The 72,089-nt window shown below is 46.8% G+C and overlaps 1 protein-coding gene and 2 pseudogenes across 1 annotated transcript; all 3 read left to right on the top strand.

The window, feature by feature from the left end:
• The first annotated feature begins 35,485 nt into the window (after positions 1-35,485).
• Positions 35,486-39,712, top strand: LOC123171188 (uncharacterized; annotated as a pseudogene).
• Positions 39,713-41,438: 1,726 nt separating this feature from the next.
• LOC123171187 (probable RNA-dependent RNA polymerase 3) lies at positions 41,439-61,287 on the top strand (annotated as a pseudogene).
• A 1,078-nt stretch (positions 61,288-62,365) lies between these two features.
• Positions 62,366-62,855, top strand: LOC123171185 (probable RNA-dependent RNA polymerase 4). The gene is made up of 2 exons (XM_044588799.1): positions 62,366-62,488; positions 62,582-62,855. The coding sequence occupies exons 1-2, from the start codon at positions 62,366-62,368 to the stop codon at positions 62,849-62,851; spliced, it is 393 nt and encodes a 130-aa protein (XP_044444734.1). The 3' UTR covers positions 62,852-62,855.
• Positions 62,856-72,089: the final 9,234 nt, after the last annotated feature.

Below are 72,089 nucleotides of genomic sequence, written 5' to 3'. Positions count from 1 at the left end.
GCATCCGTCCGCGCATTTTGCTCACCATTGAGGCGACCGCGGCGTGCTCCGCTCTGGCGTCCCTACGCGCGCTCTGCTCGCCATTGAGGCAAATTTACAAGGGCAATGGTTAATAATTGTCTTACATATTCAGGATAATTTAAAATGCCACATGCGGCAAGGCCCAGAACACTCACGACCTACATATGCATACAATTATAATAAAATATAGGCTAAAAGGCTGAGCTCGCGGCCTTCCGACGACGGTCTTCTCGGACTCCATGATCAGCATAGCACCCTTGCGACGTTCACTCCAAGTGTCCCGGCCCGCCTCCGCCTACGGAGCTGCTCGATCTGGGAGGCTCTTGGGGCTGTTGGGCCTCTTCGAGAAGAGCTTGACAGCGTGCAATCGCGCACATGATATCTCCGCGGAATCGCTCCATTTCCATGTCTCTAGCCTGGTAGCAAATTCCGTCCATCACCTGCATCCTCAAGATATCACGTTAGCGATGTTCTACTTCGTCAGGGACGTCAACTCCACCAAGGATGCGCTCGAGCCTGACCACCACATCATCGGGATCAAGGTTGACACGGCCACCGCAGGCAATGATGAAGCCGCAGGTTGCCTGTGTCTTGACTGAATTGCAGAGGTCCTCTGCCCATTCCTTGCGGGGCATCAGGCTCTCGATGAGCACTGGTGACAGCGGCTCTTCGGGTGGGTCGTTGATCATGCCACCGAGCAGCTCTGGATCTTTTCACGGTGGATGGCAAACTGCTCATCACACACCCTCTGCAATATGTCGATTGTGCGCCCAAGGACTGTCACGCTGATATCGCTGTCGATGGGCCATGGTGCCTGCACCGGCCGATGAAGCTCTTGCTCCCCGACTTGCTCCGGCTCGTTCTCCTCGCTGAAGATGTAACGCAGGTAGGAGTCGACGTCGAAGCTTTGATCGTTGCCTGGCATGCTTGGAATAACTAATGGTAGATGGGTGAGGACTAGATCTGCGCAGAGTGTCGTGATGGTGCGTTGCCGCCTGGGTTATATGCAGCAAGACATTAGCTGGTGGCGGGAAACCGATGAGAGAAGAGGCATGGATTTTACAATTCACCCATGTGGAGCACGGGAAGCATTCGCTTGAGCGCGGGAAGACTAAGTGGAGCACACACACAACCTGAATATCGTATGCGGTGCCACGTGTTATTTATCACACATGTGTTAACATAAGGAAACGTATGTGTAACTTACTAATCATTGCACAGTACTCGCGGACGCATCGTGTGCAATACTCCTAGCCACCGCAAGCAACTAGTTTGCATTTTTCAAAGTTTTTGTACGAATAGAATCGCACACGAACTAACTATAGTAACCTTCTGTGTTGTAATTTCTCATCACAAACAGTTCATCCGAGTGGGCTATTTGCTGCGTATCACACACACACATTGTTTACATGAATCATTTGTGTTCTTTTGGCTCATCGAAAACAGTTCATCCATGTGAACTGTATGCCGCATATCACACACATCTTGTTAAGTTGATCCGTTTCTGTTCTCTTCCCTAATCGAAAACAGTTCGTCCGAGTGAACCATATGCCGTATATCACACACACCTTGATCTGGCTGACCGTTTCTGTTGCATTCCCTAATCGCACACAGTTCATTGGAGCAAACAGTATGCCGTATATCGCACACACATTGATATGGCTGCCCGTTTATGTTGTTCTGACTCATCACAAACAGTTCTTCTGGATCAACCGTATGCCCCGCATCGCACACATAACTAAAATCTAAACATTGGCGCCAGATCCCATTGGCGCCAGATCCGGCCATGGTCGAAGGGGGTGAAGTGGGCTTGGCTATGGAAGCAGGGAGAAAGGGCGCTGGAGCTCTGAAGGGCTGCGAATGTGGAAGGAAGAAGAAGGCATGGGGTGCAGACTGTAGCGGCCCCTCTTTATAGACCGTGGGCAGGCCAGAGATCCCTTTTTTCACGCCGTTGGCCTCTCCACTTCCCGATATCTCTGCAACGTTATGAGCGGAGAGGGGAATCGAAATCATTAACAGTATCCCCCGAAAGGCAGGGCATGATCTCCACCTTGAGGGGACATGTCAATCATGGCATCAGCCTCGAGCCGCGCTTCGAGAAATAGTAACTGCTTGGCATTATGGCCGGAAGCAACTCTTTGTTGAAGGAGAAAAAGCTGTCAGATAAAGGCACTATTTGCGTTTGAGTGATATTTTTATTATTACCTTCGGTGTTAAGTAAAACAGTTGTTTCAGATTCTGAACATCACTTGGTACCAAACAGGGGGGAGACTAGCCGAGGAACTCGCCCCGCAAGCCGAATATTGGTCGGATGAATGGATACCGGATACAAGTCTTGGCGTTGGAGGCAAGTTCGGGGGCTACTGAGGGAATCATGGACTAAGGGGTCCTCGGGGCGATGGCCCATTATACCTGGGCCGGACTGGTGGAACCGTACTAGACAGGAGACCTATGAAGCCATGGTGTGTCCTCCAAGTCAAGAAGGCGGAAGATCTCCTTTTATTCCTTATTGTAATCTATCTCCGGTAACCCTAACCCTATCAGTGTCTATATAAGCCGAGGGTTGTAGTCATTAGGGGAAGATCTATCTTCATCCCCCGTAGCCTAGGGTTTAGCTCTTGCTGATCTCAAGGTAGATCTACTCTGTAAACCACGTTATACAATAAATACAATCAAGCAGGACGTAGGGTTTTACCTTCGAGAGGGCCCAAACCTGGATAAACATTGTGTTCGTCATCCCTTGTTACCCATCAATCCTAGATCCACAGCTCGGGACCCCCTACCCCGAGGTCTATCGGTTTTCACACCGATAGCATGTTCCTTTATCCTAACAGGGAAAGGTGTTTTTTAATGTAAGCAGTAGGTACAACTGGATCAACATTATAAATAATAGTTTCATCTTTAGCTATGCCCGGTTCTTTAATTCCTTTTTTGATAGGTGGGTGATATTTAAACCACTTCTCCTTAGGGAGATCAACATGAGTAGCAAATTATTCACAAAAAGAAGCCACTATCTCTGCGTCAAGTCCTAATTTAGTGCTAAACTTTTGAAAAGCATCGGTATTCATAAAAGATTTAACACAATCAAACTTAAGCTTAACACCTAACTCTTTACCTTTGTTGAGTTCCTAATCTTCAGAGTTGAGTTTAATCCTTTCTACAAGATCCCACCGGAATTCAATAGTCTTCTTCATATAAGAACCAGTACAAGAACTATCGAGCATGAATCGATCATCATGAGAAAGCCGAGCATAAAAATTCTGAACAATAGTTTCTCTTCAGAGATCATGATTGGGGCATGAATATAACATTGACTTAAGCCTCCCCCAAGCTAGAGCGATACTTTCTCCTTCACGAGGCCAAATATATAATTCCGATCACGATGAACTAGATGCATAGGATACTTTTTTTGGTGAAATTCCAACTTCAATCGATTCCAATTCCAAGATCCAATAGCATCGCATAGCCTATACCATGCCAATGCTTTTCCCTTCAAAGATAAAGGGAAAACCTTCTTCTTAGCTTCATCTCCGGGTAAACCTGCAAGCTTAAATAATCCACAAATTTCGTCCACATATATCAACTGCATATCAGGATGTTCAGTTCCATCTCCTGCATAAAGATTAGCTAGCAGTTGTTCTATCATACCCGAAGGAATTTCATTACCAATATTTTTAGTAGGTGTAGTAGGTTGAGGGGCATTTAATTATGGTTCCGGTCGAGGTGAAGATACCCCAAACAAACCCCCTCAAAGTATTGTTCTCCATAGTAACTAGTAACAATACATTTCAGCACGTAGTGATAATTTTTCATTACCGATTTCCACTTACCAAGAGTGCTTCACTCCCCGGCAACGGCGCTAGAAAAGAGCCTTGATGACCCATAAGTATAGGGGATCAATCGTAGTCCTTTCGATAAGTAAGAGTGTCGAACCCAAGGAGGAGCAGAAGGAAATGACAAGTGGTTTTCAGCAAGGTATTCTCGGCAAGCACTAAAATTATAAGTAAGGAGTAGTTTGATAGCAAGATAATTTGTAACGAGCAAGTAATGGTAACGACAAATAATATGCATCAAGGTATCCCAATCCTTTTTTGGCAAAGGATAGGCCAAAAAGGTATCTTATAATAAGCAAAGTGTTCTTGAGAGTACACGGGAATTTCATCTAGTCACTTTCATCATGTTGGTTTGATTTGTGTTCGCTACTTTGATAATTTGATATGTGGGTGGACCGCTGCTTAGGTGATGTTCTTACTTGAACAAACATCCTACTTATGATTATCCCCCTCGCAAGCATCCGCAACTGTGAGAAAAGTATTAAGATAAAATCTAACCATAGCATTAAACTTTTGGATCCAAAGTCCCTTACGAAGTAGCGCATAAACTAGGGTTTAAGCTTTTGTCACTCTTGCAACCCATCATCTAATAACTACTCCACAATGCATTACCTTAGGCCCTAATAAGGTGAAGTGCCATGTAGTCAACGTTCACATGACACCACTAAGGGAATCACAACATACATACCATCAAAATATTGAACACATATCAAGTTCACATGATTACTTGCAACAAGATTTCTCCCGTGAACTCAAGAACAAAAGTAACTACTCACAAATGATAATCATGCTCAAGATCAGAGGGGTATTAAATAGCATAATGGATCTGAACATTTAATCTTCCACCTAATAAACTATATAGTAATCAACTACAAGATGTAATCAACACCACTAGTCACCCACAAGCACTAATCCAAGGTTCCGGTACAAGGATTGAACACAAAAGATGAACTAGGGTTTGAGAGGAGGTGGTGTTGTTGAAGATGTGATGCAGATTCCCCTCCCCAAAATGGGAGAGTTGTGGGTGATGATGATGACGATGATTTCCCCCTCCACGAGGGAAGTTCCCCCGACGGAATCGCTCCACCGGAGGGCAAAAGTGGTCCTGCCCAAGTTCCGCCTCAAGAGGGTGGCGCTTCGTCCCGAAAATCCTCCCTCTATTTTGTCTAGGTCAAAATGACTTATATATCAGAAGAGGGGCACCAAAGGTGGGCCGAGGAGGGCACAACCGACCAGGGCGCACCTGGGGGCCCTAGCGCGCACAGGTGGGTTGTGCCCACCTGGTGGGCCCCCTCTGGTAGTTATTTGCTCCAATAATTCTTAAATATTCCATAAAAATTCTCCGTGAAGTTTCAGCTCATTTGGAGTTGTGCAGAATAGGTGGCCTGACGTAGCCTTTTCAGGTCCAGAATTCCAGCTACCGCTATTCTCCTTTTTGTGTGAACCTTGCATATTATGAGAGAAAAGGCATTAGGATTACTCCATAAGGCATTATTATGCATAAAAACATCATAAATAACAGTAGGAAAGCATGATGCAAAATGGACGTATCACCCGCATCGCGCTCGCTAAGGTGGCGGCCTTCCGACAACGGTCTTCTGGGACTTGATACGTCTCCAACGTATCTATAATTTATGAAGTATTCATGCTATTATATTATCCATCTTGGATGTTTTATGGGCTTTACTATGCACTTTTATATTATTTTTGGGACTAACCTATTGACCCAGAGCCCAGTGCCAGTTCCTGTTTTTCCCTTGTTTTAGTGTTTCGAAGAAAAGGAATATCAAACTGAGTCAAAACAGAATGAAGCCTTCTGGAGAAGTTATTTTCTGAAGGAAAGCAAACCGGGAGACTTGGAGTGTACGTCAGGAAAGCAACGAGGGAGGCACGAGGCAGGGGGGCGCGCCCTCCACCCTCGTGGCTCCCCTGACGTATTTCTTCCGCCTATATATATCCATATACCCTAAAACGGTCAGGGAATAGAAGAGATCAGGAGTTCCGCTGCCGCAAGCCTCTGTAGCCACCAAAAACCAATCGGGACCCTGTTCCGGCACCCTGCCAGAGGGGGGAACCCTCACTGGTGGCCATCTTCATCATCCCGGCGCTCTCCATGACGAGGAGGGAGTAGTTCACCCTCGGGGCTGAGGGTATGTACCAGTAGCTATGTGTTTGATCTCTCTCTCTCTCGTGTTCTTGATTTGGCACGATCTTGATGTATCGCGAGCTTTGCTATTATAGTTGGATCTTATGTTGCTTCTCCCCCTCTACTCTCTTGTAATGGATTGAGTTTTCCCTTTGAAGTTGTTGGAGTAAATGGCCACGGGTAGCCTAACCGACTCCCCCCGGCTCTTCGAAAAATTACCAGGCCATTCAAGCCTTCAAGCATACAAAGCGTAGGGCCGCCTTCCCCTGGCCGGCTATCCCCAGGGCCGACTCCCAGAAGGCGACCCAGCCTCAGAAACCTCCCTCAAGAAAGATACGAGAGGACCGACTCCCAGAAGCCGGTCACGAAGAAAGCCGACTCCAGGAAGCTGGCCGTGAAGAAAGTCGGCTCCCAGAAGCCGGCCAAGACTGCACCCACTAAGACTGTGCCCACATAACGGTGATAGGATGGGGCATGGCCGTAGTACAGCCCACTACCCCCGAATCTCGGAACAGGTATGGCCACAGGGCGCCGTACGGGCCAGCCATCCCCCGTCCAGCGCGGCACTGTAGCCATGTTGGCCTCGATGTCACCCACGACGGGTGCCAGTACGGCCCGTGGGCAGCGGGCCCCTTTGCCAGAGAGACATCTGAAGGTGGCCCGGCCTCCCCTAGTCGGCCAGGGATGTGGCCGGCTCCAAATAGTCGGCTACCTCCCTCCCTCGAAGCATGTGGCCCATTAAGGAGACAAGACGAGGTAAGGCTACAGTGAGAGCTCGCAAGGCGGCGACACTGTAGCCACGCTTACCTCGACAAAGCCCTCGTCATCAGAGGCGAGGCAACAGTAACCAGCCGCTGACAAAGTCCCCAAGCGGTGGGGCCGGTGTGCCAGCCAAGAAGCCGGCAGCCGGCGGGACCCACCAGTCGGCGGGCCCCAATGACCGGCGGAGAAGCCGGCGATCATAGACACTGACGGCTGGGACCCGCGCCCAGCCGGATTACCATTGTACCCCTGGGAGGTAGGCCTATATAAACCCCCCAGGACACCCATGCAAAGGGTTGATCTCATAGAGTTACACACACCACATAGAGAGAAAAGGAGAGCTAGCCTTGCCCTTCTTCTTCCTCTAGCCAGACAGCTCAAGGAGCACTTGTAGCTACTTGTATTGATCTAGTGATCATGCGGAGACCCCGCAGAGCAGGACTAGGGGTGTTATCTCCACGGAGAGCCCCGAACCTGGGTAAGATCCGCCGGCGTGCATGTCTTCGCCTCATCCCGTTTCCAGGCACCAGCGACGTCTTACTGGCTCCCACAATGATAAGCCACCCGTTGGCATATGTCACACCTACCACCCGACATTTGGCGCCCACCGTGGGGCCAGGTGCACCGTCGTCCGGAGACCTGTTCTGGACGGGAACCCTTTTTCTCCCCCGCGAGCGCAGCCAGCCTGCCGCACCCGATGGCGCTTGCCCCGAAGCGCTGCAAGGCGTTGACGACGCCTGCGCTGAAAGCTGCCTCGCCGATCTTCTTGGCGAGACTCGCATCTCCGACGAGCCCGCGTCCGACACGGGCATGGACTACCCCGAGAGTCGCCTCATCAGCCTCCTCGACCAACTTCATGTCTCCAGCGAGCTTGCTATATACTTGGAGTCGGTCGGCTCCACCGACCCGATGCTTGTCGACTCCGATACGGCATCGCTCGACGCCTACCCCTCCGACGTGGTAGTCTTCAACGACCCTCTCCCTCGAGCTGACAGCGGCAGCAGCGCTGTCACTGAGGTGCTGGTCATCAGCCACATCGCCGACTCGGGCGAGAACGCCCACGACACCCTGCAAACAGCGATGCATGACTTGTCCGTCCCCATCCCGGTTGACGCCGACGCCGGGACCCTGGAGGCACGCCGCCTGGCCCTCATCGCGGAGGGCCAGAAGATAGCCTCCATGAGACGCCTCACCGAGGCCCACCAGCGCGAAGTCGACCGCGCCGCCTTCGGTACGCCGCCTCATGGCGGGCCGAGCCGAGCCGGCTTCGTCAAAAGCGCGGCGCGGCCATTGCGGCATGCTGGGGGCAGACCGCCCTGTCTACGCCACCCCGCTCGAGAATCTGCGAGCCGCTCAGGCGGCCGCTGAAGAGCTAAATGGGCTGGGGGCTGATGAGCTCCCCTACATGACAAGGCGCATCCAGCAGCTGATCGACGCGGCCGTAGAATGGCATGAAGCCGCCGCCCGAGCTGAGAGTCCTCCCCCACGCTGAGAGCACGCCGTGACATCCCGGTCGCCGACTGCGAGCGGCGCCCGCGCAAGGAAAGACAAGGAGCCGGCTGCTAGCCGCAGCTGGACTCGGATCACCATCGAGCGCGACGCGGAAGGCGCCCTCGAGCAGTAGAACACCAAGGCAATCCGCCTCCTCCCCCGCCTCGAGGGGAGAGATATCACACCCCGCCGCCTGTCACGCATCCGACTCTTGGTGGCCGACTAGGCTACCGCGAAGGAGTCGGCGAGAACGACGCCCGCCATCGGATCGAGCGCCTAGCTCGATCCTTGGTGCTAGAAGAAGAAGACGATGTTGGCCCGCCATGCTTTGGCCCCCGCATCCACGACGAGCCCTTCCCCAAAGGGTTCTCGCTCCCCAGAGACACACCCAAGTACAACGGCTCTGTGAAGCCGGAAGATTGGCTCATCGACTACTCTACCGCTGTCAGCATAGCGAACGGCAACAGGCGCGTAGCCGTGAAGTACGTCCCTCTCATGCTGCAAGGCACTGCACGCACCTGGCTCAACAGCCTCAAGCCCTACAGCGTCAACAGCTGGCTAGACTTCACGGAAGTCTTCGTCCGCAACTTCACCAGCACATACAAGCGGACTCCCAAGCCCCGCCAGCTCTCCCTATGCGTCCAAGGGCCCAACGAGTCGACCCGTGACTACCTCACGCGGTGGGCCGAGCTCCGCAACTCCTGCGAGGGGGTGCACGAGGTGCAGGCCATCGAATACTTCACTGCCAGGTGCCGAGAGGGCACCCTCCTCAAGAACCGACTCCTTTGCGATGAGCCGGCTACCCTCGACGAGCTGCTGGTCATTGCAGACAAGTACGCCACAGCCGACTCCTCGATGAAGACTGAGCTCCGAGTGGACGCCTCTGGGAAGGTGCTCGCTCCGGCTCCTAAGACACCGGCTGGCGACTCCAATCGGCGTCCTTACCAAAACGACCACAAGCGCAAGGCCCCAATGCCGCCTTCCACCAGTCGGCAGGTGGCCACAGTCGAAGACGAGCGGCCCGCTTCCAAGAAGAAGGGCAGCAGGCCGGCTTGGCAGCCGGCCTTCTCCTACGAGCAGACTCTCGATGCCCCTTGCAAGTTCCATAGCGGCACGAAGCCATCCAACCACACGACTCGAAAGTGCCATTGGCTCACACGGATCTCCAAGGGCGAGGGGCTGGTGCCGCCTCCACCTCCCGTCCCGCCGCCTCCAGCCCCCCAGCAGCCGGCTGCTCGACCAGCAGTCGGAGCCATTCAAGATGAGTTCCCTGAAGAGCACGGCGCCTACGTCGTCTTCACGAGGCAGGTTGAAGACAAACGCAGCCGGCACCGACAGCACCAAGAGGTCAACGCAGTCGCCTCCAGCAACCCCGAGTTCGTGCATTGGTCCGAAAGGCCTATCAACTGGAGCCGGGCCGATCACCCAGAGGTGATGCCGTCCCCTGGCTCCTATGCATTGGTGTTGGATGTCACCCTCGCAACGGAGAGGCGAGCTGCCCGATTCTCCCGCATTCTAATTGATGGCGGAAGCCGTATCAACATACTGTACCGCGATACCATGGAGAAGTTGAACCTCAAGGCGAAGCAGCTCATGCCAAGCCGGACCGTGTTCCATGGCATCGTACCCGGCCTGTCCTGTTCCCCGATCGGCAAGATCAAGATGGATGTTCTCTTCGGAGACAAGGATCACTTTCGTCGAGAAGCAATCTGGTTCGAGGTAGTGGATCTGGAAAGCCCTTACCACGCCTTGCTGGGCCGACCTGCTCTGACCAAGTTCATGGCTGTGCCCCACTACGCCTACCTGAAGATGAAGATGCCGAGCTCGAAGGGGATCATCACTGTGGCCGGCGACTACAAGAAGTCCATCGAGTGCGCTGCAGCCAACAGCCGACTGGCCGAGTCCCTCGTAGTGGCAGAAGAGAAGAAGATGCTGGATCGAGTTGTGGCCATGGCCGGCAAGCATCCGGCCTTGTCCCCCAACCCCAAGGAGAATGATGCGCAGGGCTCCTTCTAGCCGGCCAAGGAGACGAAGAAGATACCTCTGGACCCGGAGAACCCGGAGAGGTTTGCAGTCATTGGTGCAAACCTAGACAGTAAATAGGAAGGCGAGCTCGTCGACTTCCTTCACGAGAATCGAGACATCTTTGCATGGTCCCCAAAGGACATGTCGGGTGTTCCGGAGGATTTTGCCGAGCACAAGTTACACGTCCGAGCTGACGCGAAGCCGGTCAAGCAGCCTCTCCGCCGACTGTCAGAAGAGAAGAGAAGAGAAGAATCGTAGGAGAAGAGATAGCCCGGCTCCTTGCCGCCGGCTTTATTATGGAAGTGTTTTTCCCTGAGTGGCTTGCCAACCCAGTCTTGGTGTTGAAGAAGAACAACAAATGGCATATGTGTATAGACTACACTAGCCTCAACAAGGCCTGCGCCAAAGATCCGTTTGCTTTGCCACGGATTGATGAAGTGATAGACTCCACAGCCGGATGCGAGCTGTTGAGTTTCTTGGATGCCTACTCAGGATACCACCAGATTAAGTTGGACCCGGCAGACCGCCTGAAGACCGCCTTCATCACACCATTCGGAGCTTTCTGTTACCTGACTATGACATTCGGCTTGAGGAATGCCGGTGCCACATTTCAGCGTTGCACGCAGAAATGCCTCCTCAAGCAACTCGGCAGAAATGCCCACGTCTACGTAGACGATATTGTGGTGAAGATGGAGAAGCGCGGCACCCTGCTGGAAGACCTCAAAGAAACATTTGCCAACTTGCGCCGATTCCAGATCAAGCTCAACCCCGAGAAATGCGTGTTCGGAGTACCAGCCGGCCAGCTTCTAGGCTTTCTGGTCTCCGAATGCGGCATTGAGTGCAACCCTGTGAAGATCAAGGCCATTGAGAGAATGGAGATTCCCACCAAGTTGCAAGACGTTCAGAAGTTCACCGGGTGCTTGGCCTCCCTAAACCGCTTTATCAGCCGGCTAGGAGAGAAGGCTCTCCCCCTGTACCGACTCATGAAGAAATCCACTCATTTCGAGTGGAATGACCAAGCAGACCAAACCTTCCATGAGTTGAAGAAGATGCTGACCACTCCACCTGTCCTGGCGGCTCCGACTGAGAAGGAGCCCATGCTCCTCTACATTGCCGCAACCAGCCGAGTGGTCAGTACAGTCATCGTGGTCAAGCGCCCAGAAGAGGGCCGGGCCCAGCTAGTCTAGAGGCCGGTTTATTATCTAAGCGAAGTACTATCCAGCTCAAAGCAAAACTACCTACACTACCAGAAGATGTGCTATGGAGTATACTTCGCCGCCAAGAAACTAAAGCCCTACTTTCAAGAGCATCCCATCACGGTCGTGTGCACCGCCCCGCTTGCCGAGATCATAGGCAGCCGGGATGCATCCGGCCGGGTGGCTAAGTGGGCCATTGCGCTGGCGCCTTACACAATCTTCTACCAGCCCCGCACCGCCATCAAGTCCCAAGCATTGGCCGACTTCCTCGTCGACTGGGCCGAGACCCAGTACCTACCGCCGGCTCCCGACTCTACTCATTGGCGGATGCACTTCGACGGGTCCAAGATGCGCACCGGCTTGGGAGCCAGCATCGTCCTCACCTCTCCCAAAGGCGACAAGCTCAGATACACGCTGCAAATCCACTTTGCCGCCTCCAACAACGTGGCCGAGTACGAGGCGCTCATACACGGGCTCCGGCTAGCCAAAGAGCTCGGCATACGCCGGATCCTGTGTTATGGCGACTCGGACTTGGTGATCCAGCAGTCATCTGGCGACTGGGACGCCAAGGATGCAAACATGGCGAGCTATCGATTCCTCGTCCAACAGATCAGTGGGTACTTCGAAGGGTGCAAGTTCCTTCACGTGCCACGGGCCGACAACGACCAAGCAGATGCCCTGGCACGGATCAGCTCCACCCGACAGGCTATACCAACCGGTGTCTCTCTCCAGCGCCTCCTCAAACCATCCATCAAGCTGTCTCCAGAGTCGGACTCTATCTTTGTACCGCCCGCCCCTGATGCAGCCGGATCCGACTGGATGAACCCAGCAGGCAGCTCGAGGACTTCGACAAGCAACCCGGGGACTGCCGTAGTCGCACCCGGCTCGGGGACTTCAGAACCCGGCCCGGAGACTGCAGCAGTCGGCCCGGGGACTGCAGCGACACAAGAAGCGGTGGCCGACTCCAACTCTCCACCACCCAACCCACCCACCCGAGTCACAGTGGTCATACTGACAGTAGAAGAAGTCACAGCTCTATCATGGGCCCAGCCCATCCTCAACTTCCTGGTCAACAGAGAGCTGCCGACGGATGAGACCTCGGCAAGACTAGTGCAACGCCGAGCCGGAGCATATGCAATAATAAACAGAGAACTTGTCAAGCGCAGCGTCACTAGAGTCTTCCAGCGCTGCGTCGAGCCAGAGAAAGGTGTGGCAATCCTCAAGGATATCCACCAAGGCGAATGCGGCCACCACGCAGCCTCAAGATCACTTGTGGCCAAAGCTTTCTGCCATGGTTTCTTTTGGCCGACTGCTTTGGAAGATGCCAAAGAGATAGTCAAAAGCTGCAAAGGATGCCAAGTCTTCAGTTCCAAGCAACACCTGCCAGCTTCCGCACTCAAGACCATCCCCCTCACCTGGCCCTTTGCCGTCTTGGGGATTGAAACTATGCAGGATGGAGGACAGTCGGCGGGTGCGGCGGCGGCAATTTTCGAAGATTTCTTTCATTGCGCCTGTGATTTCATTACTACTAGATTCGAACATTGTAATAGAGAAGCAAATAAAATAGCTCATGAGCTTGCTAGATTAGCTAGATTTTCTTTGACTTCTGATTGGTTTGAGGAACCCTTAGATGAAATTGTAATGATCCCCACAAATGTTGTACTTGTTATCTATAGAATAAAGTATCGGATATTTTTTTTAAAAAAAGGCAAGATGCCCATAACATGATTTGTGTTCTTTCTTTTCTATGCGGGAGATTGGTTCATACAAAACAAACACTGAATCATGTGTAGAATAGGTATGAAGTAGAATGCACCGAACTCTTGAAGCACTAATCAAATCAATACAATCATGAGAACCATCTATCATAATTAGATGACCACCTCTCGGGAAATGAGAGAATCCTACACAAGGCCGATGCAACAAATTTCAACAGCAACACACCTGCAAAATCTAGGGTTCCACCGCGAAGTCAATCTTTCAAGCAGAAGAGAAGAAAGGCAGAGTGACAGGGAAGGAAGGGATAGGACTAACCCGCGGGCGAAACCGTGCTCACTAAACACCTGGAAATCACCGGAGCTCACCGAAAGGGAAGAAGAAATGCCACCGCGGCGGGTGAGGCCACGGGGAGCAGAACATATGAAATGGGGAACAAAACAGAGAAGCTGCCCGAGTGAATTTTGAAATGACGATGACGTCATTGCAAGGAAGCTCCCACTGGCTCTTTCGTCCACTTTCGTACCAAACTGGCAAATGGGACCCACAATGTGACAAGGCAAACACAATCATCACCAAATCAAGCATGAATCTCAAAGCAAATATAAAAAACTAAAAAATGTTTGCAATACACATTAAATTTATATTCAAGCCAAAAAGAATGACAAGCATTTCCAAAATCAAATTTACTTAAAACTTAACAAAAAGAACTAGAACTAATTTGTTATACATTATCTTATTAAAAAACTTTTAAAAAAATACCAATAATCATTAAACAGATACATGGATGCTAGGATCTTTATCATACATGAAGGAAAAACAATTTTACTCCACTTGTGACACTTTGATCACTATGGCGGATCAATTTGGTCGCAATACATTCATCAACCACGCAAGTGCAATAACATTACATTAAAAAGCAAGAACAAAAAATACATAATAAAAATCATTTAAAAGGGTGACAACCATCACGAACAGAAGTTGATGGGATCGGAGAATCATTTAGAAATATGGACCATGGGATTACAGAAGATCAACGACACAGGAGCCGTCTGACAAAAGTTCCTTATGAGAGCATCTCCAACAGCCGCCCAATGCGCGGCGCCCAAAAAACGGGTTTACAGCACATAAGTAGATTTTTTTAGGGCACTAGAAGACGTTTGCTCCAACAAGCGCTGCAAAATATGCTGCGCGCGCGAGTCCAGCGGTCCCAATCAAGCGGTCTCATCTGCAACAGCACAAAGTTTCCAGCGCGCGTGACCGGACGCACTAAATATGCTGCGCGCGATGCCTTTTTAATGCGCGCGCTACATTAGTTATAGCGCGCGCTACATTAGTTATAGCGCGCGCTTTTTATGCGGCTGCTGGAGACTCCAAATCGGGTACGCGCGCTAAAAGCAGTCTTTATACCGCGCATCGCTTATATAGCGCTTCTGTTAGAGATGCTATCAGACTTCTGATAAGAAGTGTTTTGCCCGGAAAAGGGTCAAACTATCGTCCGTGTGCTAATCAAAGTTGGATCCGTTAATTTTCTCTCTATATATAAATCGGTTCCACAAAAGGCCCGGTTCCACAGAACAATACGTAGCTAGAAGAGAAGTTGGCGTTGCTTCTGCTTGGCGCGCGGCCTCCATCTGCCGATCAACAATGGCCGGCGACGACCGGCTGTCGAACCTCTCCGACGACCTGCTACGGTGCATCCTACACTTCGCGCCGGCAAAGGAGGGCGCTGCCACCAGCGCGCTCGCACGGCGTTGGCGCTCGCTCTGGCTCTCCTCCGGCGCCGTCAACCTGGACTCACGCTCCTACGACCACCTGGACGACCACGACAAGCGCGACGTCATTGTGCGCGATGCCAGTAAAGCGCTCGCCGCCGCCGGCGGCCGCGGTCGCCCCGTAACGAAGTTCACCTTCCGGTACGTGGAAGGAGAGGACGACCCATGGATCCTCTTAAGAAAGAACGACATAGAGGATGCGAAGCATCACATGTCCGGAGACCTCCGGGCCACGCTCTACAGCCAGGCGTCCCGCCACCTCGAGGAGCTCCGCCTCGGGCTCTTCTTCGGCCCGCGCAGCGACGGGCCCCGGGACCTGTACAGTTTCAGCATCCCCTCCCTGTCGTCGGCGCCGGCGCTCCGCGTGCTGCACGTCAGCAAGTGCCTGGAATGGGACTGGGACCGTCTCTGCCCGTCGCGGCCGGCCAGCGTGACGCCGCCGTTCCCGCGGCTGCTGGACCTACGGCTGCACCAGTGCAGCGTGTCGCTGAGCATACTCCAGGCCGTCATCGACGCCGCGCCGCTGCTCGCGACTCTGCAGCTCGACGGAGTCGAATTCAGATTACCTGCCCTACCTTCAGCGACGCAGCCCCCAGCCGCGCGGTCCATCCTTCTCCGTGTCCCCAAGGTCACAGCCATCGTGCTGGAGAATATGCACTGCTGGGGCCATCAAGGCCAGAACACCATGGAGCTCGACGCTCCGCTCCTGCGATGCTTCGCCTACAGGGGGGCTGTCCGGTCACTGTCGCTCAGATCGCCGCCGCCGGACATGACACGAGTAGATTTGAGCTTCCAAGTCCCATCTGCTCGAGTTGATACGGACGACACAATGTGCCGACTCTTCTGGAATTTTGTTCGTAACTTCTACGGTGCAAACACCATCAGCCTCAAGTTCCAACTGTCACAGAAGGCATGTCTAGGCGACTTGTGCTTTTAAAGCCTCGATTATCTGCTAGTGCTCCAACAAAGCATTTGTACGTAAACGCTCTTTTATGCATGTTTCGCTTAACTTCCATCGCTTTAAGATCCCGAGATGTGTGTCTCCTTTTCAATTCTTACAGAAAATCTGCTGGCCAAGATGACTAAATTTAAGAAATTTAAGCTGACTGCGCATTAGCAAACTTTATACACACGGAGGCAAAACCCCGCGTCACCCGTGCATCAAGAAGTGTCTATCTGGGCCATCGCAAGCGCCAAGCATTTGCGTAATGTAATGCCACAAGAGTAATTGTTTTGCCTTTGGCCGTTACAAAACCTCTTCATAATTAATGAAAATGGCAAATCTTTTGCCTTGCTTAAAAAAAAAGAGTGAGTGTCATCACCAACTGGCGGGTTCCTCTCATGGCGGCCCTCGCTCTGGCTCGGATAGGAATCGCATGATGCCGCCTTATTTCTGCAACTAGGTAGAACTAATTGCACAATCTATCAAAACAAATATTTTGCAATAGGAATGTCTCTCATGCCAACATATAGATGTGCATCTGATGAAGTTGTGTTTGCTTCACTTTTTTTCCATCGATCAAGAATGTATTTTGGAGGAATCTCTTTGGTTTTCTTGCGAGTGAGCACACATAACACATGCCTAGGGAGTACCTCTGAATTCAAAGCAACTTCAATCTCTTCCTCGCTAAAGTATACATGGTACACAATATATTTTCTCCATCCTTTTTCTCGATCAATCAACACATCCTTGGTAATTTCATATGCTTATATCTCCCCTTCTTTGAATATTAGCTTTTGATTGCAGTACATCTTGTTTGTTAGATTTTTCTGAAGTTCTTTGAACTTCAATTTTTAATAGATTTGTTGAAATTGCTTCTCCATCTCAAAGTGTGTGATACAAGGTATGGTTGAATTGAAAGAACTGAAATCGGCAATATTCTCCTTCTCAACTTTATCATAAAGAGCATTATCATATTGGCTAACAAAATGCTTCAATGTAGTTTTTGTGTTAACATACTCATCAAATAAAGCATTCATACTCTCACTATGTTGTGTAGTAGACATATCTGAGCAAAAGTCTTTCACAAATGCTAGAACCCAACGGTGCCGATAGTCGTAAAGCCCTTTAAGTCATTTATTATCACCAGGAGTCCAAGATCATATTTCTCAAGCATATGCATCCAAGCAACTTAAAACTTTGTAATTGTTAACGAATCATAAGCTGCCTTGCCAACAGCAACCTTGATGTGCACATATTCAGCATATACATCGAACTTCTCAAGTATCTTTTTCATTATATGCCACAAGCACCATCTATATCGAGATTCTGGAAAAACTATTTCCACACCATTCTTAATTGCTTTTGCTTGATCATCTACAATTTCTTTTAGTTGTCGATTTGAAATACACGTGAGCCATGCAATAAATAACCAAGCAAATGCTTCAGTATCTTCATTTGATAATAAATCACTTCCTAGCAACATTGATTGGTCATGATGATTCACTATGACAAAACAAGCAAAAGTTATACCATATTTGTTCATCAAATATGTTGTATGAAACTAATGACATCAACAAAAAGAGTTATACACTACTCTACTTCTCGCATCAGCCCAAAAAACATTCTTAAGTCACTATTCATCATTTAAGATCTATGACACTAAATAAATTTCGGTTGCAGGACTGCATTTAGAAAAAATAGTCACCAACCGCTTAAGCATTACCTCTGCCAAGTTTCAACCTTCTTGTTTCTCTAGAAAGTTGTGACAATTTTTCTCAGCAAAAGATAGGTTCGCATGACCATCTGCTTGTACAACAAAAAAATTGAAAATCGAGTTTACTTATATTCCAGCCCAATCAGCCAGCTCAAGCCTTCGCTTGACATGAAAGTCTAACTTCTTGTTGCATCTGAATAACCAAAACTTATACAGATTTAATGTATGATCGTGATCTAAAACGACCGTCGAAAGATGAACCTCCCATCGGGACCATGAGTAATATTAATTTTAGATTCACCTCCTAACTCGGTTGGATTTGGCTTCAACATATTTCCTGAGCTGCATTAAGTCTTGCCATACCGAGAGTACAAAAGTGTAAGATACTCAGCTGTCCATTATCATCACTGTTTGAGCTTCTTCCCGTCGCACCAAAGCCTTTTGCTTTCGCATTGTACTAGATGACCCATTGCTTGGCTCAAAGACCAATTGCATCCAAGAAGCTAAGCTGCCTATGAACAACATATTTTTTGCATGATCCACAAAGCAGCAAAGGAATTTCTTTACGGCAGAGCGAAGTCATGTGCGAGCTACCTTTAGTTTTACCTTGTGATTATTTCTCCCTCTAGTCGGTGGCATCCATGTACCCTTTGCAGCTCATGTGGAACGCTATTCTATTCGTTAGTCTGTTTCTTGATCCGTGCACCTATGCCTTGCACCTAGCAAACTTTTAGAAATGTTATGATGGCGTTTACCCATGCTTGCCAATTTGACGTGTCGGCAATGTCAGTGGAAAAGGCATTCCCCCCTCTAGGGTTGGGTAGGAGTGCGGTTTGGATGTGGATGAAGGAAAGGGTAAATCCCCGACTCCTTGGGATTGTCCAGCTCGGAAATTTCTTGTCCTCAAGACCGAAGGCGACTTTAAGTTCGCGACAGCAACGCCCTCGGTGTCGAACAGTCTACCAAACTTGATGTATGTATCGACCCTTTCAAGTATGCTCGACGCACCTTATTCAAAAACCGAGTAGGATGGTTGACATTTCACTATACAATCATATTCAATCCAATCCTATTTATGGGCGATGAAAATAATAATGAACTAGAGGGGGTGAATAGGAAACTACCAATTTTTAGCTCTTTTAATCAAATTAGGGCTAACAACAAAATAGGTTGTCTAGTTATGCAACTAGTTGGAAAACCTATATGACAAGCACAACAACAAGCACACAAGCAAGCACAAGATACAAACACAATATAAGCTTGCACAAAGTAAAGGTAAGAAGTAAACACAAGTGGAGGCGATGAAGACGAGGATGTGTGATCGAAGTTCCCTCCTTTTTGGGGAGGTACATTTTCGTTGGAGTGGTGTGGAGGCACAATGCTCCCTTAGAAGCCACTAGGGCCACCATATTCACCTCACGCTCTCGCACAATGCAGGATACTGTGAATCTAGTAGCGGTACCCTTGAAGGCGGCAACCGAAAATTTACAAACAAGGTTGGGGCTCTCTCTACGACTTAATTGGAGGCTCCCAACACCACCATGAAGCTTCACCACAATGGAATGTGGCTCCAAGGTGACCTCTTCTGTATAGGGTGCCCAAACACCCAAGGGTAACAAGATCCACAAAGGATTAGTGGGGGGAATCAAATATCTCTTGGTGGAAGTGTAGATCAAGGCCCTCTCCTCCAAACCCTAGAAGATCAACAAGTTTTAATGGCTAAGGAGAGAGATCGGGTGAAAATGGGGCTTGGAGCAATAATGGAGCTTTAGGGATAAGAGGTGGGTCTTCTTGGGGAAGAAGACCCCCTTTATATAGTGGGGAGCAAATTCAACCGTTGTCCTGCTCTGCCCGCACTTAAGCGGTACTACTGCTTAGTGCGGTTGTTTCGGGTGTAGCGAGGGAGTACTGCAGTACGGGAGCGGTAGTGCCGTCAGAGCGGTACCATCGTCCCCCTGCGCGGTACTACCGCGTCAATTCTCAGGTCAAAGTGGAACAACAGAAGTGATGGGTAGCCAGAGCAGAAGTACCATGTCAAGCAGTACTACCGTATAACTTCCGCTCAACTTCCGCTAAACAGACATGGGTAACAGAAGAACCAAAATAGGCAGTAGTGGTTGCGGTGGTAGGAACCGAAAGTGTCGTGCAAGCAGTTTTACCACTCTACTACTGCACTACTGCTGCTAAATATCCCAGGCTACAAAGAATCAGCGGATGTGGGGTAGTACTAGTGTGGAAGTACTGCACGGGTGGTACTACCATTCTACTACCATCCTACTTCCGCTAAATAAACTGAGACAACAGGAGCCTGAGACAAGTGTTAGTACAAGCGGCACTGGCCTACGGCAGTACCGCTAAAGCCGTACTACCGCTTGGGTGCTATCAATTTGCCCAAGCAGAGAATAGATGGATCCTCTTGCGGAAGGGAATGTGGGTGCATATGGGGTTGTGTACGTGTTGATTCCACCCAAACTTTTCCAAAGCGGACCGCCTCTTAATAATACGGTTTTCCTGCTATTCAAATCCACCGAAAAGAAACATCGGAAAAAACTGTCTTCACTCTCTATCACTGAGAGGAATAAAATCATCTTGTGCCATATAAGAATATTTGAAATGCTCAATGCACACGGTTAGTTCGCAAATAGCACTGTCATCCATCACCAAAACTATTAGAGAGAAATATGCCCTAACAACGGTGATCATCTCCAACAACACCGTTGTCTTCATCAACACCGCCATCACCTTCCCCCATCTATAATCGATGGTCCACTCTCCCGCAACTCCCGGAAGCTTGCTTACCGGGCACGGCAACTCCCTTGCCGTCTTTCTTGAAGTTCTTCTTACCCTTGCCTTTCTTGAACTTAGTGGTTTTATTCACCATCAACACTTGATGTTCCTTTTTGATCTCCACCTCCGCTGATTTCAGCATTGAATATACCTCAGGAATGGTCTTTTCCATCCCCTGCATATTGAAGTTCATCACAAAGCTCTTGTAGCTAGGTGGGAGCGACTGAAGGATTCTGTCAACGACCGCGTCATCCGGGAGATTAACTCCCAGCTAAGACAAGCGGTTGTGCAACCCAGACATTTTGAGTATGTGTTCGCTGACGGAACTATTCTCCTCCATCTTACAACTGTAGAACTTGTCGGAGACTTCATATCTCTCGACCCGGACATGAGCTTGGAAAACCATTTTCAGCTCTTGGAACATCTCATATGCTCTGTGCTGCTCAAAACGCTTTTGGAGCCCCGGTTCTAAGCTGTAAAGCATGCTGCACTGAACCAGGGAGTAATCATCACTACGTGACTGCCAGGCGTTCAGAACGTCTTGAGTTGCTGGGAAAACAGGTGCATCACCTAGCGGTGCTTCAAGGACATATGCTTTCTTGGCAGCTATGAGGATAATCCTCAGGTTACGGACCCAGTCCGTGTAGTTGCTACCATCGTCTTTCAGCTTGGTTTTCTCTAGGAACGCGTTGAAGTTGAGGGCAACATTAGCGTGGGCCATTTGATCTACAAGACATATTGTAAAGGTTTTTTAGACTAAGTTCATGATAATTAAGTTCATCTAATCAAATTATTAACGAACTCCCACTCAGACAGACATCCCTCTAGTCATCTAAGTGATACATGATCCGAGTCAACTAGGCCGTGTCCGATCATCACGTGAGACGGACTAGTCATCATCGGTGAACATCTTCATGTTGATCGTATCTGCTATACGACTCATGTTCGACCTTTCGGTCTCTTGTGTTCCGAGGCCATGTCTGTACATGCTAGGCTCGTCAAGTCAACCTAAGTGTATTGCGTGTGTAAATCTGGCTTACACCTGTTGTATGCGAACGTTAGAACCTATCACACCCGATCATCACGTGGTGCTTCGGAACAACGAACCTTCACAACGGTGCACAGTTAGGGGGACACTTTCTTGAAATTTTAGCGAGGGATCATCTTATTTGTGCTACCGTCGTTCTAAGCAAATAAGATGTAAAACATGATAAACATCACATGCAATCAAATAGTGACATGATATGGCCAATATCATTTTGCTCCTTTTGATCTCCATCTTCGGGGCGCCATGTTCATCATCATCACCGGCATGACACCATGATCTCCATCATCGTGTCTTCATGAAGTTGTCTCGCCAACTATTACTTCTACTACTATGGCTAACGGTTAGCAATAAAGTAAAGTAATTACATGATGTTCCAGTTGACACGCAGGTCATAAATAAATTAAGACAACTCATATGGCTCCTGCCGGTTGTCATACTCATCGACATGCAAGTCGTGATTCCTATTACAAGAACATGATCAATCTCATACATCACATATATCATTCATCACATCCTTCTGGCCATATCACATCACATGACACTTGCTGCAAAAACAAGTTAGACGTCCTCTAATTGTTGTTACAAACTTTTACGTGGCTGCTAGTTTCTAGCAAGAACGATTCTTACCTACGCCAAAACCACAACGTGATATGCCAATTTCTATTTACCCTTCATAAGGACCCTTTTCATCGAATCCGATCTGACTAAAGTGGGAGAGACAGACACCCGCTAGCCACCTTATGCAACTAGTGCATGTCAGTCGGTGGAACCTGTCTCACGTAAGCGTACGTGTAAGGTCAGTCCGGGCCGCTTCATCCCACGATGCCGCCGAATCAAGATAAGACTAGTAACGGCAAGTAAATTGACAAAATCGACGCCCACAACAACTTGTGTTCTACTCGTGCATAGAAACTACGCATAGACCTAGCTCATGATGCCACTGTTGGGGATCGTATCAGAAATTAAAATTTTCTACGCATCACCAAGATCAATCTATGGAGTTTACTAGCAACGAGAGGGGAGGAGTGCATCTACATACCCTTGTAGAACGCGAGCGGAAGCTTTCAAGAGAACGGGGTTGATGGAGTCGTACTCGTCGTGACCGATGATCCAAGCGCCGAACGGACGGCACCTCCGCGTTCAACACACGTACGGAGCGGTGACGTCTCCCACGCCTTTATCCAGCAAGGAGGAGGGAGAGGTTGAGAAGAAGGCTCCAACAGCAGCACGATGGCGTGGTGGTGGTGGAGTGACAGTTCTCCGGCAGGGCTTCGCCAAGCACACGCGGAGGAGGAGAGGTGTTGGGGAGGGGAGGGGCTGCGCCTTGGATGTGGTGCTACAGCCCGCCCCTCACCCCTCTATTTATAGGGAGAAGGGGGAAGGGGGCCGGCCCCTCTAGATGAGATCTAGAGGGGGGGCGGCCAAGGGGGGAGGGAGCTTGCCCCCCAAGCAAGAGAGGCGCCCCCCCTTTACGGTTCCCCCCAAACCCTAGGCGCATGGGCCCTAGGGGGGTTGGCGCCCAGCCCACTAAGGGCTGGTTCCCTTCCACCTACAGCCCATAAGGCCCTCCGGGGCAGGTGGACCCTCCCGGTGGACCCCCGGAACCCCTCCGGTGGTCCCGGTACAATACCGGTATACCCCCGAATATTTCCGGTGACCGTATGGTGACTTCCCATATATAAATCTTTACCTCCGGACCATTCCGGAACTCCTCGTGACGTCCGGGATCTCATCCGGGACTCCGAACAACATTCGGTAATCACATACAAACCTTCCTTATAACCCTAGCGTCATCGAACCTTAAGTGTGTAGACCCTACGGGTTCGGGAATCATGCAGACATGACCGAGACACCTCTCTAGCCAATAACCAACAGCGGGATCTAGATACCCATGTTGGCTCCCACATGTTCCACGATGATCTCATCGGATGAACCACGATGTCGAGGATTCAAGCAATCCCGTATACAATTCCCTTTGTCAATCGGTACTTTACTTGCCCGAGATTCGATCGTCGGTATCCCAATACCTCGTTCAATCTCGTTACCGGCAAGTCACTTTACTCGTTCCGTAATGCATGATCCCGTGACTAACTACTTAGTCACATTGAGCTCATTATGATGATGCAATACCGAGTGGGCCCAGAGATACCTCTCCGTCATATGGAGTGACAAATCCCAGTCTCGATCCGAGCCAACCCAACAGACACTTTCGGAGATACCTGTAGTGCACCTTTATAGCCACCCAGTTACGTTGTGACGTTTGGTACACCCAAAGCATTCCTACGGTATCCGGGAGTTGCACGATCTCATGGTCTAAGGAAATGATACTTGACATTAGAAAAGCTTTAGCAAACGAACTACACGATCTAGTGCTATGCTTAGGATTGGGTCTTATCCATCACATCATTCTCCTAATGATGTGATCCCGTTATCAATGACATCCAATGTCCATGGTCAGGAAACCGTAACCATCTATTGATCAACGAGCTAGTCAAATAGAGGCTCACTAGGGACATGTTATGGTGTATGTATTCACACATGTATTACGATTTCCGGATAACACAATTAAAGCATGAACAATAGACAATTATCATGAACAAGGAAATATAATAATAACCATTTTATTATTGCCTCTAGGGCATATTTCCAACAAGGTTATGCATTGAAGAAGTGGGAGTCGACCTTGAACCTTTGTGTTCATGCCCAAGGACCCGATGTAGAACTTACCATGGAAGCTGCTTGTAAAAATATTTACCCCTTGTTATAAGTTCATCGTGTATCGGTGGTTTGATCATTCATAATCATGGTTCCGACCATAGTTTCTCCTTAATTCCATTTCCTGGACAAGTTAAAATACTTGTCTTCTGCAGATCATTTCATCTGTTCAACCTCTATTTTTGATCTACCTCGAGTATTGCCCCTTGTTATCTCGAGGATATGGTGTCATTGCACTACCTCTTGTGAATTCTCATTGGAATGATACTCCATCACATCATTCCTAGCCTAATCGGCTATATCATTATCGAGCTAATTTTAACTTTGCTACCCGGTCCTTCTTCCCGGAGCACAACTTCCGACGACGAGCTAAGCTTACGTCGATCTTCCTCATCTTATAATTTCACCTCAAACAACAAGCTTGATTTCGAGCTTGTGTCGCATCCGTGGTTCCAATAACCTTTCGCTTCATCATTCCTTTTTCTTGATATCGTCGCTGTTCGATGGCCTCTTCATAGTACCTCGACAAAATCTGTCGTGATCCCCATCAATATACTGACTTGTCTCAGGCTATCAATCGAATTCATGATGAGAAATACCATCCTCCCCCCTCGATGATTGTGTTATTATCGACAACGCCCTTGACTTCCTGCCAACATAGACCTGATTTTGTTTGGTTATACCTTACGTTCCGAGATAATCTTGGAAATGATCCTTTGAATCTCTTATGATCTACATACCAATCCTTAATTGAAACACCATCTTAGTGCTGTCTTGAAGCATGACTGTGGTATTCCGAATATCAACACGAACATTTGAAGCGAAATGTAAATGCTTCTTGATCTATCCTCCAAACACCGTTGTATGGGTAATATCCTAATTCTTCGCTCGCCCCTTATTTAAATGCTTTTGCACTTAATGTCCTATCATGTATATCATGCTCCGCTTTTCTTTGGGAAGGATATACTCCCAATTCTTGTGTGAAACACATTTTCCTTTCTGTTGGTCTGTTTAATCCGATAATTTCATTTTCCTTTCCATTGGTTTGTTTAAACTTTCTTCTGATATATATGATATAAGCAGAAATAAATCCCTGCTTATAAAACACCCCGATGTACGACCTTGTCAGTGAGACCCTGTTACTAATGTTGCTGACATTTCGGTATCACCGATGGACGAGAACTTTGCCTATTGGTCCGCCTCGTTCAACGAGCAGGAAAATAGTTCTCTCCGTCCCTCGCCCTTGGTACCAATGTTGTTGACAACATAACTGACAGTCTATCATCTGACATGCCTTGCTATCGACCCCCTTTCTACTTTTAACCCACATGGTGGGCTCATAACCCATAGTTCCACAGGATCGAAACCTGACTCTCCTGTACAACCTTGATTCTGAAGTATGCTTTGCACTTGGCTTCGTATGTATTTTATGAGCCACCTTCCCTCAATTATTCTATTCCGGTGTCAGACACGATATTTATTCCGTTGCTCTGAACCCCTCTCACCCTCTGTTTCAGGGATCGAACATTTGCCTACCGCTTGAAAATTCTCATGCCTACTTTAATTCTCTCGATGTATTTCCTGAGTTCCAACTCGAGAGATGCTCATATGTTCATCTATGGGTTAACCCCAGATGATTACCCTTATAGCATTCTATAGTTGTCGAGCTCCCCCTTACCTATTCGTAAGTATGATGAAGACCCCGAAGTAAGGGTGATGATTTCATCATGATGACCTGGAGCAGAGAAATAAAGACGTCAACGAAGAGGATCAACTTCTTCGAGAAGAGCAACCAAGAACGAGAATATCTGTTAGACCTTCGTAGCCAGAACTTTCCCCCTTACTCTACCACTTAAAATCTCGGGACGAGATTTCTTGTAGTGGAGGAGATTTGTAACGCCCCGGTAGCTCATCCACAGTAATCACACATAAAATGGTGCCACGTCATCACAATTATTTTACTAAACCTCACTTTGTTCCGAACTGAATTCAAATTCAGTTTAATTACAAGTCAAATTATTATTTGTCCAAACAGAGGGACAAAAATGTTCAAGATGTTGCAAATAATCCTCAAGTATTTTTCACGTAGAAATCAGCTCAAAATTGGATTTTAATTTTGGCCCTAGCAATGTTTTAGCGGGCCAACAACTTTTAATTTGGTCTTTTAAATTACCACTATTAGTTTTACATTTCCCAAACCATATGAAACTTTGTGTGTGGACCTATGCTAATGCACTGGATTTACGTGCCAAGTTTCAGGATGAACACAATTCATTTAGCAGCAATATAAATTGCGAAACACAAAAAAAGGTTGTATAAAAAATAAACAAGGGAAGAGGCAGATGTGCTTTTGTGCACTTGGCCCATTTAGTAGTAGCAGTGGCCCAACCCACTTCATCTCCTCTCCCTGCTTGCACTACAGGTGACAGGGGAGGGCGTGGAGGCCATCCCACGGCCATGGCCGCTCCCCTGCCGACATGCCAGCCATCCACCACATCCCCGGCGTCCTACAAGTACCCCTCGACACCCTGGAAAACCCTAGCCCTCTCATTCGCCCCCCTCGTCTTGCCCCTCTCCTCGGTTTAGCGGTCGCCCGAGAAGCCCATGGCTGCGCCGCCGTGAAGCTCGCGGCCATCGTCGTCCCCTCGCCTATTGAGCGCGTCCATCCGCTCCATCCTCGACCACTGCCTCGACCACAGCCACCAGATCAAGCCGGGAGCCCCTACATCGACCGGATCGAGGTCATCTTCAACCTCTGCCCCGCCGCTCGCTGTCTTCGATTCGGCCTCACCGGAGCCTCCCCAAGCCCGCTTTGCTCACCTGCAGGCTTGATGTGAGCCCCTCCTCCGATTCCCCTTCTTTCCCCTTCGATCCGTGCCCGTATTGGTCGCCCCGTGAGCTCCGTCCGCCATGACCGATGGAGCTCAGCGTCCGCGCACGCCCGCGTACTGCTGCTGCTGCTCCTGGCTGCGCACTCCGCGGCTCTCTGCCATGCCCCGCGCCCAGCCCGCCCTCCCACGCGCGCCCGGGCCACGCCCTGCTGCTGTCGTTGCTGCTGCGCTGCTTCACTTGCCGCTGATGCTCGTGTTGTTGCTGCTGTGCCGCCGCAACTGCTCTGCTTGCTACTGCTGCTGCTAGGCGCTGCTGCCGCAACGCGCTGTTGCTGCTCTCTGCTCCATTGCCCTTGCTAGTTGTCGTTGTTGCTGCTCTACGCTGCTGGCCATGGTGGCCATGGCCGTGTGTGCGTGAGCATGTGTGTGTGTAGGTGTGTGTGTGAGCCGGACCTTGTTTTGTTTTGGGGCTAACCACCGTCAGTACTAACCCCCCCCCCCCCCCCCCCCCCCCCCCACCCCTAATTAAGTTAGTTAAAATACTTTTGCCTCTTTGGCAATAACATGTGGACCCCTCCTTTTATTAGTTGAGTAAAATGATTAAATTGTCTTAAACGCAGTCTATGACATGCGGCCCCCCTTGCCAGCTTGACCAAGTCAACAGTCAAACTATTTGACTGCTGACTGGATGTTGACCGAGCGGTCAACAGGGCCCACTAACCCCACCTGTAAGCCACTATGGCTAACTCACAGTGTGTACACATAACTTTTGTCTATTTAATTTCGAATTTAAAATAATCACAGAAATTCTAGAAAATGTTTAAATCTTTAAAAATTAATAGAAATTAAACCGTAACTCCGATGAAAAAGTTTTATATATGAAAGTTGCTCAGAACGACGATACGAATCCGATTACGCAGTCCGTTTACATGTCAGATGCCTCTAACTATCTGAACATGGAACATTTCCCCTCCGGTCATCTGTCTGACACAGGTCCGGAACCGGGAATACCTTCCCGGTTGAATTCCCCCTTCACCTATATCGTGTAGCCATAGGTTAGGTTACACCCGGCACAGCATATTGCCACGTTATGCTTTGTAATGCTATGTTTGTTTTATATTTACTGTTTCTTCCCCCTCTTCTTTTCGGTAGACCCCGAGACCGATGCTGCCCCTGTGAGCGACTACGTCGACGACGACCCCTCCTTGCCAGAGCAACCAGGCAAGCCCCCCTTTGATCATCCCGATATCGTCCATTCCATTCTCTCATGCTTGCATTAGATTTTGCTACTGTTATTGTTTGCTCCTATTCTGATGCATAGCCTGCTTTTGTAACCTGCTCATTGTTACCTACCTGCTTATCCTAAACTGCTTAGTATAGGTTGGTTAGTGATCCATCAGTGACCCCCCACCTTGTCCTTGTTGCCCCTGCTTCATCATTGAAGACCCGATCAACGGGATCGAAGACCAGGCCCCGGCACTGCACATCACTTTCCCCTTAGTTGCTCGACTCTACTGGGTTACTACCGAGTGCCGAGGGTAAGACCTCTACAGCACTTCTGATGTTAACCCTGTAGTGTAGCTATTCGGTCGTGGTCATCGGGGGTGATTCCGCCTTAACTACTTCTGATACGACTCTGTTGTGCAACCCCTCAAGTGTGAACCTCGGGGGTGGTTCCTCTTACGTTCACCTTGATGATTACATCGAGTGAAATTCATCGGGGGTGATTCCTCAGGTTTTCCCCTTGATGTTTGGACACACGGTTACTATGGTTACTATGACTTTACACTGAACCCTGTTACTAAAGACGGGTCAGCCCCGAGGGGTACCCGCGCGAGCATATTTGCGAGTGATGAGGAGTCGGGTTGACCTGGAGGGTGCCCGCGAGATAATTACGGGGTGTGGCCAGGCATTCCTAGCCCTTGCCGCAAGTCCTCGAGACGGGGCAACGGGGTCACATCTTTCGTGAGTCTCTACTTATTACCGTGCGTTCCTAATCCACTACGATTTGGATATTTGATCCGAGGGGCCTCTGGCCTGATAGCACTAACCATCACGTGGGCATAGTATGGGCGTTCTGCGTCGTATGCATCAGCCGAAGCTTAATAGACGTCAGCGACTGAGCGGCGCGCGCCGGGTTGGACTGCATAAGCACCTGCCTTGTTGAAGGAGGTACCTAGGTCTGCTCACCGGCCGCGTACGCAACGTGCAGGAGTTCCCGGGGAGATGGCCCATGACCCCTGGGGGCATAGGTTTAGTCCGGCGTGCTGACCTCTCTATTAAGCCTAGATCGGGTGGCGGCGTATTGTTTGGCCGAGGCCGGGCATGACCCAGGAAAGTGTGTCCGGCCGGAGTTAATCGAGCGTGGTGGGTAAGTTGGTCGATAGCCTGTCCTACGGTAACGGACACTTGGAGTTGTATCCCGATCGATACAACTAGAACTGGATACTTGAGATGAGACATGGATATGAGAAATGGATAGTATGGCTCTGTGATTGCTTTCTCGCAGGGAGTCGAGAAAGGATCTCTGGCCGAGGTTGATAACACTACTACTACTTTACTTTATGCTACTCTACTCCCTCCTGTTGCTGCAAGATGGTCGTTTCCAGAAGATGCTAGTCTTCGATAGGCTAGGCTTTCCCCTTCTCTTCTGGCATTCTGCAGTCCAGTCCACAGATACAACCCTTTTCATTGATACCGATGCATATGTAGTGTAGATCCTTGCTTGCGAGTACTTTGGATGAGTACTCACGGTTGCTTTGCTCCCCCTTTTCCCCCTTTCTTCTTATTTCCGGTTAATGCAACTAGATGTCAGAGCCCAGGAGTCAGATGCCACCGCCGATGCTTACTACTACGTGGAGGCCGCCGACGACCAGGAGTAGTTAGGAGGCTCCCAGGCAGGAGGCCTTGCCTTTTCGATCGATATTGCTTTTGTGCTAGCCTTCTTAAGGCAAACTTGTCTAACTCATGTCTGTACTCAGATATTGTTGCTTCCGCTGACTCTTGTGTTTTCGAGCTTATGTATTCGAGCCCTCGAGGCCCCTGGCTTGTAATATAAAGCTTGTATTATTTTAATTTGTGTCTAGAGTTGTGTTGTGATATCTTCCCGTGAGTCATTGATCTTGATCGTACACATTTGCGTGTATGATTAGTGTACGATTGAATCGAGGGCGTCACATTGATGAACCGCGCTGGAGTTGCCCTTGCGTTGCTCACTTGCTATCAACGAAACGTGCAAAAAAGGAGCGCACAAATTCATCCGAAAAGGTACCCTGCAGAGGAGATCGCCAAGCAGTTGTACCATCGATGAGTACTACTCCCTCCGTCCAGGTGCATAGGGCATCTTAGAGAATTCAGGATTTCTAGGCCCTTCCCAGTGCTCCACGGTGGACAGGTGCTAAGCATGCCATATAAGCATTAAAATAACATGGCGCAGTAATTAAGGAGGAGAGAGAGCACTTTGGTGACCCACAGAAAGAACCAATGCCAAGCACGTGAACCTAGACAAACCACTTAAATGAAAGAAGTTGTCCAATGCATGGATGAGTTTATGTGCCAAATCATTAAATAAAGTGAGTATAACAACAAGTTAAGCACATATGCATTGAGGGGTTGAGTTGCTAAGTTATTTAATGCCCTTAGCACCCCGTCTAAGGTGGCCTTTGTTTGGGCTTCAGCTACAGATTGCCATATTCTAGGCCTCATAAAATTAGTATGCAAAACAAGCATACAAATTCTCACCCCAGCTTCCTATAATCGCTTCTAGAAAATGAACTACCAGCCACGTCCAAGCCGAAGTTGCGAATTTGGTGATTCTCGGTGATTCCCGAGCTGCCACTTACCCAACTTGAAGTTTGTCCCAAGTTCTCCCTGTTATTACAACAAGAATGCCACTCCTCCCCTGACCCAAATTCTCCACCACAAGTTATCCTCTACCCAGTACAAACACACACACACACACAGAGAGTGGCGATGCGGGGCTCGAGTAGCTTTCGGTGCTGCTAGCTTCTTCCCATCGACTCCAAAACGGGTGGATCCGGTGCCAACTCCTCCACCCCCCTATCGCGGCAATGGAACGGGTGGATCCAGTGCCAACACCTTCGCCTTCGCCCTATTCTGGCCATGGAGCCCCGGCACTATCGCTGCCCACGAAATCCGCTTGTGACCTGCTGCCTCCGATCTCCCCGTATGCCCGCCCCTCTCTGAGCTTCGGCCACCATACTCTGCCAGGGCAGTCCACCTACCTCCGGTCAACCTGCCCCCCACCACCCACATCGTTCTGCTAGTGGCCATGTTCTGCAAGTTTTGTTATTGCACATTAGCGCATTTGGGGTGTTCTAGACATTTGACAACACTTCCGATTTCTCTAAAGTCGGGTAAACAAAGAGCCTGCTTCTAATTCTCGGAATCTGCAGCTATAGCTCATTTTAGGAATCCAACCCGCAGCCGATTCTTAGGAGTCTGTAGCCCAAACAAAGGGGCATAAGCACCTTTGCATTGGAGGGGGTGTTAAGAGGTGTTAAGTGCATTAAAATGCTTAACAACTAATGTCCCCAATGCATGGATGCTTAGCTTTTGTAGTTAAGCCACCTTTATTTAATTGTTTAGTGACAAAACTCCTTCATGTATTGGTTGGTGGTCCTTTTGTATAGGCCCACGTCCTTAGTATTGTTTTTTTCACTTTAATGCTCTCTCTTCTCTTTAATTGCTTTGCAACATTATTTTTCTACCTATGTGGCACCCTTAGCACCTGTACACCATGGAGCACTAGAAAAAGCCTAAGAGTATAAGACTAGCCATAGTGGGTAGAGTTACTACTCTATATTACTACCTTCATAGTGGGTAGTAACTTGGAGGTTTTCATTTATTGTTTTGTGGGATCTATACTAGTACTTCAACTTTGTGATCTACTCCCTTCTTTTCAGTTTACAAGGCTTATCTCAAAATTTTAGTTTTTCCGTTTTATAAGGCTCAATTTGGTTGTTTCCCATCACATGTTCGGATTTCAAGGTGCATTAAATCATTGCATGCAAGTATTAAAAGAAAATTGACCAATGCATGTGCTTTAATGCATTGATAAACACAATTGTTTGAGGAAAACAAGCACATTAATTGAGTGATTTTTCAAACTACAAAAATTATTCCACCACTCACCATCTACCTTGGTTGGTGAGATTTTTGAATTGAGCCCTATAAACCGGAAAGAAGGGAGTATATGATGTATATAAGCATCTGGATTGAACCGTGTTTAAAAAATGTGTGCAAAATCGACTTCAATAACTAGTGGTTGGTGCGATTCCCTCTCAAATGGGTCCTTCCTCGGATGCGCCGTGCCCAGCACAGCTTGTGAAATCAATGATCGCTACTTGGACAGCAAAGCGGTTTCCTAGCCTGAGTTTGACCTACTTCGCACCCTAGATATAGCTGAAAACTTTGACCGGCCTGTGACGTGCGACCTTCTGGAAAACACTCGCAGCACTTCCGAAGGTAGTATGGTGGTCAGAATACAGAACATTCTTGTCACCTCCAGCTGCTGCTTGCCCTGCCAATTTTTTTGCTGGTGTGGAATTCGGTCAGCCCGTCAGTGGAAGCAAAGCTTTTGAGAAGGAAAATTGCCGATCACCGACCGAGTTGAGTGAGCGACCTCCTTTGGACCAGTGGATGCCCTGACCCTGGCCCTTTTCCGGCTTTGCTCTCCGTCCACGGTCCTTTTCCACCCTTGTGACATGTATCAATATGAAATTTTGTTTGCTAGTACCCATAGATAAATACAAGAACACAAATTTGAACGGATCCAGGTAGTCTAGACGCTGAACACAGAAATTACCTAATACTGCAAATTCGAGCTAAAGAAATTGCAATTGGCGAAGATTGAATTAAAAGCAGAAATTTATGCCATGTAGGGTTTGCAGTAGAGGATTCCATGAGAGGGGGGGGGGGGGGGTACATGTACGTGGTGTCGAGGGGCTGGTGGACGAGCTCGCCGGAGCGTCGGGGTAGAAGAGCTGTTGTGGCCAGCGGCTGGAGCACGAGCTTGCCAGGGCGCCGGGGACATGCTGCGGCGGCGGCGAGGTCGCCGATGACCGGATTGGAGTCGCCTCCTTACGGGCACCAGACTTGGCCATGATCCGGGTGGCTTCACGCCGCCGGGCGGCGAGGCGGAGAGTGGGGCGAGGGAGATGGAGGAGGCCGGGAGGGAGAGGATGGAGGCAGCAGGGAGGGAGAGATGGAGCGGTAGGGAAAGCTATGTTTTTTTCTTTTTCTTCGCGAGGGGGACGCCGCAGCGGATCGATTAGCATTAAAAAAATATGGGATGAAGCGCGAAGTTACAGTAACCAACTATGTTACTGCTATACTTTCTCTCCTCACTAAATCATTGCCACGTATGCAAATCTGCTGAGTTGGAGTCTATGTTATTACTGAAGTTACGCATGATACTAGTATATGATACTCCCCATTACAAACAGCCTAAGTCACTATTGCCAATTCACAAAAGGTGGTAATTAATTACGTGACCAATCTTAGAGCATAATTGGTTTGCTGCCAAAAATTGGCATTGCCAATATTTGGCATTGTGCCAAATATTGGCAACTACTTGGTTGCCTACGAGTTATTTTGCTTATCTCACATAAAATTGCCAATAGTTGGCAAGTCTTGGTATTGCCAATAGTTGGCAATGCCAACATTTGACAAACCAAATATTGGCAACAAACCAATTATACTTTTAGATAGCACATGAATCTGCATGTCCAATGCATGCAAATAGCCTATCCATCTTCCCGTGCATGTAAAGAGCACTAACCGTGTTGAGCAGTGCTACGCAGCCGATGACTTTGCGGCCGATGCATGGACGACACTGGCTAATAATCGTTAGATTAAACGCCTCCATACCTATGTAACGTCAAATCCCACCATCGTTCAGCTGTCGTGCATATAAGGTCGTGTGTGGAGCTATCCCGAATCGTGTTTGCATGCAATCCATCTATTAACAAGCAAGTTGGTTGGCTGCCATATTTAGATGGCGCGCTAGCTGCCCATAAAATAGATCATTTAATTTTCACCTCACCCAATCCCTACGCGCCTAAATCACAGTGTCTTCTTAGATGCCCTATGCACCTGGACGGAGAGAGTATCTCGGTCCTTTGTTTACAAGTTTTTTTTATATTTTTGTGCTAAAATTTGACTATAAATTTAAATATTTCCTCCATTCCCTTATACAAGGCCACTTCATATTTTTATGTCTAACTTTGACCATTAATTTTACCAACAAAAAGTGAGCTATATGCCACAAAAAGTATTTCATTGGATGCACATTTCAAAAAACTTTCAGATGATATATTTTGTATGACATATAATCCATCTTTGGTTGACCAAAAATACAAGTTAAATTTTGACACGAAAAACGAAGTGGCCTTGTATAAGGGAATGGAGGGAGTAACAAATATTAATGCATGTCATAAAAAATTATATTGCTGAATTCGTAATTAAACATACTCCCTCCGTTCACTTTTGTAAGTCATTTCAAACGACTCAAAATGGATTGTTTTGTACATTGTCTAAAATGTTTTCAAGGTCTTATAAAAATGAACAAAAGAAGTAATTTTCAATTATATTATTTTTATGACATGCATTAACATTTTATTAGTTAAATGTAAGATCAAAATTTGGCACAAAATACAGTAAAAAAACTAATAAACCAGGCGGCAGTAACTTAGAGCATAATTGGTTTGCTGCCAAAAATTAGCATTGCCAATATTTGGCATTGTGCCTACTTGATTGGCTATGAGTTATTTTGCTTATCTCACATAAAATTGCCAATAGTTGGCGGGTCTTGGTATTGCCAATAGTTGGCAATGCCAACATTTGGCAAGCCAAATATTGGCAACAAACCAATTATGCTCTTACTCCCTCCGTTCCGAGAGCGTTTTTTACACTAGCTCATATTATGGGACGGAGGAAGTACATGGCCGAATGGAGTTAAAAGGAGGTCTTGAGCGCTTGAATTGACTACTCACGCATCTTCTACTGGTCTACTCTAGCTGCTGCACAGACTGCCAGACGAGTGGACTACTCACTCGGGCTGCAGCGTGGACTACTCACTCGGGCTGCAGCGTGGACTACTTGCTATCTACTGGCAGGCAGCCATTCCCTTTTTTTTAGGAACGGCCGGCAGCCATTCTCAAGCGTGTCCAGGTCCCGCCAGGTGGCACAAGGGCCCGGTCCGCCGTCCCATCCACGCCGGGCCCACCTGCCGCACCACCTCCTTCCCCTCCAAGCCTTGAAGCGGTATACTCCTCTGCTCTGGCGCCCCTGTTCCCAAACTCTTTCCTGTCATCGTCCAAGAAAGCTTCGGCAGAGAGTGGAGAGGAGAGGGAAGAGCACGCCCCGCCGCCGTCTACCTTTGGCTCCTCCGCCTCACGCGAGCGGAGGACCTAGACCCTAAACCCTAATGAGCACCCCCGGCCCGGCCTCCCCGGCGCAAATGCGCGCTCCGCCGGCCCCGCCGCTCCCGGCCGCGGTGGGCTGGGAGCTGGAGCGGATCGAGGCGCGGCTGGATCAGCACGCCGACCCGCGAGCGCGGCAGATGCTCGCGGACATCGGCGAGGCGGCCGCGCTGCGGGTGCTGCGGCTGATAGGGGAGTCGCGGAAGCCCGTCCGGAACTTCTCCGGCTATATCATGTGGGCGGCGAGGAACGTGCCGGACGCCCCTAGCGCCGAGAGCGCCATCTACGCCTCCGGCCCCTCCAACGGAGGTGCGGATTGCTTAGCTGCTCCGGTTCCGGACTTGCTATTTTGGGTCGTTTTGGAGGGAATCGTTTCTGTTTGATTTTCTCGCCCTTATTTGGGTTTCATTCTGTTAGAGTTATAATATAAGTCATGTATACTCCTTTGTATTTATCCCGTTGTATAAGGGGTTTCCTGCATATGTTCCACACCTGTACATGTATATATATCGGCCTATGGCCTCATGGGAATACAAGTTGCATATTTTCCTAATATGGTATTAGAGCTAGGTCAATTTTTTGCACGCTGCAACTCGTGCTAATTGATCCGCCCCAGGCCGCCGCTCTGTTTCCCCATCGCCGCTGCCTCTCTTCCCGATCCCGATCGCGTGCTGTGTCCCCGTCGCTGCTGCCCGCTTCCTCCCGATCGAGCGCTGCGGCCGCCGTGTGGATCGCCAGCTCTTTTCCTCCCGATCAGCTGGGTCGTGTGCCGCTGCCTCTCCTCCCACTTGGCCGCCGCCAGGCTCCTCTGGCCGTTCGCCTGGGCCGTGTGGATCGGATCGCCAGGCTCCTCTCCTTCCGTTCGGCCAGGCTGCTCTCCCTCTCCTCCCGATCGTCCCCTGCCGCCGTCTGAGGTCTACTGCGCCGGATCTCGCTCCCAGCCGCCGTCCTCGTCCGGCTTCTGTTATTTTCGGATCTTTGCAAAAAAAACAAAAATGTCTGCTGCATCAGGCTATGTTGCTGTCCCTCGCTGTCCGGTGATCTTCGATGGTACCAACTACACCGAGTTCGCTGGCATGCGCATTCACATGCGTGGCATTCGTCTCTGGGGTGTTCTTTCTGGCGAGGTCTGCTGTCCGCCACGTCCGGTCCCTCCGGTGGCCCCTACTCCGCCGACTCCACTGGTTCTTCCTCCGGATGCTAATCAGGCCGCCAAGGATGCGGCTAAGATTGCTGATGAGGCTGCTGATCGTGCCTATGATGAGAGGGCTTTGGCTTATGAGGAGGCTCTTCAGACGTATCATGGTGCTTTGTCTGTTTACACCCAGTGGCTTGATGATGATGCTCGTGCTGCAGCTGTTCTCACTGCTAGTGTTCTGCCTCAGTTTGCTTCTGAGTTTCTGGGTCTTCCTACTGTCTTCCAGATGTGGACTTGTCTTCGTCAGCGCTATGAGCCCTCTGGTGATGCCTTATACCTTTCTGTGGTTCGTCAGGAGCATGCTCTTCAGCAGGGTGACTCTACTGTTGATGACTTTTATGCACAGAGTTCTGCTATCTGGCGCCAGCTTGATTCTCTCCGCAGTGCTGGTTGTCGTACTTGCCCCTGCTGCCAGGCTGTCCAGGCCGATTTGGAGTTTCATCGCGTCTACGAGTTCCTGTCTCGGCTCCGTAAGGAGTTTGAGCCCCGGCGTGCTCAGTTGCTTGCTCGTGGCCGTATTTCTCTCATGGAGGCGCTTTCAGAGATTCGTGCTGAGGAGACTCGCCTACGTGGTGCTGGTTTGCTGGAGGTTCCCTCTGTGCTCGCTACTCGGGTTTCTTCCACTCCACCTGCTGCACCGCCCCATTCTCGCTCGAGTGCTCCGCCGCTCTTGCCCACTCCTTCTGGAGGCTCAGGTCGCCCCCGTTCACATTGTGACTACTGCAACAATGATGGTCATATTGAGTCCCAGTGCTACACAAAGCGGAAACACCTGCGCAAGGCGCGATCATCCTCCTCAGGGACTTCGTCATCTCCCTCGCCAGCTTCAGCCATTGCTTTGACTGAGCAGGATATTCTGAGACTTAAGCGTCTGCTCGCGGCTTCAGGTTCTTCCTCGACGGGTACTGCTGGTTCTGTGACTGATGCTTCCCGCACTGAGCACCCGCCCTCTACACAGTCAGGTACATTCCCATGGGTTCTGGACTCTGGAGCTTCTTTTCATATGTCTTCTCATTCTTCCGCTTTGTCCTCTCTTCGCTCGCTGGATTCTCCTGTTCATGTCTTCACTGCTGATGGTACTCCACTTTCTGTTGCTAGTAGAGGCCATCTTTCCACTCCTTCTTATTCTGTTCCTGATGTTGCTCATGTTCCTCGACTTACCATGAATCTGTTTTCTGCCGGTCAACTTACTGATTCTGGTTGTCGTGTCATCCTTGATGTTGACTCTTGTTCTGTCCAGGATCGTCGCACGCACACTCTGGTTGGGGCTGGCCCTCGCCGCCGTGATTCTCAGGGTCTTTGGGAGTTGGACTGGCTTCATGTTCCTTCCGCTGCCACCACCATCGCCAGTCCCTCCGCTGCTGTCGCCTCTGTTACTGGTTCCTTCAAGCAGTGGCATCATCGACTTGGTCATCTGTGTGGTTCTCGGTTATCGTCTTTAGTTCGTCGAGGTCTTCTGGGGTCTGTCTCAGGAGATGTCTCTTTAGAGTGTCAGGGTTGTCGTCTTGGCAAGCAGATTCAGTTACCATATTCCCATAGTGAGTCAGTGTCTAAGCGTCCTTTCGATTTAGTCCATTCTGATGTATGGGGTCCGGCTCCTTTCGCTTCGAAAGGTGGTCATAAATACTATATTATTTTCATCGATGATTTTTCTCGTTACACATGGCTTTATTTCATGACTTCACGTAGTGAGGTGTTGTCTATTTATAAGCGTTTTGCTGCCATGGTTCATACTCAGTTCTCTTCACCCATTCGTGTTTTTCGTGCTGACTCCGCTGGTGAGTATATCTCTAAGATGTTGCGTGGTGTCCTTGCTGAGCAGGGTACTCTTGCCCAGTTCTCTTGTCCTGGTGCTCATGCTCAGAATGGCGTGTCTGAGCGCAAGCATCGTCACCTTCTTGAGACGGCTCGTGCCATGATGATCGCCGCCTCTCTTCCGCCTCATTTTTGGGCCGAGGCTATCTCCACTTCCGTCTATCTCATCAACCTTCAGCCATCTGCTGCTTTGCAGGGTGGTGTTCCTTTTGAGCGTCTGTTTGATCGTTCTCCCGATTATTCGATGCTTCGCTTGTTTGGTTGTGTTTGCTATGTTCTTCTTGCCCCTCGCGAACGCACCAAACTGACCGCTCAGTCTGTTGAGTGTGTCTTCTTAGGCTACAGTGATGAGCATAAGGGCTATCGTTGTTGGGATCCTGTCGGTCGTCGGATGCGTATCTCTCGAGACGTGACTTTTGATGAGTCTCGTCCTTTTTACCCACGCCCATCTTCCTCGTTTTTTTCAGTGGAGGATATCTCTTTCCTCACTTTTCCTGACTCCCCTATCACTCCCGTCGCGCCTGTGCCTATTCGTTCCACTCCCTCTGCTTCTCCACCCCTCGTCGATTCGCCGCCACCATCTTCCCCGGTCTCCTCACCTAGCATGTCACCGGATTCTACACCTTCATCTCCGGTGACTTCTTCGTCGCCACCCCCTGATTCTACCTTGGCGATTCCTCCTTCTCTTGTTCCATCTCTTCCTCAGCATTACACTCGTCGTTCACGACCTGTGGATGCTTCCTTGGATGAGTCGTCCTCTTCCTCTCAGCCTACTTATGGCTTGCGTTCTCGTCCTCGTCCGCCTATTGATCGCTTTGGATTTCCCACCGCTGGTGCTGCTGTTCTTGAGCCGACTTCTTACCGTCAGGCTGTTGTTCATCCTGAATGGCAGTTTGCGATGGCAGAGGAGATTGCTGCTCTTGAACGCACTGGTACCTGGGATCTTGTTTCTCTTCCTCCCGGAGTCCGTCCCATCACTTGTAAGTGGGTCTACAAGGTTAAGACTCGCTCCGATGGTTCTCTTGAGCGTCACAAAGCTCGTCTCGTGGCTCGTGGTTTTCAGCAGGAGCATGGTCGTGATTATGACGAGACTTTTGCTCCTGTGGCCCATATGACCACTATTCGTACACTTCTTGCTGTTGCCTCTGCACGCCACTGGTCTATATCTCAGCTTGATGTTAAGAATGCCTTTCTTAATGGTGAGCTGCGTGAGGAGGTGTACATGCAGCCACCACCTGGGTATTCTGTTCCTGATGGCATGGTGTGTCGTCTTCGTCGCTCTCTCTATGGCCTTAAGCAAGCCCCTCGCGCCTGGTTTGAGCGTTTTGCTTCTGTGGTCACTACTGCTGGTTTTTCAGCAAGTGCTCATGATCCCGCATTGTTTATTCACCTTTCTCCTCGTGGCCGGACTCTTCTTCTTCTCTATGTTGATGATATGGTCATCACTGGGGATGACCCCGAGTATATTGCCTTTGTAAAGGCCCGTCTTAGTGAGCAGTTTCTTATGTCTGATCTTGGACCTCTTCGCTACTTTCTTGGGATTGAAGTCTCTTCTACCTCTGATGGCTTTTTTATATCCCAGGAAAAGTATATCCAGGATCTTCTTGCTCGTGCTGCTCTTTCTGACGAGCGCACTGTTGAGACTCCTATGGAGCTCAATGTTCACCTCCGTGCTACTGATGGTGATCCTCTCCCTGACCCGACGCGTTATCGTCATCTCGTTGGCAGTCTTGTCTATCTAGCTGTCACTCGTCCGGACATCTCTTATCCGGTTCATATTCTGAGTCAGTTTGTCTCTGCTCCCACATCGGTTCATTATAGTCATCTCCTTCGTGTTCTCCGATATCTTCGGGGCACGATCTCTCACCGTCTCTTCTTTCCTAGCTCCAGTTCTTTACAGCTTCAGGCCTATGCGGATGCTACGTGGGCTAGTGATCCTTCTGATCGCCGTTCGCTTTCTGCTTACTGTGTTTTTCTTGGCGGTTCTCTCATTGCCTGGAAGACGAAGAAACAGATTGCAGTTTCCCGTTCGAGTGCTGAGGCTGAGTTGCGAGCTATGGCTCTTTTGACGGCAGAGGTGACTTGGTTACGGTGGTTACTTCAGGATTTTGGTGTTTCTGTCACTACACCGACTATGCTCTTATCTGACAGTACAGGTGCTATTAGCATTGCGCGCGATCCTATGAAGCATGAGCTCACCAAGCATATTGGTGTTGATGCTTTCTATGTGCGCGCTGCTGTGCAGGATCAGGTTATTGCTCTTCAGTATGTGCCTTCCGAGTTACAGTTGGCGGATTTCCTGACGAAGGCCCAGACTAGAGCGCAACATGGCTTTTATCTGTCCAAACTCAGTGTTGTTCCTCCACCATGAGTTTGAGGGGGGGTGTTAGAGTTATAATATAAGTCATGTATACCCCTTTGTATTTATCCCGTTGTATAAGGGGTTTCCTGCATATGTTCCACACCTGTACATGTATATATATCGGCCTATGGCCTCATGGGAATACAAGTTGCATATTTTCCTAACACATTCCACTCGTGGCGGGCTTTTGGGTTTTCTCTGTGCTAAAACTTACATTTCCAGCGGAATGGCGTTTCAAAGATCCTTTTTAGTACTGATTTTGGTTTGTTCGAACCTACTGATATTTAGCACAGTATTTTGCGAGGGGGGGACGCATGTTCTTGGACTGAAATTTAATTCTACCTGTCTTGCGTGGCTACAGCGGTTGCTGCTTCAAGCAATCAAGCACATTGATCGACTTCCTCTTGGCCCCCTTATTGTTTTGGAGCTTGTTGGGTTCGAGTTCATCTAATCCGTGTGTGTTCTGCAATAAAAATGTCTCTGATATACCAATCTACACCTTTCTCTGAATCAAAATTCTCCTGGTTATTTTTCTTCACTTTACCACCATGTGTTACCACCGTTACAGTACTCTAATCATGAAGTCTTTCATCCAACAGATGACTCTGTACTGGGACCAATGCACGATGATGATGTTCAAATGGACGATAACGCTCCAGGCAGTGAATTGGCTTTCAATCTCTCAAACCATGCCATGATCGAGGTCGAAAGCCCTGCCCATCAGACGCCTCACGGTTTACATAGCAACAACAACAGGAGCCCTGTTGGGGCAGTTGTTTGCTTGTTGCCGAACCCAGTTGCAATGGAGGTTGATAAACCTGATTGCAATGTCCCAGAAATGTTACCCGTGATGCCAAACCAAGGAGGAATGGAAGAGTTTGTCGAGCATCCGTCTTTCAGGATGCAAGACCAGGTACAACCGTTGCAGGTTGATAGTCCTACCCCGCCATTGGCCCATGGGGTGCCAGACCATGCTATGGTGCAAGTTGGGAGCCCTGGCCTCGGCATGGTGTCTGGGTTGCAGCATCAGGTGGGGTTTGATAGCCCGGTCCGGCAGATTATTCCTACGTCTCCAAGGATGGTTTCCACCCCAAGTCCAGTGCGCGAGATCACAAGGCGTGTGCATCAAATGGGGTGCCCATCAGGAACTGTGGGGGTCCAAGCATCACCAACCATGGAGTGCATGATGCCAGCAGACCCTCTTGTTACTGCAAATGCATCAAGGGCAACCGTGAGCCATCAGTTGTTAGCGTTGGGAGAGCTAGAGTTTGTTCAGATTTTCATGATATATGTCTATCTTGCAGGGTAAGTCTTAATTTGGTTTATATTTCCCTTTAGCGAACAAATAAGCTACCGTACAATGCGCGCACCTATTGTTGTGGATATCTGTTGTCTTCATTATATTGTTACTGATCTCTTGCCCTCATTTGTAGTAAGAAGATAGAAGATGTGGGTGTACTACATGAGGACTATATTAGGTCCTTGAATTCACTGCCCATGGATCGTTTTGAGTTGGAAATATGGAACAAATTTGGTCACGAGTTTCTAACAGAGTGTGACAGGAGACAGGTTTTGTTCTCTTATTCATTATCTATTAGGTTTACTACTGCCTATCATGTATACAGCTAATACAGGATGACTCACGTCCCCACCCACCCAATATTGTTACATGTCCATTTATGGCATAGTTTCTTCTATTTTGCTGGATATATCCGTTGTGTGCTCTGCTTTTGACAACTTCCTGTTTGTTAATTGTGGATATTTAGTCAGTTTACTTAAAAACCAAGAATTTCTTACCTTTTTATCTTGCTGACTCATGTGTAAGTTTAATGAGAATATATGTTTAGACCATAGCCCATATTATGCATCTCCGGGAACGCACCTGTAGGCTCATGTTGCAATAGCACCCACCATTTGATGCCTATTAATATGTGAAATTTATAGTCCCCATTTGGATAAGTCAAATATATTTTCCTTGTCCGCGTGTTCTCTCTCTGTAAATGCCAGCATCCGTCTCATGGAATTATCATTGAACTGATACTTGTAGAATCTTGATTGGGACCCAAGCAAGACAAGAGTGTACCATTGCCATATTGAGCAAAGAGGCGATTCCATAGTTACGGTTTTCAAGGTTCGGAAGTTTACTTTGTTCTCCTGAGCCTTTGTATCCATTACCCTAGGATACACATCAGTTTTTCCAAATCTCCTAATTAGAAAATTATTTGGTGCTCACGGGTGGCCTATTTTGTAGAAAGTGCTTGATTTGATGCTCCATTAGTCTGATAACTTCATTTTATTTTATTTTGTTTTCAGGGGCCATATATAGAGAACGCAAGGACTAGTCTACAGAAAGTTGTTGGGGACGACAATGTTCTTGTTGTGAACTTTTCAGATATATCTGGGCACACCAATGCTGGTGACAACTTCGAAACCGGCTGTCACTTTTACCATCACGTTTTTGAAGATGGCATCATCTTGGGTTTGCGTCGCTATCGCTTTTTGAGTAAGTTTCAGTGTCTTGGAATGAAGGTTAAATTTTATACTAGACGTAAATTCCTTGTTTTTCCTCTTGTTGGCGCCTATCTCACCTAAGCACACGCTTAAGCACATGCCTAGCAGCGTTTTTTTATCATCACTTAAGAGTGCAGCAACCATTTGGATCTATTCTCCAGTTTGGTTAACATGTTTTTTCCTGCTTTCGTGGCTATTTTTCTGCAGCAGATTTTAGAATAAGTTTAGCACAACATGGTTCAGCAACCACAAACTGAACTTCTGTAATTGGTGTTTTTTTTAGAACCCACAGGAGCTCTGCACGCCTATAAATTAAGAAGCAAAGTAATTGCTTGTTGAAATATTTACTCCACTAATATTCTACAATCATACTGAAGTCAATTGCAGCTTCCACAGTTGGAGTATTGAGTATACCAGAGTAACTGATATCATATTCATGTTGAACGAAAATGAGTCTCTATTTACACTACAGATAAGATAATAAGATCTTTAGGGAGAACCGGAATATTGAACTTCATCTAGAGCACTGTTTTCCCACTTGCATCTTCTTCTGGTTTAATCCTTACTTCACAAACTAGATGGGCCATGCTAGTGTACACTAGAAATCCTGTGGGAAAGTAAAGCTAAACAACCTTGGCCCTATCATATCTCACTATCTCTCAGCTCTTCAGTTTACTCCTGGCTTGTCCACAGTTATTAATAAAATCTACTATACCATATGTGAGACAAGATGGCATACATGCTATGGTACTAAGGACCAAGAGAATTAAGCATGGCAAAGAGAAATCACACAATACATGATCAATCCCAAATGTATGCTATACGGCCTTCTGTTTTTTTTTGTAAGTTTACTACATGGTGTCCATGTAGTAGTCATAGTGCATTAAGTTTTTGAGTTTGAGTTCAGTCCTGTTGAGTCCTCTATGTGCTATTTAAGCCAAAAAGAATCGTGCCTTTTGGTCCAAGCACTACTGGTATTTTCCTATACGCCGGGTGTTCGGCTCTTCGCCGAGAGCCAAACCACGCGCACTCGGCAACCATGGCTTCACGGGAACTAGCTAACGTTGCTGACATAGAATCACGGCGAACAAACTATGTTCGGCAAACGGCGCAGACGCCGAGAGTACCACACGGCAAAGAAAAGCCACGTGGCATATGCCCGTTCGCAACGGACGGCATTGTCACTTTCTGCTATCTATACCGAGAGCCATGATGTTCCGCTCGGTTAAAAACCTGTCACAGAAACATTCAGACCTGACATGTGGACCTACTGGACCCAGTTATCAGTAAAACTTTCAAATTATTTGTTAAATTTTTAAAAACAATAATATGACACTCAGTTGATTGATACCTTTGCCAAGAGCTGCGCTCGGCATACCACCGTTGACTGATAGCTTTGACTGATAGCTTTGAAACTGACCGGTGGGACCCATTGGCCCACATGTCAGAGGTACTTTTACCGAGAGCCACCGCCCTCGGAAAAGAATGGCACGGATGGAGTGCTGACGAGCCATTCTTTTCCGAGAGTCTCCTCAGAAAGGAATGTCTCTACTGGAGTGCCATTCTTTTCCGAGAGCGTCCCTTGGAAAAGAAAACCACTACAGTAGTTAAAGTGCTCAGGCGACCCCTTTTCCGAGAGCGACGCTCGTGAAAGTGAGTGTTTCCGAGTGTTGCTCTCGGTAATATGTCCCATTGCTTCTGTAGTGAAGCTATTTCTTATCTAATCCCTGCAACTGAAAACAACTAGATACATATTCTGTCTATATCTTCAGTGCGGCAAATGTTATCATATCAAATGAATGTTGGAGCTAGGAGCTCCCTAGAAATTCCTCGAGCAACACAGCACACACATAGGCATAACTCAAACTAGTTCACATAAGGTAACTCAAACTAGTTCACATAGGTCATTGTTTCATACAAGTTCATAGTGCAAAAAAATTGCTCGAGCACATCACACACAAGTTCACATATTCATACACAGGGTTAATTCATTGAAGTTCACATCTTGCAAAACACATGCACATCACACAGAAGTTCACATATTCATACACCGCCTTGAGGAGGAGGGGCATTGTTTCCATGGGGTTAACCTTCTGGAGGAGGAGGGGCATCGTTTCCACCGCCTTGAGAGTTTATAAGAGCCTATAAGATTAGAGTCATGTGAGCAGTGTTCATCGCTATATAATGAATGGGGCCAAATTTAGAGAATGTTCTACCTCTAGTTTTTTCTCGAGCAGTTTGAACCTTCGTTCATTTCTGCTCGTTCCTCCTCAGCCTGCCGCCTTTGCTCAACTTGCTGCCTTTGATCCTCTTCAGCAGCCCGCTGGTCCAATAAAGCCTGTAATATGGCATTAGGCTCATATAGGTTGCAAGGGTGCTATTTCGAGGCATGGGCAAATGAATGGTTATGATGCTAACCTTGAGACGCGTGATCTCATGTGACGCGGCGGTTGGGTGAATTCGCATGGACGGAGTTGAGCTTGTGCTCGACGCGCGTATCTCATGGAGCTTGCGATGCGAGGAGGTGGCGATCGCCCCGTTGTAAAGGAGGTGGCGGTCATGGCCCTTCCGCTCGCCAGCAATGGTGAGCAACTCAGGATCGAGTGGCTTGGACGTAGGTTCGGCGTCCTACCCACCTCCTGGAAGACCTCTTCGAAGGTCCCGTACCTCTCCTTCGCCGACAGGCTTCAGAACTCGGCGCCATCCTTCCCCTTGTGGCCTTCTTTCCAGGCCTCTAGGGTGTGGACCGGGCAACCAAGCTCCGCCTCCTGCAAAAGTAACCATCAAGCTTAATGAATGGAGATGCACCGGGCAACCAAGCTCCGCCTCCTGAAAAAGAGTGGTTAGGTTGCGGCTTCCCTAGACATGTGCCGGGCTTGGCATTTTCATGCGTTCGTTCCCCTTCTCCACATGTTGCGCCTGCCATGCTGGGTCACACCACATGTCAACCACCACATGTCAACCAGGGCCTCCCAACAATCTTCCTTGATCCAGGGTTCCCTCACCTAGTCAGACATAATCGAATCATTGACTAATGCATGTAACAAGCGGCGGATGACTCAAAGTACTAGCAACCAATGTTGTCACTTACCACCGACAAATATTCTTCTCTCTCCAAGTTGGTCTTGCAAGCAGATTTCCTCGTCATCTTAAGCCCCTTGTCATTGAGCGGCCGACATTGCATCACGGCCTTGTACCGCAATGTGTGCTTGACGTCGGAGAGTATCTTCCGGGCTAATTTCTCGGCAAAGGCAACACTCGGCGTATGTTCTGGGACCCGGCAGTCAGTGTTGACATGTGGCTATTTCCTATTGGCTTGCTTTGCCAAGCGTGGCTGTCGGCAAAGTTGGGGCTCGGCGTAAGGCGTGGGACCCGCTTGTCAGGTAGTGGACACGTGGCTATTTCCTACTGGCTGGCTTTGCCGAGCGTTGCTCTCGGCAAAGATAGTGCTCGGTGTATGTTGTGGGCTCCACCTATCAGATGCTTGCCGCGTGGCTGTTCCCTATTGGCTGGCTTTGCGGAGCGTCTCTCTCGGCAAAGTGAGCTCTCGGCGTACGGTGTGGGTCTCGCCTGTCAGGTCCTCGCCACGTGGTTGTTCCCTATTCGCTAACTTTGCCAAGAGCCGCTCTCGGCAAAGCTACGCTCGGCGTATATTGTGAGATCCGCTTGTTAGGTGGTTGCCACGTGACAGCTTCCTATTGGCTAGCTTTGACGAGAGCCACTCTCGGCAAAGAGAAACCACGTGGCAACCTCCGTTTCCGTCTGTCAGCCGTGAGTCCCTTTATTTTGCCGATGCGTACTGTTTGGCACTTGGCAAAGAGTGCCCGTGTTCTGGCTCTCGGCAAATTCCTGTTTGCTTGAGAGGTGTACGCCGGGTGGCCTTTGCCGAGTGCAATTCTCGGCAAAGTCCTTGCTGAGGGTTTTTGGCCCTTTGCCGAGTGTTTCTGGCCCTCAGCATAGGTGGCGATTCCAGTAGTGAAGCAATAAGACAATCCCTCGTCGCTGATTCTTTTGCCCTTTCTCAACCCTTCCAAAAATTTAATTCCTGAGTTCCTGACCTCCTGCAAAGAATATCATGCTGAAAACGGCACCGACTTGTCAATGCTGTCCCCAGCATCTGGTGAGAGCACAGATCTATGGATCAAGTCAGCATGGAAATTTTCTGTACTGTTAGTGCTACAGTGCTACTATATCTTTGTAAAAAAGGTCATTCGTCATTTATAACTACAAATTGATTCAGTTGTATCATGGTCTTGATTGGTATGCCTTTATCGTCAGTTTACAAAGATGGAGGGAGGGAAAGGAGAATAAAAGCGGAAAAAAAGAAAGAGAGAAACAAGAAATGCACTTCTTCTGTTAGATGCTACTTTGTTCGCACCGAGTGTGACTGGGACAAGGGTGTGCCTTATATCCTCTCCAACAGAACAATTGGTGATGCCCGCAAGCTTTTTATGCATGTACACACTGTCCCCAGTGTGGCAAAATATGTGACCAGGTTAGCAATCTTATGTACTTTTGCTACCCAGTATCACTAATAATGCATATGTTTAATCATAAATTCTAGGATATCTCATGTTGTTACTTGTTAGTAAATCTTGTGCTCTTGCTTTCTGCATTGTACTGCTTACAAAATAACCAAAAAGAGGTGCCACACTGTGAAAACATGAAGTTTGATTATATTTGGCGATACATTTGGTGCAAGTCATTGCCCACTTCTCTTTTTTGCTTGTTTCTTTCAGTTTTCCAAATATTACTGTGCATGGATTTTACAATGCCTTATACGATGGAGATGAACATAAGATGTTGTTTCACTTTTTGTCATTGTCTGTGGTTGTAGCCACTCTCTTTTGGGGGGTAAATTTATATAGTTGGTTTATGGGAATGACAGGTTTGGTTTGGTATTGTCCAAAACTATTACACTACTCGATGGTGAAGACCTATCAAAAATTGACGTTGTAATTGTTGATGATGTACCTTGCAAGGTTACTATCTCTATCCTTTGATGTTTTGGCTTGCTACTAGAATATATTGCTATCTTGTATACTCAATGAAATATTACAGGATAAAAACGGAAGCATTGCTCTCAAGCATAGGGAGGCTTTGATCCACACTGACGGGACTGGCCTAATATCAGAAGATTTAGCTAAGAAATGCCCTACAGATGTATTTAAGGGGAACCTTTTGAGAGTAAATGGCGTGAGTATGTGCTTCCCCATCCCCCATATTGAAGTCATGCTCTGGCCAGTTGCTCCAAAAGTCCGAACTGATGGAGAGAGGCAGGCAATATATTTCAACACCCCATTGTGCATCTTGTCAGAAAATATGATTTTTTTATTTCTCACTTACCATATTTGAACTATATATTAGGTCTCAGAAGGTTATGGTTTTGTGAAGATAATGATAAGTCGTTTGGGCAAATTTTGATATGCCAAAAGAAAACTTGGATACACACATGGCACAACTCCTTTTAGTAATACAAACTTGACACATAGTAAAATTTGAATTTTGAATCAGTGCGGTTTGAAACTTTTAGCTGTTTCACCATGCTATGCTTTAGGTTCTTCCATAGAATGCATTCTGCACTCGGGCACCGATTATAGTGGAAGCTCATTGGCACCCAATATCATCGGTCACACCAATTGTTCTCAGTTGTGAAAAAGATAGGTGGTACCTTATTTTACTTTGCAACTCACCTAAAGCATCCATTATGAGTTGGACTGCACTGGACTTTTCACCCTAATGAGCTTAATAATATGGACACTTGTGTTAGTAGTGGAACATCACGTTCTGTACTTTGATAAGACTTGTCTCCACTAGATCCTAGATGATTGTGTCCCTCTGCTTGTTTAATCTCATACTGAACTTAAACAACCTGGCATGTCGACCATGTTAGATCAGCAAACACATCATCCGTAGATTGTGATACACCATACGATGTTACAATTGGTTGCAAACTTGCAATATATCATGCTACAATATCAAGTCCATCACATTATTGTTTAAAAGAACGACAAATTTAAGATGAGATGAGAAATTTGTGGACTCGACTAACAAATAGGTGTTAGTGGTTAACTTTACCCCAAAAATCATGTTTTGGAAATAGCTAATAGTTATCAAGATTGTTGCTTGCTATTTCTAGCCAACTCTGCTTTTCACTTTTTAGTTTTCTTATTAATTATTTTGGTACTATTATTCAATTCTATGTTATAACTTACACAGGATAGTGTGGATTCAAAGGAGGATCAATTTGACATCGATGATCATGTAATCTGTGGAGTAAACATTATCATGATCCTTTCTCTGTTATTTTTTGAATGCTCCATTAGATAACTAAGCAGTTTATTGCTCTTCCCCTTCCTCTCTCGAGCCTCTCCGTATGTTCTATAATGGACTTGCTGTAAAGGGAACCCTTCTTGTTGTTAGAAAGGTATATATTTATCATGGATGGCTTGAATTTATTGTCGTTGGAGTGTTATCGTTTAGAGCAAGTATAATAAGGGGCTTATAGCCCGCTTACGCGACACTTTTGTCTATATGGAGGAGAAAGACAAGAAAAAATGAGGGGTGGTTTCTCATGCAAGAGCTCACCTCTACACGTGCTCCTAGGTAAATGTAATAAATATGGAGAAAGAGAACGCGAGAGGGTGGAACAAAGGACTAGTATAATAGCCAACTTCATCATATGAGTGACTATGTATGATGTCTATAAATGACATGACAGCATTGTTAAGTATATTATATCTCCTCTTCCTATCGGTGTGGGGGAGGTGTTGATCATTCCATATCCACGTCGAATGTGAAAGGGGGGGGGGGTTAAGTATATTATATCTCCTCTTCCTATCAGATCGGTCTTTTGGGATAGTTGGTTGATAGGAATATCTTAACAAGCATCATATGGCCATCAACTGGCTATACTATTAGCCATGCTCTTAGCAAATTAGCAGTTCCAGTGAACAAATGGTTGCATGGAAACATTACCTTCATTTCCTATATTTCCTATTTGCCATTTTGTTGGTGGTACCTTTTTCCGCACGTTCAACTCTTCTGGCCCACAACTTATACAATACCATGAGTTAATGACAGCCTGAGAATCCAATACTAGTAATATAATTGAGCAATCACATCAATTATTGGTTTTCTTTTACATCATTTTTGTTCACTTTATGTCGGTCAAATTTTGAACTTTTGTTACCATTTTTTAAGAATATATTTCTTATGTACTGCAGCTTCCTGAAAGGACTATCCATAGACGACCATCAATGATAAAAGTAAACTCAGATCCTAGTTTATCAGATGGGCACTCCTTCAACTCACTGGAAATTGTTTCAACGAGGTAAGTGACCTGGATATGCATTTACTGGTAGGGGGGATATCTTGCATAGGCCATAATTTAGAATTTTAGATGCCATCGTTAAACTACTTTGGTTTTAGCAAGAACTGGGAAAGTTCCCATAAAACTGTGAAAGGCAGTTCTTTACTTGGTACATGTTTTGTCTTCGATTTTATAGTATTATTTGTTAGGAATAAGCAACTTATATTCCCATGAGGCCATAGGCCGATATATATACATGTACAGGTGTGGAACATATGCAGGAAACCCCTTATACAACGGGATAAATACAAAGGGGTACATGACTTATATTATAACTCTAACTCCCCCCCTCAAACTCATGGTGGATGAATAACACTGAGTTTGGAGAGATAAAAGCCATGTTGTGCTCTAGTCTGGGCCTTCGTCAGGAAATCCGCCAACTGTAACTCGGAAGGCACATACTGAAGAGCAATAACCTGATCCTGCACACCAGCACGCACATAGAAAGCATCAACACCAATATGCTTGGTGAGCTCATGCTTCACAGGATCGCGCGCAATGCTAATAGCACTTGTACTGTCAGATAAGAGCAGAGTCGGTGTAGTGACAGAAACACCAAAATCCTGAAGTAACCACCGTAACCAAGTCACCTCTGCCTTCAAAAGAGCCATGGCTCGCAACTCAGCCTCAGCACTCGAACGGGAAACTGCAATCTGTTTCTTCGTCTTCCAGGCAATGAGAGAACCGCCAAGAAAAACACAGTAAGCAGAAAGTGAACGGCGATCAGAAGGATCACTAGCCCACGTAGCATCCGAATAGGCCTGAAGCTGTAAAGAACTGGAGCTAGGAAAGAATAGACGGTGAGAGATCGTGCCCCGAAGATATCGGAGGACACGAAGGAGATGACTATAGTGAAACCGATGTGGGAGCAGAGACAAACTGACTCAGAATATGAACCGGATAAGAGATGTCCGGACGAGTGACAGCTAGATAGACAAGACTGCCAACGAGATGACGATAACGCGTTGGGTCAGGGAGAGGATCACCATCAGTAGCACGGAGGTGAACATTGAGCTCCATAGGAGTCTCAACAATGCGCTCGTTAGTAATAGCAGCACAAGCAAGAAGATCCTAGATATACTTTTCCTGGGATATAAAAAAGCCATCAGAGGTAGAAGAGACTTCAATCCCAAGAAAGTAGCGAAGAGGTCCAAGATCAGACATAAGAAACTGCTCACTAAGACGGGCCTTTACAAAGGCAATATACTCGGGGTCATCCCCAGTGATGATCATGTCATCAACATAGAGAAGAAGAAGAGTCCGACCACGAGGAGAAAGGTGAATGAACAATGCTGGATCATGAGCACTTGCTGAAAAACCAGCAGTAGTGACCACAGAGGCAAAACGCTCAAACCAGGCGCGAGGGGCTTGCTTAAGGCCATAGAGAGAGCGACGAAGACGACATACCATGCCATCAGGAACAGAATACCCAGGTGGTGGCTGCATGTACACCTCCTCCGCAGCTCACCATTAAGAAAGGCATTCTTAACATCAAGCTGAGATATAGACCAGTGGCGTGCAGAGGCAACGGCAAGAAGTGTACGAACAGTGGTCATATGGGCCACAGGAGCAAAAGTCTCGTCATAATCACGACCATGCTCCTGCTGAAAACCACGAGCCACAAGACGAGCTTTGTGACGCTCAAGAGAACCATCGGAGCGAGTCTTAACCTTGTAGACCCACTTACAAGTGATGGGACGGACTCCGGGAGGAAGAGAAACAAGATCCCAGGTACCAGTGCGTTCAAGAGCAGCAATCTCCTCTGCCATCGCAAACTGCCATTCAGGATGAACAACAGCCTGACGGTAAGAAGTCGGCTCAAGAACAGCAGCACCAGCGGTGGGAAATCCAAAGCGATCAACAGGCGGACGAGGACGAGAACGCAAGCCATAAGTAGGCTGAGAGGAAGAGGACGACTCATCCAATGAGGCATCCACAGGTCGTGAACGACGAGTGTAATGCTGAGGAAAAGAGGGAACAATAGAAGGAGGAATCGCCAAGGTAGAATCAGGGGGTGGCGACGAAGAAGTCACCGGAGATGAAGGTGTAGAATCCGGTGACATGCTAGGCGAGGAGACTGGAGAAGATGGTGGCTGCAAATCAACTAGAGGTGGAGAAGCAGAGGGAGTGGAACGAATAGGCACAGGCACGACGGGGGTGATAGGTGAGTCAGGAAAAGTGAGGAAAGAGATATCCTCCACTGAAAAAATCGAGGAAGATGGGCGTGGGTAGAAGGGACGAGACTCATCAAAAGTCATGTCTCGAGAGATACGCATCCGACGACCGATAGGATCCCAACAACGATAGCCCTTATGCTCATTACTGTAGCCTAAGAAGACACACTCAACAGACTGAGCGGTCAGTTTGGTGCGTTCGCGAGGGGCAAGAAGAACATAGCAAACACAACCAAACAAGCGAAGCATCGAATAATCGGGAGAACGATCAAAAAGACGCTCGAAAGGAACACCACTCTGTAGAGCAGCGGAAGGTTGTATATTGATAAGATATGTGGAGGTGGAGACGGCCTCAGCCCAAAAATGAGGCGGAAGAGAGGAAGCAATCATCAATGCACGAGCCGTCTCAAGAAGATGTCGATGCTTTCGCTCAGCCACACCATTCTGAGCATGAGCACCAGGACAAGAGAATTGAGAGAGAGTTCCTTGCTCAGCAAGAACACCACGCAACATCTTAGAGATATACTCGCCAGCGGAGTCAGCACGAAAAACACGAATGGGTGAAGAGAACTGAGTATGAACCATGGCAGCAAAACGCTTATAAATAGACAACACCTCACTACGAGAAGTCATGAAATAAAGCCATGTGTAACGAGAGAAATCATCTATAAAAATAATATAGTATTTATGACCACCTTTCGAAGCGAAAGGAGCCGGACCCCATACATCAGAATGAACTAAATCGAAAGGACGCTTAGACACTGACTCACTATGTGAATATGGTAACTGAATCTGCTTGCCAAGACGACAACCCTGACACTCTAAAGAGACATCTCCTGAGACAGACCCCAGAAGACCTCGACAAACTAAAGACGACAACCGAGAACCACACAGATGACCAAGTCGATGATGCCACTGCTTGAAGGAACCAGTAATGGAGGCGACAGAAGCGGAGGAACTGGCGATGGTGGTGGCAGCGGAAAGAACATGAAGCCAGTCCAAATCCCAAAGACCCTGAGAATCACGGCGGCGAGGGCCAGCCCCAACCAGAATGTGTGTGCGACGGTCCTGGACAGAACAAGAGTCAACGTCAAGGATGACACGGCAACCAGAATCAGTAAGTTGACCAGCAGAAAACAGATTCATGGTAAGGCGAGGAACATGAGCAACATCAGGAACAAAATAAGGAGTGGAAAGATTGCCTCTACTAGCAACAGAAAGTGGAGTACCATCAGCAGTGAAGACATGAACAGGAGAATCCAGCGATCGAAGAGTGGACAAAGTGGAAGAATGAGAAGACATATGAAAAGAAGCTCCAGAGTCCAGAACCCATGGGGATGTACCTGACTGTGTAGAGGGCGGTTGCTCAGTGCGGGAAGCATCAGTCACAGAACCAGCAGTACCCATCGAGGAAGAACCTGAAGCCGCGAGCAGACGCTTAAGTCTCAGAATATCCTGCTCAGTCAAAGCAATGGCTGAAGCTGTCAAGGGAGATGACGAAGTCCCTAAGGATGATGATCGCGCCTTGCGCAGGTGTTTCCGCTTTGTGTAGCACTGGGACTCAATATGACCATCATTGTTGCAGTAGTCACAATGTGAACGGGGGCGACCTGAGCCTCCAGAAGGAGTGGGCAAGAGCGGCGGAGCACTCGAGCGAGAAGGGGTCGGTGCAGCAGGTGGAGTGGAAGAAGCCCGAGTAGCGAGCACAGAGGGAACCTCCAGCAAACCAGCACCACGTAAGCGAGTCTCCTCAGCACGAATCTCTGAAAGCGCCTCCATGAGAGAAATACGGCCACGAGCAAACAACTGAGCACGCCGGGGCTCAAACTCCTTACGGAGCCGAGACAGGAACTCGTAGACGCGATGAAACTCCAAATTGGCCTGGACAGCCTGGCAACAGGGGCAAATACGACAACCAGCACTGCAGAGAGAATCAAGCTGGCGCCAGATAGCAGAACTCTGTGCATAGAAGTCATCAACAGTAGAGTCACCCTGCTGAAGAGCATGCTCCTGACGAACCACAGAAAGGTATAAGGCATCACCAGAGGGCTCATAGCGCTGACGAAGACAGGTCCACATCTGAAAGACAGTAGGAAGACCCAGAAACTCAGAAGCAAACTGAGGCAGAACACTAGCAGTGAGGACAGCTGCAGCACGAGCATCATCATCAAACCACTGGGTGTAAACAGACAGAGCACCATGATACGTCTGAAGAGCCTCCTCATAAGCCAAAACCCTCTCATCATAAGCACGATCAGCAGCCTCATCAGCAAGCTTAGTCGCATCCTTGGCAGCCTGATTAGCATCCGTAGGAAGAACCAGTGGAGTCGGCGGAGTAGGGGCAACCGGAGGAACCGGGCGTGACGGACAGCAGACCTCGCCAGAAAGAACACCCCAGAGACGGATGCCACGCATGTGAATGCGCATAAAGCTAGTGAACTCGGTGTAATTAGTACCATCAAAGATCACCGGACAACGAGGGACAGCAACATAGCCCGATGTAGCAGACATTTTTTTTTTCAACAGAATCTGACGAGAGAGCTTTCAATCGGGGGAAGAGAGATGCAGCGACGGGCAAGGAACAACACGCAGGCTGCGGATGGAAGTGCTGGCTCTTTGCGTTGACTGGTCAGCAAGGCAGTCGGCAAAACCTTGGGCACTCATGATCCAGTGATCCAGGTGGGAGGTCGATCCAGGCAGGAGGTCCGCGCTCGGCTCGATCTGGGCTGGCGAGCGGGCGGATGGTCCTGCAGCGACGGGGCGATGTTGACCGGAACGGAGGAGACGACAAATAGCGGTCTGGCGGGCGGGACGAAGGAAAGAGCAGGCCAGAGTGGACCTGCAGCAGAGAGGATCGGAGGCGGAGAGCCGGCGGCAAGAGATAGAAGCAGCGGCGGCCACGAATTGGATCAACAGCACGAGTTGCGACATGCAAAAAATTGACCTAGTTCTAATACCATGTTAGGAATAAGCAACTTATATTCCCATGAGGCCATAGGCCGATATATATACATGTACATGTGTGGAACATATGCAGGAAACCCCTTATACAACGGGATAAATACAAAGGGGTACATGACTTATATTATAACTCTAACATTATTAAGGTCACCCACGCTTAACTAACTGATTAAGCTTTCTGTGAATCAGTTTGGTAGCTGAAGTCATAGAGTTAATTTCTTTGTAGTGGTAGTGCTACGGTTTTGATAAATGTTGAGATATTTTTCTTAAGCATTCTCTACAGCTAATGAAATTCTTGCCTTTTGTTGGCACTTCACAACATTTTTCCAGCAACCGACCCAAAAGGGCATTGACTTCAAGGTTTTTAATCACGCTGCTTCAATATGGAGGGGTTCCAGCGGATTATTTTATGGAGCTTCTCGGGAAGGCACTAAAAGATGTTGAGAAAGCTCGCCATAAAACTAGAGATTCCCTTGAAGGTTAATTTGAAATATCATGAATAGAGCACGCATTTATGCTGCATTTTGCTATAAATATGGGATATGTTGCATTTCTTTGATGTTTAGGAATTTGTTACTTTTACCATCTCAAGTACGCATTTACCTAGTGGCAGTTATGCCTTCACTTGCAATTTCTATTAATGTGATCCCTTTTACAGTTGCATTTAACCACGGTGACATGGATGATTTAATGTCTGCACGGATGATCCTTTCTGGAATTCGACCAGAAGATGAGGCATACTTACAGCACCAGCTTACTACAATGACCAAAGAGGAAAGAGAAGGATTCAAACAAGGCAGGCTCCCTGTTGATCAGTGTTATTATCTGATGGGCACAACAGACCCTACAGGGACACTAAAGCCCCATGAAGTCTGTGTGATATTGTAAGTGGTCCAGTAACCCACCATATCCTTTCTATTGCTCGGTCTTTCCTTTATTTCGTCCTTATGCTTTTCAATTTTTCCGACTGCCATAATCTTATAATTTTACATAAACAGGATATTGGTTTCTCTGGATCTATTTATCATGTTACAATTTGTTGTAGAAGGGGAATGCAGAACTTAAACATTATTTTGTTTCTGTTTGTAAACCAGTGAGTCGTTAGGTAATGCATTGAAATTGAGCTTAGACTTTAAGTATTGGTATATTGCTCACCTTTTCTGGTCAGCTTAGACTTTTGGATGACCTTTCCACACCCACCCCCTCTCCCATAAACAATAATAATATTTTGGATGAACTAGCTGGTGCTTGCAACTCAACGTGTACCAGGACCAGGATCGAGAGGTGTTAGTTCAAATCCTTAGTAACTAAGTTTTAAGAACTATAATTGCAGTTCACTGACTTCACTCTAGTCCATATCTTAGGCTTGAAGGAGCCTAGACATGATTGTGACTGTAAGTATGTTGCTCACTGTTCTTCATCATCTAGCTTAAGCTTTTAGGTGAACTAGTTGGTGTATGCAACTATGCACCTTCATATGGACTAGAGGTTTTTTCTTTTGTTTCATGAATGCATTAAAGAACACACTTCGTACATCAATTTGATTTTTCTCAAGTCCTTCAATAGTTCTATGATCATCCTGCCCTTAAAGAACAATGTCTGACAAGGAAGCAACAACTTCAGGATGTACCTTTTTTATTTAGACTGGTCAGAACATGGTTTTAATAAATGCATGGTCTGATCTTGGTGGATGATATGTTTTCATGCTGGATTAAGTATGTGTGACTAATTACATATTGCCAGGGCACAAAATATGTGGGACTTCTAGACTTGGTAATGTTCTAGATTTAATTATAGACCACACCATCCTTTTGAAGGGAAGAAGGTTGAAGTGTTCGTCTGTTCCTTTTATTACTAATTATGTCTCATCAAACAGGGACCATGGCCCCATTTCTGGAGAGGTTCTTGTCTATAGACATCCTGGGCTGCATTTTGGTGATATACATGTCTTGACAGCCACATATAGTGAGGCTATACAGGATTTCGTGGGAGACTCCAAATTTGCTATTCTTTTTCCTGTTTCTGGACCACGATCTCTAGCTAATGAGATGGCAGGTGGTGATTTTGATGGTGACATGTACTGGGTCTCGAGAAACCCACAGGTTGGTCATTGTTTCTGACATGTTGCAGTGAATTGTTTATTTTTGCTATCCTTGCTAACAAACATAATCCTTTGGAGCATATTGCACACTAGTTTATTAGGGAGTATATATGTCATCTATTGCATGGAATTTGGGATGCATTGCTGATTTTATTTATACAGGGTTTCTGCAAGTTGAATTCCGTTCCTACTTACTACATGCATTGCTGATTTTATTTATACATGGTTTCTGCAAATTATATAAAATGCATATTTTTGTCTCACTTCAAAATAAAACAATGATATTTAAACGTTACCATCTAGTGGATAAATATAACATCAAATAGCTAATATTGTTTCCGAAAGTTGCATCATTCAGGATATAGCCTATATTTACCACTCATTTGTTCCTATAATCTTTCCTGGTATTTTTAACAGAAAGGTACATTTGATCCAAATGTCTTGACTTCTTTTTAACTCAGTCAACTCCTTCAGGGTTGCCTTTTTTTGTTCTAAAATATAAAATACCTTGCGTTGTGTTTTCAGAATTTTTTAGTGTATCTTTGAAGCATCATTTTGTTAAGTAAACTGCCCATCTTTTCCTGTCACCATGAGCTTTTGGCTGCACTGGTTGGTTCTCAATATGGTATCAAAGCCAAGAGGTCTTGAGTTCAAGACTTGACTCGTATATTTCTTTGACAGAACATACAGCCCACTTGCAGTTCACGTCTTATTGTCTTAGGCATCAGAGAGTCCGACTTGAGGGAGAGTGTTGAAGTATAAATGCTGAGCTTTTGGGTGGTGCATGATAATCAATACATTTGGCACCAAATTGTTTTGGACTTTTGGTATGATATCATACTCTGCGCAGAATTGTAACTATCATTAAAATGACCTTTTCAGTTACTGAAGTACTTCAAACCATCGGAACCATGGGATCCAAGAAACCCTCCAAGGAAGGCTAAACAAGAGAAGCCTCAGGATTATGATGAATCCAAGCTAGAACGCATTTTATTCCGTGAATTTTTTAGAATTAGGTTTACACCAAGGTATTATTTACTCGTAATCCTTAATTTGTTTTGCATGGGCACTTAACTCTACTATTTCTGTTATGCATCTAAGCCCGCAGAGCGTCTTGACATTAAAAGGCCATCGAAATTTTCAGGTGTCATAATTTAAGGCCAAAATACCTAAAATGTATTGTTCGAGTTACCTAAACTGTATTTTTAATACACAATGGTTGTCTCATTTACCAAGTCTGGACATAAACTGACAGGATCCAGGTCATGTGGCGAAGATCGTACAAATCGACATGTGTACATTTATAATGAAGTCAATTATGATTAATAAGTGTTGAAGTGTATATGTGGATTGCCTAGCCCTTTCCATCAGTTCGGACTTTTGGTTGCGTTGGCCAGTGCATGAAGCTTAACAATAAGATTCTACCACATATTGAATTACCATCATCATACCTTCTTGGACCAAGATCATTGTTATTAAGAACTTTACATCATAATCATACATTAAGTTCTAGTTATAGATAAATTTGTTAAGAGAAAAGGAACAATGTTGACATACGCTACCGTTTCAAAATATTATGTCATATATTTACAGTGTCCAGTAAAAAAAGTATTGGTTATTTGTTTACAGATAACATCACATATATTTTGATATTACATCTGCTCAGCATGTTGTAGTTTCCTAGTTTTGCCATGACCATTTTGTAGACCTTGTATTATATATGAGCTATGCAAGTTATGTGGTCTAACGTTGTTTGAGATTTTTCCTTCCTTCAGTTATGTGCTGGGTGCAGCTGCAGATTGTTGGCTGATATATATGGATCGGCTACTGACATGTGAAGTTCAAGAAGACAAAAAAGAATGGGAGTCGATAAAGGCTAAGATGCTTGAATTGGTTGACATTTACTATGAGGCTCTGGATGCCCCGAAAAGTGGGAACAAGGTTTGAAATCCTGTGTTGATATACACTATAGTTACTGTGATTTTTACTGTTCACATGCTGGTATGGGATTAAACATCCAAAAACGTTATGTGTTATGGAATTAGTGGTGATGAGTTAGTAAACATGGACTTTATTGTGTTCCAGTCCAATTATTTCTTTAGTTGAGTACTTGAGTTGGGATATAAGGAAATTGATCAAAGCCCTCTATAACAAAGATAGCTAGTATTTGGGATTAAGAAAAAGAATGTAACAACCCTCCCTTCCAGTTGCTAATCCCTATCCTCTATAATTTTCTATCCCTACTACTGCTACCCTTCTTCACAACCATGATATGAACTCGTGGATGATGTATGGTAGAAAAAATCGATATTAATACTACTTTTGTCCTGGTTTTTTGGTCCTCTTCGTATTTTGTGTCAAAATTTGACCATACATTTAACTGACAAAAGGTCAATGCATGCCATAAAAATTATATCATTGGATTCGTATTTGAACATAGTTTCCAATGATACTATTTTTTGCGACATGCATTATCATTTTGTTAATTAAATCCTTGGTCAAAATTTGACACAAAATACTAAGCGGACCAATAAACCAGGACGGAGGTAGTAATGTGCAATGCGTATGATGATGACGTATCTGTACATGTGGCCCAGGGGGTTCTGGAACACCCCTATCCTGTCGTAACAGGGAAAGACTTGGCATGGATATGTCATGTTCCTTAAGGAGATTTTTCCCTTAGTTGGCTCCCTAAGCCCAAATCAGAGATCACACCTTACTCTTCTAAGAGAAGACGTCTATATAAAGGACTCAGAGGCCTATGCAGGAGGTATCTTACAATGACAACTCAACCCAAATCACAACACAACCCAAAGTTAATCAACCACCGATGCAATTTACTAGTGTACTTTTAGCTAATATTGGTGACTGGATATGTGATGATACAGGTACAGTGACGATGTAGGTTACATAACAAACCTGCATACAGTGGATGATTCTTTGTATGCTTTCATCACCGGGACGTTAGCTGTCTTTCTTAATAGTTTCATTTTGATTTGCAACAAAATGTATATTACATACATTGTACTTCAGCTAAACTTTCTTTCTTCATCCATCTTCCAAATAGATCACTATGCCTCGTCATTTGAGGGTTGAAGTATATCCACACTTTATGGAAGGGAAAGGGTTTACACCTCCCTACAATTCCACATCAGTGCTGGGCAAAATCTATGATTTAGCAAAGTCGCATCAGCCTGAAGCAGTTCACCCAATCAGTAAGTTGATATTTCTAGTTGGTTTCTCTATATAACCTCTTATTTAGCTACATATATGTTTTTCATTTGAAACTGATTTTTACTGATCATGTGTTATATATGTACAATCTGCAACGATTGCAGAGGAAAAAAATGTGCAACTCATAGTACAATTATATAATCGCACAGTAGCCAGACAAGGGGCATTTGTGCTGAGCTGATAGCTTTTGAGAGATTATATGTAATTTTATAATGTCTCTTCACCATTAGTTCCTTGATTTGCTAGAAAATCAAATTTAGGCCCAATCAACCGGCGACATGATAGTGGAATATTTGGGCCGCTGTGATGGATGTCTGATGTGTCTCGATGATATTAATTTTTACCTAACTAGGTTTGGTGGTTGCCAGTTTCCAGTATACAGCTGACCTCTCTTTTGCTCCTACGGGCCTTGGTTGCACTGAATTTGCAAGTGCTGAAAGTATCTCTGTCAAGCAATTAGGCAGTTTCAAGCAGAGATGAATCCTGGCCATCAGGCCACTATGAGTTATGGAAATTCTGGATTTAGCATAACACCATCGGTGACGTAGTTTGATGCGGCGTTTTGCAAACTTCTGTATAGGCTGTAGGGTGAAGACGCACACCTCTCTGGGCTTTCGGTAGTGCTGTGCTGTGGCAGAAACTCACCTGAGTCCAGGTATGCGGAGTAGAGAGAATAGGGAGAAGATGTCTTTCATGATAATTCTTGGTTAGTACATGCATAGAAAAAAACATCATTAATTCTTGCTATATAACCTGACCGAATCCGATGGAATATAAAGTTGCATAGTTTGTTATACAGCTACAACAGTTAGATATCTCTATATGATTAATTCACAGCGGTGGGAATCCGATGGTTTTCTAGGCTGTTTATGCATTTCCAGTTGCGTCTGTTTGGGTGAGAGAGATGCACCCTAGCCATGGCTGTGCTAGGAGTTAAGATGGGAAGATAAATTAATAAATAAGCCTATAATCTGGTTAGAAATAAGGTAAGATCAGTTAGCACTTTCATGCCAACTATCATCAACAATGTGGTGTAAAAAAAATAGACTGACACTCCATAAGTTTTGTATATATACACTCTAACTCTATCATCATGACGTTGGTCTTGTTCGCCGTCTCCATTCTGTTCTTCTTCAGATATAACTCCGCTGACATGCTTCACCGAGGAAGTAGTAGCCGAAGAACGCAACATGTGGGGTCCCCGTTACAACGAGTATCGGACAGCGAGCACATTGCTATTGGACCGTAATCGCCCAATCTCTAAAGAAGAGAAGAAGGCGAGGTTCCGGGAGCTGGACCAAAAATACAAGCAGGTACTGCTGCAATGCTAACAAAATCGTGACTCGTGAGATCATGATGCATTCCCTGACTGGCTCGTGAGAGAATTGGGTTGGGTTGCAATGCAGATGCTGTACGACGCGGCGGAGCTGGAAGGGAGCCACAAGCACCTGTTCGCCGTCTACAGGGAGGCCTGCGCGATCTACCAGCTGGTGTACGAGCACGCGGTGCGGTGCCGGTGCGACGACGAAGGAAGGCGTGTCGAAAGGTGCGGCTTCGCGTGGAGGGTCGCCGGTCGCGCGCTGTGCGAGTTCTACGTGATCAAGCGCCGCGGCGACAGGGTGGTCGCCGACATGCAGGTCCTCCGCGACGCCTTCAGGAAGGATCGCGGTGCGTAGCATAGCATGCAGCCATATAGCGCTAGGCAGAGTATATATAGCTTTAAGTGGATGTGTGATTATCGAGTCAATTACACCAGTGGTGCTAGAACTTGGCACAAATGATCACTTCAGTGCTAGAACTTGTGGTATACATATAAGTGGTTCAAAAACTTGGCTTGATGGTGTAAATATGGTGCTGCATACGCCTGCGACGCTGACTAGACATGCCAGCATGGCGGGACCTGCTGTCAGTGACAAAGGGGAGGGCAGGGTAGGGCGTGTGGCCTGTTCTTGTTTTGAGTAAAGCCCCTCAACAATTTTTTTCTCCGATGAAAAAAGTACAGAAAATAAATGGACGTGGCTAGAGCGCCCGCTGGTGAGATCGAGCGCTCTTCCAAATATGGAAGGAGCAGCCGACGCGTCTGATGTGATTCACCAAAAAAGGAATCTTATCTGCACGTTCATTTATTTTGGTGTTCAAAAAGTTGAAAAAACTGTAACTTTTGATTGAAGCGTCGAAATTCAGTTTCGTTTTCACATTTGGGTTCCTCGCGACGAGTTCTTCAAAACTAGATCTCATATCGATAGGTTTCATCGAACCTTTTTTTGAGGCAACTTTGGGTCCGATGGAGGCAACTTCATTTTTTTCCTAGTAGGACTACCTATTAGGTTGGTTAGTGTAAAAATGAGAAAATCACATAAAATATGAGGTACCTTTTACATATAAGAAACTTCATTGCACTACGTGTATCAATGAATTTTGCTAACATTATCGCAACTTGGCTACCATAGCTGCTTAGTTGCCTACCCTGGATGTTTAGTTTGCTATCATTGATGTCCAGTTGCCTACAATACTATGAAACTGGCCTATCATTGATGTCCAGTTAACTGCTATTGCTAATTAGTTACCTACCATTGCTGCTCAGTTGTCTAACTTTGTAATTAGTTCACTATAATATTATGAAGTTGCTTATCATTGTTTTTTTCCTAAGTTGCTTAAAAACACTATGAAGTTGCCTATCAGGGATGCTCAGTTGATAGCCATTACTATTTCAGTTGCCTAAAATATATTAAAAAGTTGTCAGTCAATGTTGCTAAGTTCCCATTATATGAAACTAAGTTGTTTATCCTATCAAAAAGGTATTCTATGCAACATAGGATAAGGTTAGACTACTTACAAATCATGGCAGGCAACTTAGGATAGGCTACCTCGGAAAGTAAGTTTCCTATAGCACTATCAATTTGGAGATGAAGCTAGTTATGGTAGAATACTTGATGGTTGTGGTAGAAAACTTTGAGATTGTTATGCACTCGAGTGGTACACAGAAAAAGTTAGCAACTTTTGAGGTGTATTTATACAGCTATAGTGCACTCACCAGACAACTCATGTGTACTCTGAGTTGGTATCTAGAAAAAAGCAACCACATGTGGGAAAGTCTAAGTTCACCATTGATGGGGTTATTGGAGGCAAAACAAGAATAATAACTTTAAGATCGTTATGCACCTGAGTATCACACAAAAAAAGTTAGCAACTTTTAGGGTGTTTTTGTACAACTCTAGTGTATTCAACAAGCAACTCATGTGTGTTTTCCATTATTATATCTAGAGATTCAAATTATTTTTGCTGGCAACTTGTGCCAAAATTATGAACGACTTGTGTAATTTTGCGGGAAACTGTTTGATCCACCCCTTATGAAATTCTCATCACCCCCTATGCAACTTCTCATCTATCCCCACTTTCTCAACTAGCCAACACCCGCGAACTAGCTAGCCAACACACACGCTCATTTGCGTAGGCGGGCAGACTACCCCAAAAAAGGAAAGAAAAAGGTTCTCATACCATTCATCCCCACATCGTTTCCTAATTTGGAATCATGATAGACAACTTAGATCCCACAAAAACTTTTCGACATTGTAGGCAACTTATATCCCTTGATAGACAACTTCCATAGTATTTTAGGCAGTTGGGGATCATCCGTAGGCAACTTCATAGCAACATAGGTCACTTGATTTCTGAGGGAGGCAATTTAGAAGCCATGTCAGTCAACTTTCCACTCTACGGTAAACAACTTCATGGTATCATTGGCAACTAAACTATCTACAAATTAGTTTTTGATGTATGCAACTTAGCAACCATGGTAACCATCTATTAGAATATTGCATAAAACTATTAATAGGCTACTAGGTGAATTCACTAATACACACGATGCAATTCATCTAGCATCAAAGTTGCTCCTGTTTAGCACTAAAATTGCCTCATCTAGCATCGAAGTTGCTTTTGAAAAATTCACAACGCAATTGTCCCCCTAGCAAAATTCACACAATTGTTCTAGTAAGATTCAAATCAACTATCCCTAATAAAAATCCAAGCAACTATCCTAGCAAATCCAAGTAGTTGTAATTCCAAAACACAATGCAAAACTATTCTAAGCAACTGTCCTAGCAAAACCACTACGAGAGGATCTCGTCCCGAGATCTAGGACTGAAAAAAAACTCCGGATGTAACTTTCCATATTTGTAACTTCAACTCTTGCCATTTTCGGCTATGTGTTATGATATTCCCTCTGTGTTCGGGTTTTGTCTTTCGTTTTGCATTTTGTTCATGTCATGCATTTCATATCATGTCATCATTTGCATACGTGTTCGTCTCATGCATCCGAGCATTTTCCCTGTTGTCCGTTTTGCAATCCGGCGCTCCCATCTCCTCCGGTGCACCCCTCTTGTTTCCTTTCGTGAGCGGGTGTCAAACATTCTCGGAATGGACCGAGGTTTGTCAAGTGGCCTTGGTATAACACCGGTAGACCACTGGTCAAGTTTCGTTCCATTTGGAGGTCGTTTGGTACCCCAACGGTTAACCGGGCATCCGCAAAGTCCGTTTGTGTGTTGCAGCAAAACCCCCTCTCTAAACAGCCCAAAACCCACCAAACTCTCTTCCATGTTGTAGGTCGTTCGATCACGATCGTGTGGGAGAAAACCGCACCTCATTTGGACTCTCCTAGCTCCCTCTACCTATATATATGCATCCCCTCCCGAAAACGTTCGCAGATCAACCCTAACCCTATCCCTCCGCGCCGCCGGACACGTCCGCCGCCGGCCGGACGCTTCGTGCCGCCGCCCCGGACCAGTGGCCGCCCGCCACGTGGCCTCCTCCGCCGCCAGCCACCGCGCCCCGCCGCCAGGCGCGCCGGGGCCCGAGGCAGGCCCGCCCCGGGCCGCACCCGGGCCGCTCGCCCCGCTCGCCGCCCGCGCCCTCCGCCTCCAGCGCCGCCGCGGCCCCGCCGCTCCGCCGCCGCGCCGGACCGCTCGCCGGCGAGCTCGCCCGCCGTCGCCGCCGCATCGACCCTCCGCCGCCGCGCGCCGGCGCCTCGTCGCCGGAGCCTCCTCCTCCGAGCGCCGTCGCCCCCTCCTCCGGCCGCCGTCCTCCCCTCGCCGTCCCTCCTCCTCGTCCCCGCTGCCGTCTCCGGCGCCGGCCACGGCGAGCCCCGAGCTTCCTCAAGCGATCCAGATCTGGTCAACCCAAGGTTGACCCCGAGACCCCCGAATTTTTCCTAAGTCTTTGACTTTATCAGCATGTGCCCTTGTTCATAGTATCGTACCTCCCTGCATATAGCTCCATTTCGCGCGTGTAATATATCGAAATGTTCTCCTCGTGATGCTCTACATTTTGTTCAATTTCACCATGTTCATTAGAGTCCATCTTGATGCCCAAATCTCTGGTGCAAGAGTGCTAGTTGCTGTTATCTGCTGGTTCTTATCAGAACTTGGAGACTTGTTATTTTTGTTGCATTTATTATGTGCATCTTACGGGCATGAGCTCTACATGTGTTTTGTTGTATGCCATTCCATTTTTCCAGTGGTGTATGCCATGTATTTTTTTGATCTCTGTGGTGACTAGCACAAGCATGCAAACTAGGCTCCGTAATGTTTCTGATTTCAGGGACTTAGTAATTTCTCCAAGTCCTTGTCTGCTGTTATTTTGTTGCCATATAAACTTGATGCTACAGAGAGATCCATGCATATTTTAGTGATGTTCAGTAAGGATGTTTTGTAGATATTATTGTAATTGATCCATTACTGCCCTTGTTGCCAATTATGGAGTGCCATAGCATGACTCAATCTTGCTCTACTTTTACTATAAAATATTTCTGGCAGATTGTTTACGTGTTATTCAATTTTGCCAAGCTTGTTGTAGTTGTTTCATCCATGCTATGTACTTGCTCTTGCCATGGATAGCTTCATAAACATGCCATCTTGCTGTAGGTATACTTGTTTTGTCATTCATTGCTTTGTGGTGAGTGCTTCAAGCTCACCAAGATGCCTTCATATTATTGTTTCTGCCATGCTCTGTTTTCTGCCAAGTCTGAGATCTGTTAACGAAACTTGCTATGTTTACAAGGTTGCCATCATATCTTCTGGTCCTTTTTGGCTTGTGGTCAGTAAGGGACTTTTGTCATATGCATGTGGTAGAATACTGCCATGCCTTGTTTTGTCATGTTAAGTTCCCGCAGCATGTTGATTTCGTGCTCTGAACATTGCTACCTGATGCTGTTTTCTGCCATGTCCAGTAATTTCACCAAGTCTGATCCTGTTATCTTTTGCACTTTTGCCATGCTTGTTTGAGCTTGTTATGTTGTGATCTAGCCGTAGCTCAGTGTTCATCTTTTGTCAATCATCTTCTGTATATTACTGTAATATGCTTTGTTGCTATGTTGGAGTGCTGTAGCATTGTTACTTGTTGCATTCTAAGTGCTATCATGCTGTTAATCGCAGATTCGTGTCATTTTTGTTTTGCTCGCCATTTGCAAACCGTGCATCCGTTTCCGGTGATCTTTATATCGATTTCGACCGAAATCATCTCATCTTTCCAGTGGCATGCTTGGTTTGTCAATTTACTGCCTTGTTCATCATTTTCCTTCCGGAGCACGCATATGCATCGCATATCATACCTCGCATATCATACATGTTTTGCATCATGTTGCTTGTGCATTTCTCGTGATTGATTGTGGTTCCGTTGCTTGTGTTCTTGTCTTGGGTAGAGCCGGGAGACAAGTTCGTGAACGAGGAACCTGTTGAGTACGCTTACGAGGATCAAGCTCTCGACAACTCTGAGAACCTTGCAGGCAAGATGACCACCCCTCGAAATCACTTCTATCTTTGCTTTGCTAGTTGTTCGCTCTATTGCCATGCTGCGCTACCTATCACTTGCTGTATCATGCCTCCCATATTGCCATGTCAGCCTCTAACCATCCTTTCCTAGCAAACCGTTGTTTGGCTAAGTTACCGCTTTTGCTCAGCCCTTCTTATAGCGTTGCTAGTTGCAGGTGAAGTTGAAGTTTGTTCCATGTTGGAACATGGATATGTTGGGATATCACAATATCTCTTATTTAATTAATGCATCTATATATTTTGGTAAAGGGTGGAAGGCCCGGCCTTAATGCTTGTGCTAGTCACCACAGAGATCACAAAAATACATGGCATACACCACTGGAAAGATGGCATGGCATACAACAGAACACATGTAGAGCTCATGCCCGTAAGATGCACATAATAAATGCAACAAAAATAACAAATCTCCAAGTTCTGATAAGAACCAGCAGATAACAGCAACTAGCACTCTTGCACCAGAAATTTGGGCATCAAGATGGCCTCTAATGAACATGGTGCAATTGAACAAAATGTAGAGCATCACGAGACGAACATTTGGATATATTATACGCGTGAAACGGAGCTATATGCAGGGAGTTATGATGCTATGAACAAGGGCACATGCTGATAAAATCAAAGACTTTGGAAAAATTCGGGGGTCTCGGGGTCAACCTTGGGTTGACCAGATCTGGATCGCTCGAGGAAGCTCGGGGCTCGCCGTGGCCGGCGCCGGAGACGGCAGCGGGGACGAGGAGGAGGGACGGCGAGGGGAGGACGACGGCCGGAGGGGGCGACGGCGCTCGGAGGAGGAGGCGCCGGCGACGAGGCGCCGGCGCGCGGCGGCGACGGCGGGCGAGCTCGCCGGCGAGCGGTCCGGCGCGGCGGCGGAGCGGCGGGGCCGAGGCGGCGCGGGAGGCGGAGGGCGCGGGCGGCGAGCGGGGCGAGCGGCCCGGGTGTGGCCCGGGGCGGGCCTGGCGGCGGGGCGCGGTGGCTGGCGGCGGAGGAGGCCACGTGGCGGGCGGCCACTGGTCCGGGGCGGCGGCGCGAAGCGTCCGGCCGGCGGCGGACCTGTCCGGCGGCGCGGAGGGATAGGGTTAGGGTTGATCTGCGAACGTTTTCGGGAGAGGATGCATATATATAGGTAGAGGGAGGTAGGAGAGTCCAAATGAGGTGCGGTTTTCGCCCACACGATCGTGATCGAACGACCTACAGTATGGAAGAGAGTTTGGTGGGTTTTGGGCTGTTTAGAGAGGGGATTTTGCTGCAACACACAAACGGACTTTGCGGATGCCCGGTTAACCGTTGGGGTACCAAACGACCTCCAAATGGAACGAAACTTGACCGGTGGTATACCAAGGCCACTTGACAAGCCTCGGTCCATTCCGAAAACGTTTGACACCCGCTCACGAAAGGAAACAAGAGGGGTGCACCGAAGAAGATGGGAGCGCCGGATTGCAAAACGGACAACGGGAAAAATGCCCGGATGCATGAGACGAACACGTATGCAAATGCAATGCACATGATGACATGATATGAAATGCATGACATGAACAAAATGCAAAACGAAAGACAAAACCCGAACACGGAGGGAATATCATAACACATAGCCGAAAATGGGAAGAGTTGGAGTTACAAAGATGGAAAGTTACGTCTGGGGTGTTACACTTCTTTACTGTTGAAGGTTGCCTCCATGTAATTTTAAAGTTGCCTACGCATGATGCTCAGTTGCGTACATACGATGAAAATTTGTCCCATATGGTTTTTATGTTGTCTATGATATACTTGATAGGTAAATTCACTAGTACACATGATGCAAGGAAGTTGCTTCTGTTTAGTACTAAAATTGCCTCGACTAGAACCAAAGTAGCTTTCAAAAAAATTCATCGAAACATATACATATGATCTAGTTTTGAAGATCTCGTCGCGAGAAACCTAATAATGAAAACGGATTTTCATTTTGACACTCGGTTCAAAAGTTATAGCTTTTAAAAAATTAAGATGGAATAAAGTGGGATGACACAGCACATGCATGCAGGTAATCCTTAGTGATCATCCACCACCTGATAACGCCAGATACATTGCAAGGAGGAAGGAGGCCGTTTTCTTAGCAGTTTTGTCGCGTAGCAGGTGCGCAAGCATGGGACAGCTCGCGTATGCACTCGCGACGTCCATCCGGCGCAGCTGCACGCTTAGGAATTCAGGAAAATAAATTGGTCCACGAAGGTTCAAACCAGCGACCTGCTGATTGCTAGCACACCTAGACGGTCTTGTTGTCACGTGAGGATACATATCTTTATATATTTCGACTGAACATTTCTCAAACAAAAAATTCAACTGAACAATTTTAATCTCAAAAATCAGTGCATGCTCGGTAATCCAAACCAGGAACCTTAGGGTAAATAAGTGCCTGGGCATACCACCACAACAGACAAGGTCACTTATTTGTGATGTCTAATTACATTTTATGAATATAACACAACACGATCATGTGACTAAACTGAATTGCAGCCAGTGAAACCATTTTCAACATTTAAGTTTTCTGCATCTTTAAATTTGATAAAAAATACGTAAATTCTAATTATGTGCTATAAATAATATACATATAAATAATAATAGTACATTAAAAATGTTCATATAACATGAAAACAAATCCACCTACTAATTCAACAAAATCCATATAATTAAATTAGTGCCCGGGGATACAATTTCAACCGAAGAGGTAACATATTTCTGCAGTATAATTGCACTTTATGACTATAACGGAAACGACCGTGTGGTTGAACTGAACTGCAGTCAGTGCGGATAATTTCAACATTTTGCTTTCTGGAATTTTAAATTTTTGTAACTTATAATAATGTGTTATAAATAATTACATTAAAAAATTCATATAACTATAAATTTTTAATGTTCATAATTAAAATAAATTACATTAAAAAAATTGCAGTCAGTGCCGACAATATACTGCATCAAAACATATCCACGTACTAATTAAAAAATCCATATAATTAACTTATGATTTGTTTAAAAACTATGATTTTAAAAACTGTTCACATTTTAAGAAAATATTTTAATAGGTTTAGAAGTTTTTGTATACTAAATAAATTCTTATATATGTTGATTTTTTCCTGATCTTTAATATCATACTCATGTAGTATATAAAAGTGATCATGGTTTAAGAAAATTTTAGGTTGTTTGAAAAAGATTTCACGTGTTTTAATATATATTTTTGTGTTTTATAGAAACATTATTTATGTATTTTAATTAAAATTAAATATAAAATATGTATGAAAATAAATATGACCCTAGTGTGCCATCAGATTGCAGATTCTGAAATGTGTACTATTTAAATAATATAAACAGATTTTATAATTCATAAATATTTTAAAGTGTATGAATATGTTTTAAAATAACCCATTAATTTTTTAAAGTATGCAAAGCGTAATTATTCTTTGGACGTCTTGTGTTGGGGTGGTATGCCGGGCTATGTCACTTGCCGTATTTTGGTTTTTGGACTAAAATTAAAGTATATAAAGCCTATTACTGACGTCAAATCAAAATTGGTGTGGGGGCTAGCCACCGGCGCAGAGTAGCTTTTTTCTTTTATGTACAGTTTCTCTTGAGGGACTTATCCGTCAAGAAAGAAAATATCGAGAGGCTTTTCGTAAAAGACAGGCCACACGGTCTGCCCTCCCCTTTCTATCACTAACAGCGGGCCCTACACCAAGTTGGCGCGCCGCAGGCATATACAACACCATATTTGCACCGTCAAGCTAAGTTCTTGAACCACTTATATGTATACCACAAGTTCTAGCACTAAAGTGAACTTTTGTGGCAAGTTCTAGCACTAGTGATGTAATTGACTCATGATTATCTATGTATGTACAGTACGTAGTAGTAGCAGCAGTGTCGGTGTGGTATACACGTACAGACCTGTGTAGGAGTACAAGTTTGAATTGCTGGTGCATGTGTATTTATGTGTACCCTCGTAAACTAATATTACTTTATAGTGATTTAACGGTTCTTATATTATTTTATGGAGGGAGTACTAATTAAAGACCTTCTCTATACGTAGAGCATGTTCTCTGCCTGGGTAACCCTTACGCAAAAACGG

Source organism: Triticum aestivum, chromosome 7D (genome assembly GCF_018294505.1).
Source record: "Triticum aestivum cultivar Chinese Spring chromosome 7D, IWGSC CS RefSeq v2.1, whole genome shotgun sequence".
Classification (NCBI taxonomy): Eukaryota; Viridiplantae; Streptophyta; class Magnoliopsida; order Poales; family Poaceae; genus Triticum; species Triticum aestivum.
This window is presented reverse-complemented; position numbering and strand designations above follow the sequence as displayed.

Coding starts and splice junctions, on each gene's coding strand:
- LOC123171185 (XM_044588799.1), top strand. CDS start 62,366: ATGTGGGGTCCCCGTTACAACGAGTATCGGACAGCGAGCACATTGCTA. Junction 62,489..62,581: donor TGGACCAAAAATACAAGCAG/GTACTGCTGCAA, acceptor GTTGCAATGCAG/ATGCTGTACGACGCGGCGGA.